Source organism: Manis pentadactyla, chromosome X (genome assembly GCF_030020395.1).
Source record: "Manis pentadactyla isolate mManPen7 chromosome X, mManPen7.hap1, whole genome shotgun sequence".
Lineage (NCBI taxonomy): Eukaryota > Metazoa > Chordata > Mammalia > Pholidota > Manidae > Manis > Manis pentadactyla.
Window position 1 is genome coordinate 19,562,665 of NC_080038.1, and position 72,089 is coordinate 19,634,753.

Genomic DNA, 72,089 nt, shown 5'->3' on the forward strand with positions numbered 1-72,089 from the left:
CTAGCTTTTGGGCCAAGTTCATGTGTAAGGATGTTGAGCCCTTACAAGAATGGATTCCAGCTACTCATGTTTACCAAGAGCTAGGGATCAAGACCTATGCTGTTATTCTGCAATAGAATACTATAGTGACTGCATGGGGATGATACACAAACATGTTTGATTTGCAATATGTATGCAGTATAACATTGCTGAAACTTTGTAGCTGAAATCAAACATTTGTCTTGACATTTTTATTTTAAAGACTGGATTTTGTTAATTTTTCCTATATGTGTAGTATATTCAAGTTAGTGATTGTTTGATAATCTAGTCCTTATAATTTGAAAGTTGTTCCTTCTGTACCAGAGTGCTTACCAAGAATTCAAACCAGAGTAAGAATTCAAAGCCTGGGTTTTAGAGTCCAATCGACCTGCATTTCACCTTAATGGATGTATGACCTTAGGTAAGTTATTTCATGTCTCTTGAATTTACTTTTCTTTAATTTTAAAATGAGGATAATTATAGTCCCTATTCATGGATTATAAGGATTTAGCTAAGTTATGTGTAAAATGTTGAACCCAGTTCTTGGCCCTGTAACTTCTGAAAATGCTAGCCATATAATGGGTACATCAAATTAAAAAATCTTGGGATGAAGTCAGAAAGCATCGGTAGTTTTTTCTGGCTTCTCATGGTCTGTTTACATTTGTTTTGTGGCAAACGTTCTTCTCTAGCCACTGTTTAAAAATTCGGTGAAGTTGCAAGATTTCCTGGCTACTTATAGGAAAAAAGCGACTTCTAAGGTGACTTTAATTTGAAAACCCAATCTCTGTTCAGTTAAACTTGTCTAGTCTCAGATATTCCAAGCCTGACTGAAAGTGAGATTTCTCTTGGTTCCCTGATTCTTTTTCCTAGCTTGTTGCCTAGGGTTTTTGAGTCCTTTGGGATCAGAGCATGGAAAGAAAGGAAGGGAAAGAGAAGCAGGAATGATCTTATTTGCTGGCCTTGCTTGAGTCGCTTTGCAGTCTCCCATCAAATGTTTGAAGTTGATTCTCTCCTAGCATTTTTGTGGGTTCTGCAGAGGTCCCCTTCTGGACTGCCTTTGATTCAGGCAATGCTCCTCCTCCAGCCGTCTGCCCTTACCCACTCTAAGTCTCTGCCCTGGTGATATACCCCACGGCCTCTTAGTTCTGCAGGCTAGGCCCCCTGGCAGGCTGCCCTCTTGGTCAGAGTCCATACCTGATTCCTGGGATTGATACATATTTGACCTTGTTACTAGTAGGAAGTGTTGTTACTTCCTAGGTCATGCTGTTAATCTGATGTCCCCAACTATACTGGTTTTCTAAAGCGGGAGCGAGCCAACATTTTCCCATGTGCTGTCTTCTGTTAAACATATATTAAGCTCTTCAGGTGATGCCTGTGGAGCCCCTCTCACCTGGCTTGGAGATGGGAGGTATTGGCCCCACTCCTTCCCATTCCCTTCGAGGATACAAGTGAGACTCAGAATTTAGCTCTCTCCAAAAAGTGAAAAAATTAGTAAAAACTCCCAAGTAAACATCCTCTTATAGCTATTATCATCTGTATGAAAGAAATTTGATTTGATTTATACTTTTCTCTCATCTAGTCCGCATTGTGACCAAGTGGTATATGTTAATTTTACTACTTGTACAGGTAAAAACATCCTTTTTCTGAGAAACTTAATCTAATTAACTTTACCAAATGCTTTTGGTTGGCCAGTTTTTTAATTAAAGTATTACTGATATGTATATGTCAGTATGACATATGAAGGTGTCACATGAACATCATTGTGTTTTCAACATTCACCCCCATTATCAAGCCCCCACCCTCCGACCCATTGCAGTCACCATCTATCAGGGTAGTAAGATGCTAGAGAGTCATTACTTGTCTTCTCAGTGCTCTACTTTCTTCCCCATGACCTACCTATATTGTGAGTGCTAATTATAGTGCCCCTTAATCCCCTTCTCCCTCCCTCCCATTCCCCAACCCCTTCCCTTTGGTAAACTCTAGTCCCTTACTGGAGTCTGTGAATCTGCTGCTGTTTTGTTCCTTCAGTTTTGCTTTGTTTTTATACTCCACAGATGAGTGAAATCATATGGTATTTGTCTTTCTCTGCCTGGCTTATTTCACTGAGCATAATGCCCTCTAGCTCCATCCATGTTGTTGTGAATGATAGGATTTATTTTCTTTTTTATGGCTGAATAATATTCCATTGTGTATATGTACCACCTCTTCTTTATCCATTCATCTACTGATGGACACTTAGGTTGCTTCCAAATCTTGGCTATTGTAAATAGTGCAGTGATAAACATAGGGGTGCATATGTCTTTCCAAATCAGGGATTTTGTTTTCTTTAGGTTAACTCCTGGGAGTGGAATTACTGGGTCAAATGATATTTCTATTTTATTTTTTAAAGGAACCTCCATATTGCTTTCCACATGGTTGTACTAATTTACATTCCCACCAACAGTGTAGGAGGCTTCCCCTTTCTCTGCATCCTTATCAGCATTTTTGTTTCTTGTCTTTTGGATGTTGGGTTGGCCAGTTATTTTAATATTAACCACAGAGAAAATGTTGCTTAAAGAAAATGTGTTGACTTTTAAAAATATATTTTCAAGGTGTATTTCAAGGAGTTTTATAACATTTGAGTGTTTCATAAATATGAAACTGTACAAAGATTAAGTCTAAAGGGATGTTCAATACTGTGTTGTTTATAATAATGAAAAATGAAAACAATGTAAATGTCTGAATCTAGGTTAAGGTATTGGTGCAATTGAGCAGTGGAATATGATGCTGTTATTAAACTGATATAGTAGAATAATATTTAATGACCTGAGGAGATGTTCATTGTTTAAAATACTTTGTAAATATAAAATGAAAAATAAAAATGTATGCACAGTATAATGTTGTTCTTGATGAAAATATGCATATCTACACATAGAAAAAAGACCATTAAGATATCCACCAAAGTGTAAATGGTGTGGCTTTGTAAACTTTTCTGTGTGTATATTGTGCTTCAATATAAACTTCTAAGAATGTACATGGATCTGATACTCTAGTAATGAGATTGTGGGTAATTTTTATATCTTCTTTCTGATTGAATTTTCTAAATTTCTTAAAAAGCAGATACTTTTCATAATATGTAGAAAAGAAATGTTACTTAAAAATAATACTTAAGTATGCCACAATGTCCTGGCATAGGGTTTCTGGGCTGATAGGGCACAGTGAACCAAGAAATGTCATCACAAGTGTCTGGTCTTGATGCGAGCCCCTTGATGTAGGTAGTCTTCAACCCTTAAGGGTAGGTAGGCTTAGGTCTCTTACAACCACCATCCTAGAGTAGAATCTTCTCAGTGCTAGCTCCTGGCCCTGAATTGGTGGCTTCTAGAACTGTGTGGAAAACGGAAGCTGCTCTGAGCATATGCAGTAATTTCTGAGTCAATTGCTGATCATTGCTTTTCAGCTTAAGTGAAGCAAAGACTGAGGGAAAGCCAACTGTTGAGCCAATTCTTTTGCCATTTACCTGAGTCTCATTCCCTAGCTCGTGGAAGTCAAAAATAGCACAGTTCTTTTGCTGGCTCCCCCAATATTTAGAGGATCTGGGAGGGAGAGGAGTAAGAGAGATTTGGTAGCAGAGGGAATCTGGTGTGGCCCAGGCCTTTGTGCACTTATTATGCCATGCTGCCCACTCCCCAAAGCCCTACAAGTTCACTTTTCACAGACTCAGACAGAGAGGAAAAACCTCAAGGGTGGTAACAAAGGGGGAGCTAGGCTGTGCTTGGGATCTAGAGATTTATAGAATAGGGGACCCTATGAAGGATTTTAAGCTGGGGAATGAAACATTCTTGTTTGCTTTTTAGATGGTCGTTCTGGGTTTAGAGAAAAAGATGAAGACAGGAAGATATACTAGGAGGTTTTGTTAAGTCCTGGTGTGGGTTTGAGTGGTGAGAGTAGAGATGGAGAGTTAGGTAATACTTAGAAGTTGATATTGACAAGACTTGGTGACAGGGTATAGGGCCTGAAAGAGGATGATGAATATGGGAAGACTTTGTGGTGAATTATGTGGAACAGGGGATGCATTAACTGGGGTAATATAAATCATGTTGTGTGTTTCATTCAATTCTTTGAAAATATGGAATGGCTGCATTTAGCAGGCATTGGGTAAATATTTGTTGACTCTGTGAGTGAATTTTAGTCTGCTAAAGAGTGTAGCTAGGCTTTTCATATAAATGTGTCACGGAGCAGAATTGTAACTTAGCTATAAAACCCAAAGGTCTATTTTTAAAAACCAGTCTCCTTTCCACCATGGTGGGTTTTGTGTGTTGCCTTAGCTGGTCAAAGTAGGAAGGTCCCTAGGAGTAGGTGTTGTGATCCCAGTAGGTGGATGACAGGGAAACACAGTAAAAGAGCTTATCAAAGTGACCACTTTCTTGGCTCATATTTAGTTTTGTCCCTCTGCAGTCACATTCTGCCAGTAAGTAGTATCACTGTGAAATGTCATAGTCTTGCTCAAAGGGGCTTTGTGCTGTGTGGGCAGTGGGACAGAGAAATAGAAGATATTTCTAGGATGCCACTTCAGCCATGTAAATAAGCACTTGCCCATATACCTGGAAGCTGAAGGAGAGTCTTTACTCCTTTCTGCTGAGTTTCTTGGGAATTAGGGTGTGTAGGGTAGATGGGTGAATGGTTTGGATCCATGTGGCACAGCTCCAAGTGGGAATCCGAGGTCACTGTCACTTGGTATCAGTATTGGAGCCAGAATGATCCAGTTTGATTGTGTACATTTATCATGCTAACCAGGTAACTGTTGAATCAATGGAAATGATGGCCTTTTTTATATGTACACTGCATATGTATGTTGGCCTGAAGGAATATGACTGTAGTTGACTTTTGAGCAACACAGGCTTGAATGGTGTGGGTCCACTTACACACTGATTTTTTTCAATAAATATATCGGAAAACTCTTTGGAGATTTTTTTGGACGAAAATTTGAAAAAAAACATTTTCTTTTCTCTAGCTTACTATATTGTAAGAATACAGTATATAGTACATATAACATGCAAAATATGTGTTAATTGATGGGTTAAGTTATCGGTAGGGCTTCTGGTCAACAGTAGGCTATCAGTAGTTAACTTTTGGGAAGTCAAAAGTTACACGTGGATTTTTGACTATGGGGGTGGTGTCAGCACCCCTAACCCCCAAATTGTTCAAAGGTCACCTGTACTTTTAACCAAGCAATGGTGATTAGCTTAGAGCCGCTGGAGAAGAGTAATGAGTTCAGTGTTTTGAGGACTACTGACTCTACAGCAAGCTACAGACACATGTGGAGCTCAATTAAAACATTAATCCAGCTGTAAGCTCTGTTATTGAATATAAGAGGAGACAAATTGACAAGGTGGCTCATTTTTGAACAAAGCATCTGGCCCATGATGATATTATTTTGATGTACCTAGAATTATCACAATAGCAAAGTCCAACAATAAGTAGAAAAATGAATGGCAGCAAGAATCCAACAGAGACCATTTCTCTAAGAATAGGAGTCAGAATATGCACCATTGTATTCACAGTATCATTAAAATATGAATAAACAGCAGCAACTTTTTATTATACAGTGAAAGAACCTCCTACAGGGCACTGAAAATTGAGTGGTGTGTGTTTAATAAATTAAAGTCAACAAGAAATGGCTATTTACCAGGATGCAGGAAGGACTCAGAGAATAATGGGGGTTTAGCCAGGGACATAAATGAAACTGATTTATTATTAGGTAGGGTTAAAAGGTTTAAAAAATGTTAATTATGGGAAAAGTTGGGAGGGGAGGAGAGGGAATGGTGAGAGATGAGACTGTAGAGTTTAGCTGGTGCTATATTGTAAAAGGCCACATTTTAGAAAGGTGTTTGGGCTTTATCTTGAGAGAATCTATTCTGGGATTTTAAACAGGGGACAAAAAAGATCAGTTATCTTTTGGCTGTATAGCAAACTAACCCAAAACTTAGTGGCATAAGTTTTAAGTGGCTTTTATTATTTACCATGAATCTGTGGGTAGGCCAGCCTATTCTTTTGGACTGGGCCAGCTCAGCTGAGGCTGGATGGTCTAGGAAGGCCTCATATATCAGGCATCTTGGGTGGGATGGCTGGGCGCAGTCTCCATGCAGTCTCTCATCCTCCAATAGGCTATCTCAGGTTTGTTCTCATGATAGCTAAAGGGTTCCCAGCAGCAAGAGAGGGCAAACACCAAAAAAGCGTGAACATTTTTCAAGCCTCTGCTTGTGTCCTGTTTATTTATTTCCCATTGGCCAAAGCAAGTCACACAGGTATGCTCAGACTCAAGGGGTAGGAAAATAAATTCTGCTACTTGATGGGAGGAGATATAAATATTGTGGTCATTTTTTTTCCTGATCTATCACAATTAAATTTGCATTTTTGAAAATGGACTGGAACATGGTAAGCCCTCACCAAGAAGAAGTAGGTGACAGTTGCAAGAATCACAGAGCAGCAGTAATGGATAGTGGCCATAGAGATAGAGAGATGTTGAGAATTGAACAAATATTTAGCAGACAGGACTAATAGACCTTGGAGATTAAGGGTGTGTATGTGTGTGTGCATGTGTGTGTAGTGTGTTCAGAATCAAGGATGTTATTCATGTTTTCGGCTTGAGTTTCTGAGTGAAATTAGATCCATTATAGTCCTTCTGTAGAGATTCTTTATTGATACATTTAAATAGTTATAGTTGAATTTGACTAGCCTAAAAGGTTTAATTTCTACTTGACCCTATAGCTAAATATGAGAAAGAACTAGGAGTACAGATCTTACTAGGTAGAGAACGTACAGACAGCTTTCACTTATCACATGAACATGGTGATTTTCTAGTCATTAATAAAAGTTCTCCAGATATTGCTTGTACATCAGCAGAGGACTGAAGGAATGGGTCATTATGTAGACAACTGGCCCAGTTAGTCATACATTTATGGGATATCCTCTATGGCCAAGTTATTGGGCTAAATCCTTAAAGCAGTTTGAAGAGACATAAGCCTCTGACTTGATTCTGTTTGTGTTGGGGCATGAGCCGTATTTACAGTACCTAGAAAAAGGTTTGTCGCACTTCAGAGCTGTAGGTGAGTGTTGAATCAGTGGGAATGATAGTAAGAGCCTCAGAAGCCCTGAAAAGGAAGCAGGATGCAGAATTCAAGCTGTTTGGGTGGGAGGCTAATGGGTGGAATGTATACTATGGAAAGTGATTCAATTGTAAGTCAGTTTCTTAGAGTTGATGTGTTTGAGCTGAATTACCTTTACAACTGAGTTGTGAAAACATGGATCACAGTAGGTTTCTTTCTATGTAGGATGCTTTATTGCTATCTTTCCTGCTTTTAGCAAAACTTCTGTACTGTATACAGGTTAATTTAATAGTCTTAAATATTTTTCCTTATATGCTTGTTTGTTAGAGTGAAAACATAGCATGACCTCCCCTGTTTTATGCAAATTTACACAAAATGATATGAAGGACTGAAGCAACTATGGGTAATTCAGCTTTACCCATATTTAAGTACAATTTAGGTAAAAGAATGTAGATAAGATTTTGTGTAAAATATCCAGATAACTAAGGCATATATATATATATATATATATATATATGTATTTTTTTTCATTTGGTTTTTCTATATAGTTGCCATGAGGTTAGTATTGGGTCAGAGCTTCCAAGAGACTGGGTTTTCGCTCTCTGATTTTCCATTGTATTAATATTTGGAGTTTGGAGTATCTCCTATAGCCATTGTAAAAATGATATGGTATTTGCCTCTGATGATTAGGGAATGCTTGTTTCACTTTTTAAGAAAAAATAGTCTCTAGAATATTTAGACCATTCTTGCAACTGCTAATAGTGTTGACAATCAAATAATGATTGCTAACACTTTACATGCATTTCCTCATTCACTCTTCATGACAACCCTGTAATGTAAGCACTATTTTATCCCCATTTCACAGAAGATGAAAGTGAGGAACAGAATGGTTAAGACACTTTCTGATAAGTGGCAGAACCAAGACTGGACCCTGGGGGAGGTTGGATTATTGTTCAAAAATACTCATGTCCTTACCCACAACTCCGGGGGAGGAATATATCTGCCCAACCCACTGATATTGGGGCTTGGCTATGTGACTTGCTTTGGTCCCATGGTAGGTGGGATGTACTTCACTGCTCGTGGCCTTTGAGCTAGACCACAGACTTGAAATGGCCAATGGGATATTAGTAGAAATGTTGTGAGCAGAGACTTGAAATGTGCTCATGTGATTGGGTTTGTCCTCTTGCATTTCTGCCGTTATCATGAGAAGAACATGCCCCAGTTAACCCACTGACCCAAAGAGGAAGAGAGACCTGTCCAGCAGACATAGACCCAACCAACAGCATGAAGCCAAGCCCAGCTGAGCCCAGCCTGGATCAGCAGAGTGGTGTAGTGTGTAATGGGTGAATAAGAATAAGTGATTATTGCTTGAAGCTATTGAATTTGGTGCAGTTTGTTACACAGCAAGAGCTAAATGATAAAGAGCTAACTGTTAGCAAGAGGTAACAGCTAACTGATAAGCAGTCTAAATCTCAGAACCTGTGCTATTAAACCCTATCAATGTATCAAATTCTGAATTATTTCTAAATTGATATTTCTAAAACAACTATATCAAGAAGTTCCAGTCATCTCAAAATGATTAACCTGTATGTAATAGATACTATTATAGAAGTATTCTTCTTGGAAGTTACATGTCTTCATATCCCTTTCTCTCACTTCTTTTAAAAATTAAGAATACAGATATTTGATTTTGTTTAATGTTCAGTTTGTACAGCTTATACGTACATTTCTTGGTTCTTAGCTTCCAGGTATAATCCACTTACAAGTTAGGGAACATGTCTGCCACTCTGAAACAATATCTGAGATGGATAAGTGAACACATTTTGAATGACACAAATGGTTCCCATCTGCAGAAAGGTGATGACAGGGAAGGAAATGGAAAACTGGATACTTACAATAAAAATAACTAACAATGTGAAGAGGTTTGTTCTGCACCAATGGGCCAGAGATGTAAAATTTAGATGTGGACAATAGTTACTTGAGCAATGACAGACTTTGTTTTTTACCTTTTAAGATGTTGATCTTATGCATTTAAAACAGGACTGAGAAAAGTGGAAAGCAGGTCAAGGTCTTGGTTTGAGCTCGCCCATGTTCGATCCCTGAAGCTTTAGGGCATAAAATAGCATGGGAGATTATATAGTTTAGAAACCCAGAGTGATTATATATGTGTGGGAGATTTAGAAACACAGCCTCTTCCTGTGGACCCTGCATTCATTTCTAAAATATATTTTCTAAAATACATTCTGAGAGCTTGTGCTTTTTTGGGTACTTAGGTTTTGCAAATGCATGATTACTCAAAAAAATTAATACATTTCTGTTTTGTAGGAATTCTCCTAGAATTTAATGTATTAATTCTATGCATTATGAATCTTCCAGAAGGGGTGGAACATGCAGCATTTCCTAGGCTATTTGTTCTTGAACACCATTCAAGGAGTAGCTCCCAGGGCTAAAATGATACAGAACATATATTGGGGAATTTTGCTCTAACACATTTCTCTAATAAAATGCTGTTCCTTCAGGGACCCTGGCCTACCATATTCTCATAACATCCAGAGAAATAAATAGGGAAGAAACTTTATTGACTAGATTCTGCTTGATGCAGGAGAGCCTGCCTATGTAAATCTACACAGTAGTGAGTAAGATGTGAATTCTGGCACCTGAATGTATGGAATCAAATCCTAGCTTTGCCACTTACTGATGGTGTAAGCGTGGGTGTCTGCCTCAGTTTTCTTATGTATAAATAGGAATGATAATTAAAATACTTAATCTGATAAATTTGTTATGAGGATTTAATGAAATAATACCTGGGAAGCAATTAGTATAGTGCTTACCATATGGTAGATTCTCAGTAAATATTATCTTAAATTATAATTTTTATATAACTGATAAGGGACTTGTATCCAGACTATATAAAGAAATCTGGCAACTCAATAATCAAAAGACATAACATAATTCCCCAATTTAAAAAAGGGCAGAGGATTTGAATAGACATTTCTCCAAGTGTATACACCAAGAGGTGTATGTGTGTGGTATGTATGTATACATGCACACCACACACACGAAATGTATACTCCAAGGTATACAAATGGACAATAAGCACATGACAAGATTCTCAACATCATCAGTCATCAGGGAAATAACAAATCAAAACCACAGTGAGATACCACTTCACTCCCACTAGGATAGCTATAATCAGAAAGACAGGTAATAACTAGTGTTAGAGAGGATGTGGAGATACTGGAATCCTCACACACTGCTGGTGGGAGTGTAAAATGGTGCAGCTTCTTTGAAAAACAGTTTGGCAGTTCCTAAAATGTTAAACATAGGGTTATCATATGAGTCAGCAATTCCACTCCTTGGCATATACCCAAGAGAAATAATAACATCCACACAAAAACTTGTACATGCACTGTCATAACAGCATCATGCGTAATAGCCAAAAAGTGACAACAACCCAGATGACCATCAATAGATGAATGGATAAAGAAAATGGGGTCTATCCACACAATGGAATATTACTAAGCACTAGAAAGAAATGTGGTACTGATACATGCTACAATGTGAATGAACCTTGAAAACATCTTAAGTGAAAGAAGCCAGTCACAAAAGGTCACATATGGTATGATTTCATTTATATGAAATATCCAAAATAGCCTAATCTATAGAGACAGAAAGTAGATCAGTGGTTGCCTAGGACTGGCGGGGCAGGGGGTGGTCTGGGGGAGTAACTGCTAACGGGTTTTGTTTTAGGGGAATAAAAATATCCTAAAGTTTAATTGTGGTAATAGTTGTAGAGACTTGTGAATACAGTAAACACACTGAATTACACACTTTGAATGGGTGAATTGTATGGCATGTGAATTATATCTCAATAAAGCTGTTAAAAATTATTACTAAGTAGAATGTCCAGCACTAGGTTGTGGGAATTCCCATTTTATAGAAATGTCTAGCTTCAGTTGGATTGTTCCCATAGCTGCTAATTGTGCTGTGGAAGTAATAAGGCTTCCCAGGGAGGTCTGAAATAGGAGTTGGAATGGCTGGGAAATTGCTCCCCCTCTCTATGATTATGGTAGAGCTTTGTGCTGACGCCTCTGTTTGATTACAGTCTTGGTGTCTGGCTGTTAAATGGGATGAGGCCAAATACATGGCCAATCAAGATGATCATGACCAGGTGTCGTTGCTTCCCGCTCCCTGGGGAGAATTCCTCCTCCTGTGCAGATTGGCCTTTGGGGAATTTCTCTCTTTGCATCCACAGCTGGGAAGTGATTCTCTCCTTCAGTTTGGTTGTAAGGTCTTTTCCCCTTGATGTCTTTGGAAGTGAGCCCATTATTTCTGTTTTATAAAACAATGTAAAATCACTTCCTTTTAACCAGCCAGCAGCATAGCTGGGTAAAGTATGGTTTTAGATTTCACACTCAGGATTAGATTGGGAACTTTTCTTCTTTATGTTTCTCTCTCTCTCTCTCTTTCTCTCCCCTACACCTCCACATACATACAAACTCAAATACATTATTTTATACTGAACTATTTGAGGGATCATTGCAGAAATCATGACGTTTTACCCCTAAATACATCATCCTGAGAATGAGGACATTCTCCCACATAAGCATGATATAACTATGACCCCCAGGAAATTTAACATACATAAAATACTATGATCTCATATACAGATCATATTTAGATTTTTCCAGTTATAGATTGTGAACATTTTGTTTTTGTTTTGACAGACTTCCTAGAACCTACAAGTCTTATTTACATGGGCTGCCTTTGTACTTACTTATACAATATTATTATTTTCTGTTCATTTGCCCTCACTCTACTAGGCTATTGCCCTGCGGAAGTAATAAGACTTCCCAGGGAGGTCTGAAACAGTTTTGTTCACAGTTGAGAGTGCTACCCATTCTGCTGCTCACAGCACCACCTAGTAGGCTAACCCATAGTAGACACTCAATAAATGCTTGGGGGATTGCACTGAACTGAACACTGCCAGTCCTGGCCCATGGTGCAGAGATAAATGTTGGATTTCTGAGTGTCTACTTTTAAGGTTCACTGTGAGTTATCATTAATTGCCCTTTTCTCGTACAGATTTCCTGGCAGTGCCATTGGTCTTTTGTACACTGCATCTCCCTGCTATACTCATATTATCTTTGGTGTAATTTTTGACATCTCATGAAGTGTCCTGGGAGTAGAAAGGGAATCAGAGTGACGATGTACATGGAAGAGAATGAGATGCTTGTTCCATGCAGAGGAAGTTGGTACTCAGAAGCTGGTATGAGCTGTCTTGGTGCCCAAAAGTCACCAATACCTTTTCAGCAGCTCAGGCTGCAACTGCCAACCTTATTTCCATGTTCTTTTTACAGGTAAATGTTACGATACCAGAATGGTTCTGGGATCAGATCAAACTGGAAGCAAAAGATCCCAAAGTCTTTAAACTTCAGTCCTGGTTGGCAGGAAGGTTTGTCATGGGTATTCAGGCTGGTTGTCACTTCACCTGCTTTGTCCTGTTAGGAAGCCTGAATGACTGTGACATTTTAAAGGTTCGTCAAGTTTACTAGGTCCATGACCCATAGATACGTTGTTTAAATTATGCATTAAGGACAAAGGTGATGAAGGCATTGAAGACTAGGAGAAACCTTCCTTAGCACACATTTCGGAGCACATATTATGAAACTTACTCTGACAGGGAACTCAAGAGTAAAATTAAGGAAGGGAATGGACATAAATTCAGAGATTCTGAGCTGTCTTGGTCCAGGTCACTAGAAATGAGAATCCAATGTTTTCAAGATGTTGACTACTGCTTGGAGTGAGGCCTGTTTACTTCCTTCAGTGTTTATATATGGATACAAAGACCATGCTTGACACAATCTCTTGGTCTTCATCAAGTAGTTATGATGTGATAGAGGTTCGTTTCCTGTTTGTAAATAGGAGAACTTGAAGTGTAGGGGTTGCTAAGTAGACACTAAAAAATGAGAACTGACAAGACCTTTCAATGTACTGTGGAGAAGCCACGCTGTTCTCAGCATTTCTTTGGCTTTTTCAAATCTTGAAGCAAGAAATCTAATATAGAGTAAACATTTCTGATACCTAGGCATCTGTAGCAGAGAAGTATCATTATGTTCAATGTAGGTCATTTAAGGAAATCCTGATACGACTGAACAAGTGAGAGGTTTCTCTTTTTCACCCCAGTGACTTCTACAAAGATGTTGGAAAACACAAGAGATAAGAGTCTTTTGGCCTCAAGAGGGATATTTGAGCTGCCAGAATCTATCAGCAGAGGAATGTTGTTAAACAGATGACATAATGAAAATGGCACTCTTAAGTTTTCTTCCTCTTCCGACTTGCAGCTTTCTCCTTTATTTGCAAGTGAGGTGCTCAGAAACACCACTGCGGCAGCTTACCAGGGTCCTGTCATAAGCACTTCTCTCCGTACTTGGGAAATTTCTTGGCTTTCTTACACCATTCAGCACTTGTTCGTTTTCCCAGTCTAAGAGCCTGGCTCTGTGGCTGGTTGAATAACCCAGTGAATGAATTCATTCTTTGGTATAAGTGTCTAATTTGGTATAATGTATAATCTTTCCAGATAATTAAAAAAAAACCTTTATGGAATTTTTAAATGGAATTTTAAAAACATGTACAAAAGTAGACATAGTGTTATAAAGGACTCATCTTTAATAATTATCAATACACAGCTAATCTTATGTACTATAGAGCCCTACCTACCCCTTCCCTAGATTATTTTGAAGAAAATCCCAAATAACATATAATTTCATCTATAAAAATCTCAGGAATTTTTTGATTCATTTTTTTATTGAAGTATAATTGATATAAAATATTATGTTGGTTTCAAGTATACAACATAGTGATTCCACAGCTATATACATTACCAAATCGGGATTGTTTTTGAAAGACAAAGACTTAAAAATACCTAACTGCTATATACCATCATCATACCTAAAAATTAACACTAATTCCTTAATATTCTCAACTAGCTGCTCACATTTCTTTGCTTGTCTTACAACCTTTAAAAATAGTTTGTATACTCTGTTTGCATTTGGACACTTAAAATTAAGGTTCATACATTTTAATTGGCTGATATGTCTCTTAAATCAGCTTTAAGCTGGTTCTCCTTTCTCTATGTCTCTCTCCCTGTACCCCTTCTTGTTTGCGGAAGAAATGTAATCATCCGGATTTGCTGATTGAACCCTTGTAGTGTCATTTAACATGCTCGTCTGTCCTCTGAATTTCCTGTAAACTGGTAGATCTGGAGGCTGTATCAGATTTATATTTGATTTTTTTGGATATGACAGCTTCATAGGTGGTTTTGCATGTTTTGCCCTTTCATAAAAATTTTAGCTGTACCTTGCCTGTTTTGACGTATTTTTTCATTAGAGTTATTTCCAATTTTTCCTTTTCTCCAGTCTCTTTCTTTTTGAGTTTTCCTAAGTCTGATTTATGCTGTTCTTTCATAGCTGCTATCGCTTTAAAAATTTTTTTAGCTTGTTTAAAATATCAGGTCAGTTTCCAGTCAGTTTTGTGAGCATGACTTTCTGAAAGGCCTTCTTTGTAGGAATGCTGTTCTACTTCTTATTCTCCTTCTGTCACAGTAACTCTGTGGAGAGTCAACTGTGAATGAGCGTTCCTGTACTCTTAGAAGGGGGAGGGTGGACCAGGTAGCTTTTCTGGCCCCACAGATTTACGGAGCCCTCTTCTAGGGGTTTTTCAGAGTGCCAAAGAATATGACCTCACTCTTTCTGGGATCTTCCTCCTCTGCTCTCTTCCACTTTTGTCTGACCTCATCATAAAAGGTATCCATATTGTCTTGTTCAATTCGGATTTTCTCTCAGCCCATTATATTCACTGTGAGGCTTGTCTTTGGCAGGAGATTTGGTTTCCTACTTTCAAAGCATGTAGGGCATAGACTGCTCTTTATTGCATCAAGATCATATCTTCTTGCATCAAGATCCCCTTGACAAATGCACTCACTCATGAAGTAAATTTAGCAGAATCCCTTCCCAGTTTGGGCGGCTGTTCCCAGACTGGTCTGCTGTGCATACTTGCTGATTTGGGGGTTTCCTGTACTCAGGGACATCAGAAGCCAGTTGCCCCCTTCTTCACCCTCCTACCCAGATGTTTAATCTGAGTGGGTTGTGCAGCTATTGGAGTTTTGCAACACCCTCTCACTGTTTTCCCTGCCTTCAGTGCTGTCCTCCACCAATACCTGCCTGAAAGTCTATCTAAAATGCAAGCTGCTTTATTTTCCTCCCTGTGGATAAGATAAAGACCATACTCTATGGTACAGTTTTCTAGGCCTCCTTAATTTGCCTGCTTACTCTGCCTCATCCCTTGCTGTTTTGTCTTGCTCCACTGCTGTCCGGGATAGACGTCTTACATGTCATGTTGTTTCCTGTTTCTGGGACTTTGCTTGTGCTGTGGCTTCTGACTAGAATATCTTTTCCATTTCTTTCATTAACTGATAGTTAAGAGTTTCCCTTTTCCAAGAGGAGACTTCCCAGAACCACTCCTCTGGTCAGCCTGAGTGAGTCACTCCTCTATGCTCCCATAATGCCCCATGCACACATCTTTCATTGTACTCATCACAATATAGTTAGTTAACTACTAAGGGCTCTTCATCTCCTCAGCACCCACCTTAGCTCTGGACATGCCTAAGTCAGTTTGTCTTACATTTGTTTCCCTAGTATTTTGCTAAGAATAATTCCCCATAAATGGTTGTAGAATAGATGAATGAAAAAAACAAATAAACGAATTATTACTTGGATATTTAGGTGAAGCATGAGAGGCACATGAAAAGAATGGGGTTTCCCACACTAGAGGGGGTGAGGATTTAATAATATGGGTAACTGAACCGCTGTGTTGTACATTTGAAACCAGTATAAGATTGTATATCAACGATATTTCAAAAAAAAGGATGGGTTTTCAGTGTATCTCTAGTCATGGCGGGCAGAAGACTATGGGTTCTGTCTGTGTGAGGTTGGTCCTCCTCTTGCTTCTCTGTAAGATATTACAGCAAAGTTAAAACTTTAATTTTTTCCAAATTCACCATCTGGCAAGAGCAAGACTCTGTGGCCCTGTTTTAGGTGTACAGGCAGGTGTATGCATGTTGTAGAGTTGTCTCTTATTGAGCAGCACTAAGGTAAATATAACACAGACAATAGATCCGTTCAAAGCATTGTGAAAACAGTGCCCACAGGAAGCTTCCTTGTGTAGGCGTGGCCATGTGTGTATGTGTCTCATCACAAAGGGCTGAAGCCAGATGAAGCCATGGCCTAAAACTGTGAGCAGTTTCCAAACAGGCACCAGTTGTTTGGAGGACCGATTTCTATTTGTGGAAGTAACACATGCATGATGAAGCCAAGGAGGAAGTGAGAGGAAGGAGCAGGCTCCTTTCCTAACCAACTTTAGCCAGTACCTGCTCTGGAGTATGAGAGACAGACAACTGGCACATAGCCTAGTGATAGAAATGCCAAAGAAGGTGGAACATCTCTGAAGATCAGGCTTCAAGTGAAAATGAGCCTGTTGGCGGTTAAGGTCTTCTCTTCATCACATCATGCATGAGATAGAGCCTCTGAAAGGTAACATCAAACAGAATGAGGTACATCTGAATGAAAATCCAGTCTTCTTTGGAGTTAATAAACAGGCAAATTAGTATACTGGCAAAGTTCACAACAAATGGAGCGATTGTTGTCTTCCCCTAGCAAATATTCAGGTGATATTTGGAAAATAAGTGTAGAAGGAAAATCCTTGAAAGCTAAAACCATTTAGGCTTTGGAAGCAAAGGTAACCCTGGTCAGGGAGATTTTAAAATGGCAACTCCTGGAATTCTTCAGTGCACAACCTGTGCAGCCTAACATTGGCAGCCCTGCATAAGAAGCAGTTCTTATTTCCCTTGTTCCTTCCAGGGAATTTACACCAAAGTGTCTTTATGTAAAGACAGTAAAAATATGAAAGGATTCAGGCCAAATTCTGGTTTATTATATCCCAGAGAATTCATAATTTTGTGAATATTGACAGTTCTAATTAGCTTTTAGAAGATAGGCACTGTCTCTTGGGTAACTTTGTATCACTGAAGATGCTGATGCAATGGACCTGGAATCAGAACCAAATAATTTAACTTATATTCATGCTGTTATAAACTAGAATTCAAATCTGTTTGTAGAACAGAGATCTCAGTAAAAGTTTTACCTTTTTGGGCAAAATTCAAGTGCCCTAACGGTAGTGGAGAAGGTGGATTGAATTTCAGATCATGTACTGAAAGGATGTGGTAACTGCCATTTTATTTATTTGGATCCATATTTATGGCTTTGCCCATTATGATTGTCAAAGTAGATTCAACTGGGGACAGAAAAGTAAAGAAAAAAGGTGTTTCATTCTAGCTATGTAAGTTTTTGGTGGCAGTAAAAGAGTCAGGCTTAATTTTAGCTGTGGTGGTTCGGAAAGTGCTTCAGCCCCGAGGTTGACTGCATATTTGGCTAGGCCCTGTGTGCTATTTGCAGCAGTAATAAAAACGTCACATGAAAGTCATCTAGCCCATGGAAACTTCCCCCAGCTGAAGAGAGCTCAATCTTAATGCTCTGCTAAGGTTGTATGGTGGTAGGCATTGGTGTGTATTTTCCCAGTGACCCAGGCCTTTTAATGTGCATTAAAGAGGCCACTCAATCTTCACATTTAAATCCACATGTTCATATTATCTTTCCATCTAGGTGTCAATCTTTGGAACATGGGAACTTCATCTTCTTGCTTAGTTTTACGAGAGAAACATTACATACATATTAAGTACCCAGGAAATAGACTCAAGAAAATCACCCAGGCCGTTTGGGATCTTTAAACCAGCATCTTTACTTGCCTTCCAGGGATACAATAAAAATGCTGTGCTGCTAAAATTGCTTGGACCTGATGTGTTGTGTCTGATGGCCGGAGCAGTAGCAAATCTGCTGACAGGCTTGGACCAAAAAAACACAAAAAAAACCTTGTTGAAATGTCTGTGTAATGCTGCTTCAGGGAAATACTGTTTTTGAAGAAATGAAATGCATCGTTTAGGGTTTGTGGATGCAATCCAGGCCTTTGAAGATGGGAAGAAGATCTTAATTAGAAAGAAATGGGAAGATTGAATACTTTTATGGAGAACCCAACTTTAAGAGGTACGTTTATCATAGATGCAGATGATATATATTGTGTACTGGCTGTAGCCCTTCTTTGACAAAACCAAAGCCTTTAAAGTTACTGGAGCACATCTGTCCACAAGTTTGTTCAGCATCTAATGAGCAGCCATTAATCACGGAAAACTTGGAGGCAGTTCATAAAAGGACAATAAAGATGATTTAAGGCTTAGAAAATAAAACCTCTGAGGAAAGGTTAAAACAATTCACATTATTAGCTTGGCAAAAAGGAGAAGAGGAATGAGGATTTCCAGTCAATGCAAGGTTATTCTTGGTGGCGTGGCATGCTTAATGAGAAACAGTTCCCTGGGAATTTTTAAAATTTGTCTTTGGTTGTGCTTAGTTTAAAAATATAGACAGAGGAAAAATTAGGAAGCAGAATATATCTTAAAACCTAATGTGGATAAAATGAGAGTTCCTGTGGCCAGGATTCTCACCTGGCCATGGTTGACTGGCTCACTGCACACCTGTGGGCAATATATGGCTGTTGACTCTATAAAAAGAGCTCTGCCCAGTGCTCTGGGCATGACACGGTGGCAGAGCTGCAAGGCTGCAGGAGAGCAGAGCAGAGGCTGGAGTGGTGGCAGCACCGAGGACAGAGGCCCAGAGGACGGCTGTGCGGGACGGCTGTGCAGACAGACAGGCCCAGAGGACGGCCGTGCAGACAGAGGGGCCCAGAGGCAGAGACTGGCTTGCTGCATGCAGACTCACTCTGAGTGAATGGGATTTTAGTGACTGACCTGCCACCTGGAAATAAAGTTGGGTATAACACTTTCACCCCAAGAACATTTTTCTGTCAATTTCTTTGGTCACATTGAATCCATAGTGAACTTGCCTGGGGCTGAAACCCATTGGCAAGACACTAAACACCCAGAGGGACTTCATAAAACTGAAATGGAGAGCATGAGCAAAGTATCTGGAGCTAGGGTTTTCTTAGAAAGCGCCATACCCTATTTTTGCAGCATTTCTCATTATTGTAATTAACTAATGGCTGTATACTTACTTTTATGTCTGTCTGCCTGGCTAGACTGTAAGCTTGACAAGGGTGAGAATTATGGTTGTCTTTTGACCACTGCATCCACAGAGGCTAACACAGTGCCTGGCATATATAACATGTGCTTAATACCCATTTTATGCACATGGGGACTATATAGGCATATAATCTTTTTTTTGAAGTATCATTGATATACAATCTTATGTTGGTTTCAAAGGTACAACACAGTGGTTCAACAGTTACCCACGTTATCAGATCCTCACCCCCTCTAGTGCGGTTATTGTCTATCAATGTAGAAAGATTTTACAGAATCATTTACTCTATGTCCATATTGTACTGCCATCCCCATGACCAACCTATATTGTAATTGCAAATTATTGTGCCCCTTTATCCCCCTCCCTGTCCCCTATAACCCCTCCCCCTTGGTAACCGCTAGTCACTGCTCAGTGTCTGTGAGTCTACTGCTGTTTTGTTCACTCTGTTTTGCTTTGGTTTTATAGTCCACAAATAAGTATTTGTCTTTCTCTGTCTGGCTTATTTCACTGAGCATAATACCCTTTAGCTCCATCCATGTTGTTGCAAATGTCAGAATTTCTTTTTATGGCTAAATAATATTCCATTGTGTATATGTACCACATCTTCTTTATGCATTCATCTATTGAGGAACACTTAGGTTACTCCATATCTTGGCTATTGTAAATAGTATGGTGATAAATGTAGGAGTACATATATCTTTTAGAATCAGGGACCTTATTTTCTTTGGGTAAATTCCTAGAAGTGGAATTATTGGAACAAATGGTATTTCTATTTTTAGTTTTCTGAGGAACCTCCATACTGTCTTCCACAGTGGTTTTATCAATTTGCATGCCCACCAACAGTGTAGGAGGGTTCCCATTTCTCCACATGCTAGCCAACATTTGTTATTTCTTGTCTTTTAGATAGTGGCCATCCTGATGGGAGGTAATATTTCATTGTGGTTTTGATTTGCATTTCCCTGATGATTAGCAATGTGGAGCATCTTTTCATGTGCCTGTTGCCATCTGTATTTCTTCTTTGGAGAAATGTCTGTTCAGGTCCTCTGCCCATTTTTAATTGGGTTACTTATTTTTCAGTTGCTGAGGTATATGAGATCTTTATATGTTTTGGATGTTAACCCCTTATCAGATGAGTCATTTATGAATATATTTTCCCATACTGTAGGATGGCATTTGTTCTGCTGATGGTGTCCTTTGCTGTACAGAAGGTTTTTAGTTTGATGTAGTCTCACTTGTTCATTTTTTATTTTGTTTCCCTTGCCTGAGGAGATGTGTCCAGGAAAAAATTTCTCATACTTAACGTTCAAGAGATTTTTGCCTATGTTTTCTTCTAAGAGTCTTATGGTTTCATGACTTACATTCAGGTCTTTGATCCATTTTGAGTTTACTTCTGTGTACGGACTTAGACAATAATCCAGTTTCATTCTCTTAAATGTAGCAGTGCAGTTTTCTGTGTATCAGTTGTTGGAGAGGCTGTTTTTTCCCCATTGTATATTCATGGCTCCTTTATTGCATATTAATTGACTATATGTGTGTGTGTTTATATCTGGGCTCTCTATTCTGATCCTTTGACATATGGGTCTCTTCTTGTGCCAGTACCAAACTGTTTTAATTACTGTAGCTTTGTAGAGCTTGAAGTCAGGGAGTGTAATCCCTCCAGCTTTGTTATCCTTTCTTAGGATTGCTTTGGCTCTTCAGGGTCTTTTGTGGTTCCATACGAATTTTAGAACTATTTGTTCTAGTTCATTGAAGAATGTTGTTGGTATTTTGATAGGGATTGCATTGAATCTATAGATTGCTTTGGGCAGGATGGCCATTTTGACCATATTAATTCTTCCTATCCATGGGCATGGGATGGATTTCTATTTATTGGTTTCTTATTTAATTTATCTCATGAGTGTCTTATAGTTTTCAGAGTAAGATCTTTCACCTCCTTGGTTAGGTTTATTCCTAGGTATTTTATCCTTTTTTGATGCAATTGTAAATGGAGTTGTTTTCCTGATTTCTCTTTCTGCTACTTTGTTGTTAGCATATAGGAATGCAACAGATTTCTGTGTATTCATTTTGTAGCCTGCAACTTTATGCATATAATCTTTTAAACAAAAATGGAATCTCCCTGTATATGCTATTCCATAATTCTCTCACTTTTAACAGAATACTGTGATGATCTTTTCATGTCTTAATATTCTATACTATCACTTGAATAGTAGCAAATATGCATGCAGTCTCAGGTATTTAATCATTTGGGCACATTTAGGTGGTTTCCAGTCTTTCCTGTTTCAAACAGTACAGCAGTAATCATAGTTGTGACAAAATCTTCACAGGAATTTAAGAAAAGAGGCTATTATAAGAAATGGCAAGATGGTTACTGAAGTTCTTGAAAACATGGCAAAAACTGACCTAGCCAGTTTTGCTGCAGTCCTACATGCAAGCAGGGAAATGCATTTGATGACCTCAGAATTGAATTGTGCTTGAAACGTTATATGTGTTTATATGACTGTCCCAGTCTGTTGGGGTTACTATAAAAATAAAACTACCATAGACCGGGTGGCTTAAACAACAAACATTTATTTCTCACAGTTCTGGAGGGTGGGAAGTCCAAGATCAAGGTGCTGGCAGATTCAGTGTCTGGCAAGTACACTCTTTTTTTTTTTTTAACACTGAAAAATTAAAGCCAAGTTCAAATTTTTCTTAAAGATGACAGTAGGGATTTTTAGAGGTGTTGCTCCTCACGAGGTGCTGACTTACTTAATTTTAAGGAAATGAGTCATTTCTAAGGAGTGATTCATAATGCAAATGTCTGTGTATAGAATTCTATCTTTCCAATGACTTTTGTGATCAAATTGGAGATGTGTTCTGAAAAAGTTTTTTAAAATGCATTCAAATATGCCTTTTAGAATCTATATACCAGATGTTTTCTTCAACTCCCATATTCTTTATATAAGTCAGGTTGTCCTAATTTTTTTCTCCACTGTGTTAGTGGCTGGCTTTGTTGTGATTTGTTATGGCTTTATCTACAAATGCTCTGAGATTGAGCCCTTCCTATCTGAGGCTGTGCCTTTATTCCCATTTCTTGATGTTTCCATTTTTCTCCCATTGAATTCTAGGTTCCTGAATGCTGCCTGGGGGTGTTGGTCACTGTCTTCCTCTGTTCTCTGTAGTGTTTGTTTTAGGCACCATAAGTTTTTCTAGGACTGTTTTTCTCATAAATTAAACAAGTTTTGTGTATCCCTAGGTTTGATATGACCCCATTTGGTATTGGGAGTGGGGGGGTGGGATGGGAGATACTCCCGCTTTCTTCCTATATTGGCAGTCACAAATCTTGTTCTAAGAAGTGGTGGCATCCTAAAAGTTAGAGTTAGGCAGAATGAGTTGAGTAAGATGGAGTCAATTTACATAGCTCTCAAGGGCCAGGGCAACCCACAGAGGACAGTCTGGTTGATGGAGACTATCAACCACTTCAGGGCATTTGCACTTGCTGCTTCCTTGCCTGGACACCCTTCCCTCAGTTATTCTCATGGCTGTCATGAACTCTGAAGGGTCTGACACTTTACCTTGCTTGCAAGCTGTCAGGCTAGTCTGCTACAGTTTCATGATTGCTGGCAGAAGACATGACATTCCTGTATCAGAGACAAAGGACTTCATTATTCACAGCAATATCTGTAGCCAGAGTATCAGTATCAGACCACCTGACTTATATAAGGAGTATGGGAGTTGAAGAAAACAACATCTGGTATATAGATTCTGAGAGCGATGTTTAGCTGGTTGTATGAGTCCCAATTCCCATAAGGAGATATGAAGAGGGCCAGGTGACGCCAGCACACGCAGGGGGTTGGCTTATAGAAGAGGAACCCTGAGATAAGGAAAAACCTGAATCATTTAAAATGGGGCAGTAGGCATGGCTGTCCTTTCCTCCAGGGGGAAGCATTGTCTTTATTAAACTGGAAAGTAAGTGATTCTGTGATTAACTTTGCCGAGAGACATTATCTCTGCCATCTATGGAGGTTTGCTATATAAACATCCTTGAAAAGCTATCTAGAACAAAGGCATTCAGTGCCTTTGATCCTAAATTTCCAGAAGTGCATGAGACCCATGGAGAATTGTCTCCCAGCAATAACTTGCTCTCTCAGTTCCTTTGGGTCTTTGTTCAAATGTCACCTTGTCAGTGAAGCTTACCCTGAGCATCTTATATCAAATACCCACTTATATCACTTACATAAAACAACTTATCATCATTGGAATACTGAACTGCATGTACTTAGCTTCACATTGCTGTCGTCTGTCAGCTGCAGGCTCTGTGATGGCAGACTGTGTGTGATTCACAGCTGTATCATCAGAGCCTAGCACAGTGCCTGGTACACAGTAGACATTTGATAAATATTTGTTGACTGACTGAATGAATCAGTATATCACCACCAGTCAAGAAGATTATACAAAAGGTCTACTTTCACTTTCTAAATATAAAATTGTTAAACTTGCTTTGTTTCACTCCATAATCTACCTGCTCCAGCTGTAGGCAGGAACATCTAGTTCTGTCTTGACTCCTGGCGTTCTGGCCTTCCTCTGGGACTGGGCTGCCTCTCTGTGCATACTTCCTCCTGCACTCTTGTCTAGCTCCAAATCCTGGCTCATTACCTTGTGATCCTTTACCTGTCACTGCCTTATGTCCCAACACAGACCATGGCAACCCTTTTAAAAATCAGCCAGTGGTGTGCTGGTAAACTGGCTGTCTGAGTAAAAGCTCTGATGTACAGCACTTGCAGATTTCTGTGATGTAAATACTTTCTTCATGGCTAACTGAAAGATACCAAAGGCTTAACAGCTGGCTTGTAAACTTCCTGAACGTTTAGTAATCGGCTCTCACAAACTGTTAGGAGTGCACCATCATCACAAGACAGTAACAAGATATATGTAGTATTGGGGTTATTTTTTACTTGGCAAGATAATATAAAGGTTTAAGGAAAAAGCTGTCCATGGGTCAAGAGAACTCCTTTCCCTGAACTGGGTTTCTCCTTTCTTATTCCTTATTCCCATATTCTCTACTCGAGTGGTTCTCACACTCGACCCTATCTCAGTTACCCGGAGAGCTTGTCAAAACACAGATGTCTGGGCTCCATCCCTAGAGTTTCTGGGTGCATTGGGCTTGAGAATTTGCATCTCTAAAAGTTCCCAGGTGATGATGTGCGGGTCGTAGGACTGGGCTTTGAAAGCCACTGCCCTATTGGGATCATGTGCAAGATATTCTGCTCAAGATCTGTTTTGTAGTGCTTTAAGTAGAAGAGGTAAGTTTTTGTAAATAAACAGTGTATTTGGACCAAAGAGAGGAGGAACCACAAAATCAAAGAAAAATGTTCGAAGTATATTTATAAAATAACTAACAGATGGGAGTGCTAAGTAACTACAGCTCATTGCTACAGGTCTTCTAGATGGTGAAACGTGAGTTTCCAGGTGTGCATGAAGAAATAATCCCTCGGTTTATAACGGCTGTAGCTAATTTTGTAGTATTGGGTTTCTGAAGCATGAGGTCAAGCTGGAATGGTTCTGACGAGTGCACAAATCTTGAGGCTTGCGGGATAACATCTCCTTTAGATGAAACTGAGCATTAGATCACTTATTTAAGGGCCTGCATCTCCAACAACCTTGAACAAAATTATTTACCCATTACCATGTGGTACTCGTGCAAATAAGAGGGCTTGGGCAAAGAGGGAACACTTAGCCTTGATTAGCTGGGACATATTAGCTTCCTGAAATTTTCTCACCTGTTTAAGCAGCTCTCAATCACAAATCCTGACAGGATAGACACTCACTGTAGGAAGGATTAACAGGGCTCGGCTAAACGCAAGGTCTGTCACACTTATCCTAGATCTGCAGGGCAATGTACAGGTCTCTGTATCCCTCCGCGGTTCCGGTCTCAAACGCCCTGTGTGGTGGGCTCTCCCTTTGCAGTCCTCCAGGAGGACCATGCTGGGAGACACTCTTCCAGGCCTGGCATCTCTGCACCTGATTGAAGCCCAGGGCTGGCTAATTCATGGACAATTGGGCTGAACCAGACAGGACTGGTACTCGACACAGGGGCTTCAGGTGGAACAGAGTGCCAGTAAAAGCCCAGTTTTCCTGTTTAGCTCTTGTGCTATTTGCCAGGGGCCAAACGTCTCCTTGGCACTCAGATACAGTTTGTTTTGACAAGCTTTGTTTGCAAGAGGTACAGAGGAAAGAAAGATAGTTCATTATCAGACACCTCGTTGGCACAAGAGCCTCTCTGACAGAATTCTTCATGGGGGAAAGAAGAGAAGCCAGACCTCTATCTTGCTGGGGTTTCTCTGTGCTGCTTAGAAAAATCATTTTGATCACTCAAGGCTTTCCACGTAACATCTGTAATTCGATGAGGCCCCTTTTCCTTTGGTGGCCTGATGTGATCACCAGCCTTTATCTAGCCCACAGGGTTTCTATAACCCTTATGGAAGGACTGAACTGCAGGATATTGGAGGATGTTGGGCTTCCAAAGAGGAAGCAACTTACATTGTATCTGAGGGATCTGTGGCCTCCATCACATCTCTCTTTAGGTTGAGGGATTCTCTCATCCAGGAGCGTTCTAGTCACCTTTTAGATGAATTGGTAGCAATGCTAATGGGCTGGACTTAACAATGCCCCCCCATGATGCTCTCAGAGTGTGGTCCCTGGATCATCATCAGCAGCAGCCCTGGACCTGCTGAATGAGGGATTCTGGGGGCGGGCCCCGCAGTCTGTGCTTGAACGAGGCCTCCAGGTGACTCATGCTTGCCAATGTCTGAGAACCACAGGCCTATGTGAACTCCATCTCCTGCTGGCATTTTGTAGCAGCAGACAGCAGTAGCTTTGAGGCATCTGGGATGAGCTGTTTCTTGGCAGTCATCCTTAACACTCTGTTTGCATTCTAAATAATATGCGCTCATTTCTTCCCTGGCATCTCTGTTTAATGATAAAGTGGCACTCTGGCTGTTTAAAAGGTAAGTGAAACTGTTTCTTGGGAAGTATAGATGTAAAGGTATATAAATAAAGGGATACAAGCTCTTTAGTATACATCTTTCAGCTACTGTGATTGTGTGGCTGGAACGTGCACTCTGATTAACCCTCCACTTCAAATCAGAACATTGCATGCCTGTTACTATGCACCCTTTTCTCTTTTGGTTTGTTTGGAATCCCAGCCTGGGCTTGGCCTAGTTTCTGACATGTCCTTTGGATTTGGGTTGACTTCATGACTTAATGGCAGGAGCAGAGGCCTCACCATGCCCCATGTTAAAGGTGTTTCCTCAGAGGTCGGACTACCACTCACCTGGTGAGCACCAACATGCTGGCCTCGGCATTGATGATACATCTGAGGGCCCTCACAACTTTTTTTTCCCTAAAGGACTTGTAACAGGTTAGACATGTGATTAATGGCAGTGTTGAAGTAAAATTTTGGTGGACTGGGAAATGGGTGGGGCTACTAAGGAAAAGAAATGCTTTTTGGAAGAGATGGACGAGGATTCCAGATTTACTTTATAGCTATGTGATTGTGAGCAAGTTCCTGGGCCTAAGTTTTCATTTCCTCCTCTGAAAAGTGGGTATAACATAGGGAATGTACGTCTTAGAGTTCTTGTGAAGATGTAAGGTACTTAGCAGTGTCTGCAACCAGGTATGTGCTGTAGTGATGGGGAACCATTGAAAAATTTATAGATGTGGATGTAACACACCACACACACATTCATGATCACTCATACATATATGCTCTTGCATGTATAAACACATATAGTTCTATATATTTACATGTACATATCAAACACACACATGCACACACACACATACACACCCATGTATACTAATATATTACAGAACACTGGGCTATTCCATGAATAGGAAAGATCAGATCAGTGTATGTCAACCTGTTCCTTTCTTTCTTTCCCTCTCTGTATATACCTTTCCCTACTCATTGTCACTTTTACCTTAAGGTCAGCAGTCATTCCCATTAAAGCACTAATGTCCTTGGGATTGGTCACTCTCTGCCATCTGAGTTTCACTCTGACTTGGGGTGGGAGTGGATGGGACATTGAGAGCACCAGGCTCCGGGGGCACAGTGGTTGTAGGAAAGCTGGGAGAGCAGATTCAAGCTGGTACTTGACTCCCTCACAGCATGCCCAGGGCTGTCACAGAGTGGAGTGGAGGCCACCTTGTCCTGTGGTATGTGTTGAGTCTCAGTTCTTTTCTCTGTCTCTTAAAATCTTGTCTCTTAGCACATCTTTGGACCTGGTCTTCAGTCATCTGAGTAGGGGAGTGCACAGACCTCCTTGATCTGATCTCTGCCTACCTCACTGGCCTTGGGAAGTTCTACTCTCCCCTTGCTCACTGCATACTCTTACATCATGGGTCTTATTTCAAGATGCTACATTTTCTCTAACCTCAGGACCCTTGCATGTGCTGTTTTTTCTGCCTGGAAGACTCTTCCCACGCTGTTGGCCTGGCGATGTCTTACCCTTCAGGCATTAGCTCAAATATTACTTCCTAAGAAGTCTTCACCAGCCTCTCTACTCTAGGTTTGTCTCTCTACTATGTGGCCCATAATACTGTGTCTAAAATGTTTAACCCTTCTATCCTCAGAGGTTAATACAGTGCTTAGCGCATGGGATGTGTCCTTATCTGCTGTTGCATAGGCAAATGAGGGGTGTGTGGATGGTGGAGGAGGGAGGGCACTGATATTGGGTTCCTTTATTGGACTCTCTTCCATCCTGTTAAAATTCACTCCTGGACCTCCAGAATAGAAGCTGTTTAAGTAGGGAAAATCTCAATAGTTGGAAAAGGGAAAAAGAAAAAGAGGTATTTTCTTAGGTAATGTGAATTTCCTTCAGATTCTATGGCATGACAAGAATCTCTTATCCTATCAGCATACCTGGGGGGCTCAATTGTCAGCTTCTGGCTCCATGAAATATATCTTCCCCATAAGCTCAGTTGCAAAATGGGTACTTTATAAATCTTAGAAATAAACACGCACTTTATGTTTTCTGTCTTAGCAGGTGGGAGCACCAAGAGTTTCTGGGGATTTGAACATGTCTTTCACAACACTGTGCAGGAAGTGGCTTCTCATTTTCCTTTGAGTTGATGTTCCTGGTAATAACATTCACATACAGGATGGAGGCAATTGTTTAGCTGTCACCCCCAAACTTATTCATACCATTGATCTGACATCAAAAAGTACTTATCCTATTGATCTAGTGTCAGATGGGTGGAATAAGAGTAATAATGGGCTTTGATTGACAGCTCGAGTTGACAGATTATCAAGTCGCATTTTCCCACAGCCAAACTGCTGACAGGCTTGGAACTTTTCTTTCCCCACACAGATCCCCTTGACCTTTAACTTCTTGTTGCATATGCTAAATCCTTATTCGGATTGGAATGCTCCCAGCTCAGCTTATTTAAAACACACAGATGGAGAGTCCAGAATTATCTAAACTTAGCCAAGAGTATTAGACATATGAGGTAAATAGCAAATATTTGGCAAATGCATGAATAAGTGATTTAAATTTATGGCTTGTGTATCAAGAGAGGTGGTCAGAGATGGTCAGGTGACACTGACCATGGTATCTCAGGCATTCAGAGGTAGACTGTCACCGCAGCTGGGACCAGCCTGCTTCAGCTGTGACATATGTTCAGGGTCAGCTGGGAAACTGCCCAGACTGAGGGTGGCAGGCAGGCCCTTAGGCGGCTTGAAATCAGGGGTCCCCAGAGGAATCCAGGCTGAGGCCCCCACCTTTGGCTCTTTCTCTCTCTAGTTTAAGGGCTTACTTCACCGTGTATTCTTGGACCAGCAGCTGCCCCAGGGAGCTTGTGAGAAATGTGTATTTTCTGCCTTTCTTCAGTCCTCCTGAATCCGAATCTGCATTTTAACAAGATCCCCAGGTGATTCTCATTTAATTTTGAGATGCACTGGTTGAAGAGTTTCATCCCTCTTAAGATGCAAATGTCTTAAAGCAAAATGCTTCCTTGGACTGCAGGAGTTCAGAGTCTTGGGCTTAGGTTCTTAACCTCCAGGTGTGACCTTTAGAAGGTCAGTGTTCTTTGCTGTAAGCAACAGAAACATCCTTAGGCTGATCGAAGTAACTGATTAGGATATTTCATAGCTGTCAGAATGATTGAGAAGGATGGGGAGCCAGGCTGAGAAACTGCAACAAGGGCTGCTAGTTAGCTAGGACCTCAGCCAAAGCTGGGCAATAGAACCAGCTGGGTGAGGACCTTGCAGCCACCATCACTGAGGCCGCTGCTGGTACCATGAGGCAGTGGTGTGCCGGAGCCAGCTTGCACCAGAGCGTGAGGGCCAACTGCCTGCCTCTCTTCCCAATTCCACATTCAGTGATGGCTGGTCTATTGGGAAGCCTGATATCAACTGTGCCAGGAGTTTGTACACCATGGAAATCTGCAAATGCTACAGATCAGGGCCCTTTTTTGAGGGCTGGTTTACTATATACTTCTCTATATGGTATGCCATATACTACTGCACTGAGTCCACTACTGGTACCATTGGCCTGGCCTTCCCTGGAAACGAGGTGTTGCTGCTATAGATGGTTCTGGAATTTACCCAAGATATAGTAGAGCTGACGGGAATTTTTTGAACCTTTCCCTCACACCAAAGTACCTAAATATATGTGGGGATTGGTAAAAAGATAAATCTTACTATAAATTGTGTCTTTTTTTTTGTATTAACTGGTGCTAATACTGGTTAGTGTTTATGCTTAGTGATTTAAATAAGACTGTATTGATGCCTGAGTCCCAGCCCAGAGATTCTGGTTTACTTGATCTGGGATGTGGCCTGGGATTTGGGATTTTTAGAAGGTGGTTCTAAAGTGCTGTAAAGTGAAAACCACTAGACAAGAAAATTCTCCCTTTCTTGCCCTAGTATCTTGCCTTTGCTCTTTTGAGAACATTTTTGGGACTATGAGGCTATAAACAATGCACCCTCTTTAATTTGTTAGCAAAACGTAGGTTTATGCAGAGCACTTAGAAACCCTCTGTGGCACTAAGTAGCCCCTCTTAGGTGCTAGCTATTACAACTATTCACCTGTCTCTGGCTTCTCTCTCGGGATTTAGGTGTCACTAAGGTGTTTAAGAACTGAAACATCGAATCAGATTGTAAGATCTTAACTCTAACAAGTGGTTAGTGTGCAAAATAATGGTACAAACAGAGCCCAGATTTAATATAGATGCTAATTGCTAATTTTTTACAGAAGCAATATTGAATGTGTTGAATTGAAATGACATTAGCCAGAGTTTAGCCTACCCTTACATTCTCAAGATGAAATCCACTTGCAGTCTAGATTTACAATAAAAATAATACTAGGTAAATTTTTCATTAATGTAAGTTTGAATTAGGCAGGTGGTTGGTCTGGGTAGGCAGCAACTTGGAAGCCTGTTTGTGTTAACTTTTAACCCTTTCCCTTAAAGGGTTTTTGCTCCTCTATGGAATGTCTGCTCACAGCTGTCAGTCAGTGTTTAGTTTAATTCCACTTTCGGCGCATTATTGTTATTATTTTTTTAAGCGTACCTTTCTCTTGGTGAAAGAGGGCTGTTTTAAATGTGTACTTTGTGTATTTGAATAAGATAGCATTTTCATCTCCTAAAAGTAAGGTGAAGATAAATAAATATTTCCTTTTTGACACAAATGCTTTTCTTCTGAGACTCCATGGCAGTAAATAAAGAACATTGGAACAAAAAAAAAAAAAACAAAAAAAAACCCCACCACTGCAACATGTCTTGTCACGTTCTGCTCACCCCTACACCTGATTTCAAATGTAAATTGCACGGTATTTAGCGCTAATGAAAATACTCTAGTGAAGGAAATTGTTAAGATTTTCTGGTGCTCCCCTAGGGGTAATATTAAAACCCCCGTTACCAACATCTCACTCTGAGAAGACAAAAATGTGCACTGAGAATACAAAAGCCCTGTTGGCATCTAAATGTGGGCCAATTAATTTGCTGTTATCGACGTATGGGTTTAGAAGGAGATGTAAAAGTAGGACCCAGGAAAGCTATTGAGATCCTGATATTGCGGGGCTCCTTGACCCTGGATTTTCAATGCTTGCTTAATCATGGCATTCTGCTTTCTATTTATTTATACAGTTGCTTCAATGAACAAATTAATAATTATACAGCACATTGACAAACATGCCGGGTAATATTTGCCAGATTTTAAATTAATTTAATTCAAGGGCCACTTCATTTACAGGATTTATCCGCACATCAGGCATCAGCCTTACCTCGTTGCTATTCATGCTACACCGAGATTTTTCATCATTTTCCCCCTTCTTTTCTTCTCTGCAGACAAAGACAGCACAACTTGCCATGCCAAATAAATAGACAGTAACATGCAGGTGGAGACAGATAGATGATAGACAAATAGGAATATAGATAAATGTGCAGATGACATAAATTTAGAAGGAAGGATAATGCTGTTACTATGATCTGTGGAAAACAATTAGATTCCACTAAAATCTTGTATTTATTTTCTCTTTAGCTCCAATTTGTAATTTATCTTCTCTTGTTTCACACGCACAAGCCTTCTTCACAATTTACAGACTGGAAATTCAAACGAATAGTTTATAGCTCCAGAAATGATAACTTCTTCTTGGAAACAGAAAAACCATGTAAAAATGGAACTTCCTCAGCTGGGGCAACCAGGCGAAATTCTGGGTTGCTTTGTGTATCAGTGAGGTTTGAGTGAAATTTAATATGAGCATTGAATTGCCTAAAAGGGTTTAGTTGCTTTTAGAAAAATCATAATTGAGCCATCAGATGTAATTGTATTAGGGTTTGTAAGACAAAAAGTCTTCAATTGTGTCATGTTGTCATATGTATAGTTACAGTATATTGCCGTATATACAGTATATTGTCATATATCCAGTTTAGCTGAAGATGAAGCCTTGGTTAATAGGAAGGGATAACATTACAGAAATTAAAGAATCAGTTTTCATGTGTATATTTTCATTACATTTATTGGCATGTAAAAGCATTGACTGAGCCTAGGTTTCTGCCATTAAAGGGAGACCTGGAGTTTCAGCATGTTATCTTATATTCATGGACAGTAATGAAATCTAATGCAGTTATAAGAAGTTAGCTCAAGCAAGAGAACTGTAAAGCAGACCCCAGTTAGAGAATTTGCAAATTATTTTTCATGCTGCTGGTATTCTAATAATTTGGGCATTAGCCAGTAGTAGTTGGCTTACAGGCTTTATAAATGCATATAAACCAGTTGGCATTTCAGGCATAGGGGAGATGAAAATTTTTCCTACATCGTGTTCATAAATTTTTATACATCCTGGGTGTGGATCAATATCTATTGCAAGACTAGCCTCAGATTGGTAACTATTTTATGTGCTTCATCACAGGATATGGTTAATTATATCTTTATCTCTGCCACCAAAAATACAAACATAGATTGTGTGTGTATGTGTGTACCACAATATCAAGAGGTATTTCCTTGTTCTCATGAATGTGTTTATTCATTACAGTTGCCTTAGGGTTTTTGTGTGTCTGGGTGTAGGGGGAGTGTTGGGGAATCCGTAGGGTAGTATTGATATATCCTTTCTTTTAGGGGGGATAAATATCAAACCTAGGATGAAATTACAGAATCAGAGAATACACTGCAAATGTACAGAGCTCTTTGTCTAATCTGGTTAAATCATTCTTAGAATACTGTATTTTCATTTTCTAAGCAGAGAAGGTTGTTTAGGCACATGCCATAAAGTGGCTCTTTTTTTAAAAATGGAGCAACCATTTAGAGAAAATCAAGCAAAGACTAGGCAGATAATTTTAGTGCAAGCAGGCTTTTGCTTCAGTACCCGAGATAATTGTCTCAATCTCCTTTTTACTCTGCAGGGTCACAGATGTCAAAAGGCATTCCCACATGCAAGTTGAAATTGTTCAATACATAGCCCAGAAATTATGAGTCTTTTACTAAAAAAAAAAAATCAGGTAGACCTATATGCCATAATAATTATAAAAATTATACTAGCATTTATTTGGTTATATTAATATGCTATTTGTATTAACTAGTTTTACTAATTATCTAATTACTGCCCGCTAGGGTAATTACTCATCTTGATTAAATGAATGTTGAAAGGTGAACTCATAGGCATGAATTTGGTAATCATTTTCTTATCTAGAATAATAATGCTGAGGGCAGATGTTCAATCCATTTAATACTCTCATTGATTGTAGAGCTAAAAGGAGATTATAAGGTGTAGTTCATAAAGCTGGTACAACTAAATAGGAAATTGAAGCAAATATAGATATACATTGGGAGCACTTAGTGATGTTTCCTTCATAAAAAGGAGCATTAAAATGACTGCTTCGAAAGCCATTTTTAAAAAGGTGCAGTAGAAAAAGCAGACGTTGGCACCAGATGGACTTCTTGACTTTGAACCTTAGTTTCTTATGACTTGGGCAAAGCATCCTCACCAATTTGGGTCTCATGTTCCTTTTCTGTACGATGTGGAGATTGTATTCAGTACCAACTTCTAGTATTGTTGTGAGGAGTGAGCTAAATAATGTTTACAAGGTGTCTGGAACTGAGGAAGCAGCTTTTACAACAGCTGTTCTACTGTAAGGTTCAGGTTTCAGAATCTTGACTTTTTTTTTAGTTATTAATCATAGATCAAATTTTGAAATGGAAGTTGTTAGAATGACTGATAATGTGAAGAAGAGAGGCTTCCCTTAACAAGTGTGCTTCAACATCTAAACCCCAGTATCACCAGCCCTAAAATGTCTTGGTTATACAATCAGGTATAAATTTCAGCAGGGTTGCCACGTGTGAATACAAGCCCCATGCAGTTAGAGACTTGGCTCCTTTTGTTTTAATCTTACGTCTTCAGTACTTACCATAAATCTAGGGTAGTCTGCTTAGTAGTATTTGTTGAATGAATGAAGGAATAAGTGGATGAATGTGTGTCTAGATGTTTGTGTAATGCATACATCATATCCTTTGGCTCTGAAGGTCTCTTTGGGGAGTGTGTTGTGTTCCTAGGACAATAAGACATTATCTCTGTGGGCAACTTTTATTTTTTATTTTTATTGAAGAATTGTTGATATACAATCTTATATTGGTTTCAGATATACAAAAGAGTGGCTCAACAGTTCCCCATATTATTAAATCCTCACCCCCTCTAGTGCACTTACTATCTGTCAACATAGAAAGATGTTACAGAATCACTGACTGTGTTCTCTGTGCTGTACTACTATCCTCGCATTGTGTTCCTAGGACAATAAGACATTATCTCTGTGGGCAACTTTTGCACATGTTAGCAGCTGCAATGAACGGGTATGGTCTATACTGCCCAGCTCTTATCAACATAAGGGTCAAGGTGATAATGAAATACACTTCATCTCACTCCTGTCATCTCAGGTATGCAATTTATTTCACACTCTGTCTCCCCTCTGCTCTAGTCTGCAGCTGTGGGCTAGGCCAGAGATGGGGACCCACTCATCCCAGAGGGGAGGTCAGACAAGCCTTTCTAGTTGGTGCAAGGGCTCTCTCTGCCCACATTAAAGGGCTAGCTGTGGAGATTCAAAGGAGAATAAGACAAAAGGAGTCTGGTGGGCAAACCAAGCGACCAACAATAAACGCTCATGAGAACTATGTTTGAGTACAGAAGAGGATCTGCCCAACACTTCCTGAGATGGTCTGTCAGAAGTCATTAAAGCAACCTTTGATGTCTTGTAAGTTGAATTGCTTGCTGGGTAGATAAGAGTAGACAAGAGGGAAAGGCCAGTCCAGCAAGTATCCTTGAGTCTCCATCATTTAAAACCCTGCCAGCCCTCTCAGAGATGTTGAACATAAGAAGAATGTAGTACTGTGAACGTCAGTAACTGTAAACAACACACCCATGGCGATGGCACAAAGTTTACCACAAACACCATCACCAATAGTGATGGTGCACCAACAATTGGAGCTACCACCATTCCTCCAATGGATGGAAACTTGGAGTAAAACACAAGTTATGGGGGGATTACTTGGATGCTTTTATAAGTGAATGAATTTTTCTTTTATAAAGTAACTGTTTGAAACAACAAGATGCTCCTTGTGCATTTGGTGGGAATAGGGTCACACGTGACATTTCAGTGACACAATGTGGCTCTATCAAGAGAGGTACACCCACATAGGTCCCCGAATTTTTGTCTCAAAAGGTCAGAGAGGACCCTCAATCTGTAGGTCAGAAACACTGCTGGCAATTAGTTTCTCACCTAACCTACTGAACTGTACTCAGTCTTTGCTTCCAGCTTTCACCCAATCAGAACAGGACCTTGGGTTTTAATGCAACACAAGCAGAAGACAGAGAATTCTTTTTTTCCTGTTTTTTTTTTTTCAAGAGCTTTTAGGTGAGATTCCAATCATTTCTAATACCATTTAAAAGCCTTTTAAAGACCAGCCTTCTCTCCCAATAACTGACAGCCAAGAAAACACCATGGGGGAAAGGAGGTAGAGAGGGACTGAGGTGTAGATGTACTTGCCTGAAAGCGCCTGTAAATTATGTTGTCAAAAAATTATAGCAACACCATTTTAAATGCTTTTCCTCCTATAATGCTCTTTCCTCTAGTTGTAATATCTCCACTTTGTTTGTTTTGTGTAATCCACCTACAAGGGGAAGTTATGTTGTGTTTTGGGGGTCACTTCTTACAGTATAAACAGAGATTCCCAACACTGCAGCTGGAGAGCGTCGGCTGCTAGTGTTAAAAGAGACACTTGGTGGATTCCTGTTAACTGTTTACCTGCTTTCAAGAATTCTCTAACTGTGTTGAGTTGTTACTATGTGCTGAAAGTACTTTGAGGTTATGAAGCAGTCCTTGTTTGAAGTCTCCAAGAATGCTTTCCTTGGAGGATTGACTTGGAAAACCCAGGGAGCAGGAGAAATGGATAAAGGAAGGCAGGAGGGGCTTCAGAATTCCCTGCATTTAGAGACTGACAGTAGCTGAGAAGTCAAGGCACTCCTCAGTCTAGAATCTATAGGGAGATTATTTTTTTATTATTTTTTTATTTTTTATTGAAGGGTAGTTGACGCACAGTATTACATTACATTAGTTTCAAGTGTACAACACAGTGGTAGAACATTTATATACATAATTCTAGGTTCCAGCTATCACCCTACCAAGCTGTTACAATATCTTGACTATATTCCTTATGCTATACATTACATCCCGGTTACTTATTTATTTTACCATTGGAAGTCTGTCCTTTTTTTTTTTTTTTTTGTGAGGGCATCTCTCATATTTATTGATCAAATGGTTGTTAACGACAATAAAATTCTGTATAGGGGAGTCAATGCTCAATGCACAATCATTAATCCACCCCAAGCCTAATTTTCGTCAGTCTCCAATCTTCTGAGGCATAACAAACAAGTTCTTACATGTAGAACAAATTCTTACATAATGAATAAGTTACATGGTGAACAGTACAAGGGCAGTCATCACAGAAACTTTCAGTTTTGCTCATGCATTATGAACTCTAAACAGTCAGTTCAAATATGAATACTCATTTGGTTTTTATACTTGATTTATATGTGGATACCACATTTCTCTCTTTATTATTATTATTTTTCATAAAATGCTGAAGTGGTAGGTAGATACAAGATAAAGGTAGAAAACATAGTTTAGTGTTGTAAGAGAGCAAATGTAGATGATCAGGTGTGTGCCTGTAGACTATGTGTTAATCCAAGCTAGACCAGGGCAATAAAACATCCACATATGCAGAAGATTTCTCTCAGAACAGGGGGGGTGAGGTTCTAAGCCTCACCTCTGTTGATCCCCAATTTCTCACCTGATGGCCCCCCTGCGACTGTGCCTGTCTTAGGTTGTTCCTCCCTTGAGGAATCTTACCCATCTCTGGCTAACCAGTCATCTTCCGGGGCCATACAGGGAAATGTGAAGTTGGTAAGTGAGAGGGAAGCCTTATTGTTTGAAAAGGTTAGCTTTTTACTTCTTTGCATATTTATGCCCTGTGGCTTCTATGCCCAGCATTTGTCTTGAGGTGTCTTTACCACTTGGAAGAATTATGATACTCGGTAAATTTGATACGAGGCACGAATTCTATTTAAGGGTTGTAATTAGGAAGGAAGAAGAAAAGCTATAGAAGTAGCAGGCGGAAGAAAACATGGGAAGATTGATTATTTCTTTGACATATCTTCTTGTAGAGTAACTTCAGCATGTATAGGTTTTAAGCTACTACTTAAATTGTGCACACACATTAACATAATAGGAGTATAGTTACATAACCAAAGCATATCTGTAATTATCAGCCATCTCCAGTGAAACCAAGAAAACCAGTTAGGCACCTTAGGCATTTGTGAAAACTTATCTATGATATGGTGGATATTGTCCAACTGAACTTGAACAGTCTGAGAGAAATCAGACAAATTAAAACAACCCATTCCTGGGGACTGTTCACATGCCATATGTTCTTTTAACAGTAAATAGTCTGTAGTTGTAAGATTTTGGAGCGGTACAATTTGCACTTCTCCTATTTCTTGGTTGAGTTCCAACAGTATAGATCCAGTCAAATTTGTTGTTTTACTGTATGCACAGGCCAGCTTAGATATCTCCTTCCTCATTCTGTAGGGAGATTTTTAAAAGAAGCCCTTTCCATACCTAGTAAGGGAGCAGAAATGTTGACATCAGCAAGACCTTTAAGTCAAGGTATTGGGAATAGGAAGGACCTAAGAGGGTCAGGATGCTACTACCTAGTTTTTCACATGCTTAGAGAGCCCAAAATACAGGTTCTCCTAGGGACTGAGGAAAGTCCTGTGGAATGGACTTAATATCAATCTCAGTGGCTCTCTGGTTAGGGTTTTCTGCATTTGCCCATCTCTTCATTGATCCATCCATTCATTCATGAAACATTGAGCATCTAGTATGTGTCAGGCTTTGTGCTAGGTACTTGGTGCTCTGTGTTTTAGAGGCTTCTAACCTGGAGGCACAAGGGCATCACATTTAATTGTCGTCAACAGAAATTTTGGACTTTCAGTTTTGGCTGATCCCGTAATGCCTCCTGTCAGTCCTTTGACTTATTGGTTTGTTCTTCTCTCAGTTTTTCCAACCCTTATTCAATATATCTTTGATCCTGCTCTTAATCACTGAGCATATTTTTTAGAAACTACCATGAAATACACACTTCCAATATTCTTGAGAAAATCGAGGCCAAGAGGTTTGTGGCAGAGACTGGCTCATTATTCACCAAACCATTTCTCTTTTCCTACTGGAAGCACATTCTCCAACTTCACTTGGTCTGGTATGACCACATGACTGAATCCTATGTATCTGTTCTCCTTCTGTGCTGTGCTTATTCAAAATTTGCCTATAGCCACTGTCTCTACCTCCGCACCTCCTAGTCACTTTGCAAGGATATAGCAGCAACTCACTGAAACTACCTGGTGAGGTCAGACTAGGTCAGTTGCTTGTTGGCTCTCAGATCTATTCTTTGTTTTCTCCCACTCGGCTCTGTTCCATAGGGAACAACCGCCATTGCCCTCTGGCTTCCAGGTAGATTCAGCCTATGGGGTTCATTAGAAGAAGGATGAGGAGAGAAGCCAGGGCATTTCTTCCTTCCTCTCCCTCTCCTTTACACGTTGTCTCCGGTGGTGACTCTGCTCTTTGACTCCAGTTCCCTCAGAGAGCCTCTCCCTCTATGGTATCAGCTACTGTAGAGCAATCACCCAGTGCTCTAACTTCACCTGGGGTGACCCCAGATTTGGGTTAAGGTGACACCACTCTTTTCATTGTCCTGAGGCTGTAAGGGGGATGGTGGCTTCTTGCTGTTGATAATCTCTGGAATGGCTTATCATTCCGTATGTGGCTTCTTAGCTTTTCCATCACCTGTATAAGCATTTTGCTGTTTGAAATATGTGGTGCTATGAACTGAATTGTCTACCGCCCTCCACCCCCACCCCTTTCGTATGCTGAAGCTCTAATCCTACTGTGATGGTATTTGGTGATGGGGTCTTTGGGAGATAATTGGGGTTTGATGAGGTTATGAGGGCAGAGTCCTCATAATCGGATTTGTGCCCTTATAAGAATAGATGCTAGAGAGCTTGCTGTCTCTCTCTCTCTCTCTCTCTGCCATATGAGGACACAGCGTTCAGGCAGCCATTGACCTGCCAGGAAGAGAACTCTTACCAGAACCCAGCCATGCAGGCACCCTGATTCTGGACTTCAGGTCTCCAGAAATGTGAAAAAATAAATTTCTGTTGTTTAAGCCATCCAATCTGTGGTATTTTTTTTTTATGGCAGCTTGAGCTGACTAATATACCTGGAGTGGCTTCTCTTTTTCCTATTGGACCCTGACTGATGCCGTCATCAATAATTATCAGTTCCTACTTACTTTACTTCAGTTAGCCTTGTTGAACACTATTTTTAACCTTGTTAAACTCTCTTTCTTTGACTTCTGTGTTGACTGTCACTCTTTCTTGGTTGTTCCCCTACCCCTAAACCCATTCCTTTGCAGTTTCCCTCTAGCCTTTATTCCTATGTTCTCTCCTAAATATTCTCTGGGTTTTAACCTTCTTCTTTATATATTCCCCCTTGGCCACCTCATCAAATTCAATGGTGTTAATGAAGTGACTATTAAACCTGAGCTTCGATTCCAATCTCTCCCCTGAGTTCTGGACCTACATATCCAACTGTCTCCCAGATGTCAGAGTCAACATACCCAAAATGCTCATGCCTCCCAAACCTTCACATCTTGTGTTTTCTTTCCTTGTGAATAAAACCCCATGAGAGTCAGGAATCCAAAAGTTGTGAATGGCTCCTGACTCTCCTGCCCCACCCCATCATGTTCTAATGGGTCTTTATTTATAATGGCATCATTCAAGTCTTTCCCGTTTCCACCGGAATATATCCCCACTGCTAATGATTTAGTCCCAGTGCATATTTATTTTCCTGCCTTTGCTCTGATGGTGATCTCTGTTTTGCTCCTTCTGCTTCTACTCTTGTCCTACCTCTCCAGCCGTGCTCCATATTGCCACCAGAGTGACCTTTCTTAAAAACAAATCTGATCATGTTATTTCTTTGTATAAAACCATTCAAGAGCTTCCCACTGCCTAAGGAATTAAGTCAGGAGTGGCAAACAAGCTTTTCCAGTGCCAGTATCTCTTGGTTATTGGAATTATGAATACCTCCTCACCATCCCCTGTAACAATGAAGGCCTGGAGGGGGCTCTGTTCCATGCATTTGGGAATCCTAGCTTCTCCCACCTTGTGGATCCACCCTCCTCTACGTCTCTGGAGTCCTTTTCATTCAGGCAGATGGGGAAAGAACTTGTGGGCTGAGTGTGAGAGGGTTTACTTCTTACATTCAGAACTCAGTCACATGGCAGCATCTAAGTGCAAGCTGCAAGGGAAGCTTAAAAATGTATTTATGTTCTCTAAGAAGAGAGGAAAATGAGTAAAATTTCTTCATTTAGAAAGATGTTTACCATTGAAGCAAATTTGAAATATTTTCCCAAAACATTATGATTAATTTGTTTAATAATTAATTCAAACAATTTTTAACATGTGTTGACTGGTCCAGGCACTGGATTAGGTGCCAAGCATACCACGAAGAGTAAGTCATTCTCCCTATCCTCAAGTCACCACATTCCCCTTACTAGTCATGTAAAGAACTAAGTGAAACACAGCATGATTTTATCAGTTTCTAGAAGTTTCTACCACAGTGAGCAGGAGAGAAGCAATCTTTGCCATACCATCCTTTAAGAACTGGTTCAGGAGTCGCTCTTCCCAGCCTTTCCAGCACAAGGTAGCCACAGTGTCCTTTGTAGCCCCACTGTACCTTCTTCACCCCAGTTGTACTCTGGGTTCTTCATAAGAGTGATTTATTTATACTCTTCAGAGGGCCTTCTCTTGTATTCTGAGCCAGGGACATGTTGCTTAATGTAGAGTATTAAATTGTTCTCTAATTACTCAGTGTGTATAGTCTTTTCCCAGCCAGTCTGATAGGGTTGAAGTATCTGTATAACGTGTCTTCATAAAATGTTTGCTTTTTAAAACTTTGGCCATTTAGCCTGATAGACATTTAGGGCATAAAGGGACTTTAGAAACCACTTGGTCCACTCATCAAGTTCTCCTGCCTAGGATTCTGCAGAGGGGGTTCAGGGGCTTGGCTGGGGGGATGGATGGAGGAGGGGAGGTGATGGTGACAGTGGATGTGTTTGGCCTGCTTGTCCGGACGTAGCTATAGCAGCTGTCTTTTGATCACTTGCTGTATTAGGATTCTGGAAACACTTTCTGGGAAAAAATAGGGGTTTCATTGCTGAAATATTTGAAAGCCTACTGGGCTTGTAATCCCTTGTTTTGCAGACTGGGAAACTAAGGATGAACACATTGAAGTCACATAACTAGTTAGTGATGGAGTGTGTGGTGGAAGCCAGATTCTCTGTTCCCCTAACCAGTGACTTTCCACGCAGGCACAATGATTCTCTATCTCTGACTGACATTTAGAAGCCAATCAATTTATTTTAGGTTGGCCATATTACATATTTATATACAATGTATTTTTATTTTGGCTCATAGGCAAATAGGCAGCTCTTCTAGAAAAAAGAAAAGTACCTAATGCTGAGCAGAATTTAAGTCCCTAGCAACCATGAGAAGAAAATGTAATTTACTCTGAAATGTGCCTTCAAATGCCTTAGAGCTTGCATCTAACACCCGGAATGATGACACTTTAAGAAGGTACCGACTGTTGCAGAACTTTTTGAGGCAACTCTCTGAGGCTGTACTACTTCTTTCTCTCCCATCGTGGCGAGCAGGCTCTGTTGCATGAATGTCATTTCCTGTGCTCCAAAATAAGAACTGAGTTTGCAGGCACCAGGGGCTGAATGTGGGACATGCTGTCTTTGCCCCTTTTGTGGATGGGCTTGCGTTGCTCCTAGTTGGTCAGAGCTCCCTTTAGCAATTAGCCACAAGGTGGCCACAGCTCACCCCTTCACCTGCTCAGAAAGGCTCCTGCTGCCTTCCCGCTCCCCCCCACCTCCTGCCCACCCCCCTCCAGCCTTTTCACATCTACCAGGAGGGCAGTTTTAATTGCATCAGTGTTATTGGAAGACAAGAATAAATATTTCACTTTTAATCAGTGAATTTGTGATTTTTCTTACAAAGGAGCTGAATGAAAAGCAACAATGTTTTCTGCTGAAAGTGGATGCAGCAATACTCTTGTTAAAAAAAAAAGCTCAGACAGTTTTATTGGCTGTTTTTTTTAAAATCTTGAAATGAAGAATGAAGAGGACGCTGCTATCTTAAAAGAGATCACATATACTCTGAAATAATTTTGTGGCTTTTTTTGGTGAGTGGGCACTCTGCTATGGTAAAGGGTAGAGTTAACAGGGCAGGTAAATTCACCTGTAGCAACGGAATGTACTTCTCAGGTGGTCATGTTGAAAATCTAAACCATTCTAGAGCTTTATTTCAGTGTGTTTAAGGTAATGGTCACAGTGTAGGCAGTGGTGTCTGAAAGACAGAGGTGTAAATGTTGGCTCATTAATGTTGGCATTGAAGGTTATTATTCAACCTTGTCAGGCTGCCTCAGTTTTATCATCTGTGACATGGAATGAGAATACCTTTCTCACAGCCTTGTTTTAGAGATTAGATTGATAATTTATGTGAAAGCTTGTAGCACATTGCTTGGCACACCCTAGCCACTTAATAGCTGTGAGTTCCCCTTCTTTTGAGTATGCAGCAGTAGTTTGAGGTCAGGTTATTTACACAGCAGTATGGTATATAATATAAGGCCTGTATTAAATAAGCCACACTGTATATGAGAAAAGACCCAAGAGAGCTAGATACCTTTCACATCTGCTCAAGTATTAAGCCCCTGTGTGTATAGCAGTGTTGCAACTTTATTTCAGCCCCTTCCCATCTTCCCAGAGGCTAAAATGAATCCAAGCTAACAATGCCAAAACTAAACAAAAGAAGTAGCAATTGACCTGGAGGAAACAAATAAATCATTTTTCTAGAGAGAGAGCAAACAAAGATTGAGGGTGAAGGTTGGGGGTGAGGAGGAGAGGTGTCCTGGAGAGCAGATGGCCAGTTGTCATCAAAGCCCATAGAGTCTGCACAGTAAAATGGCTTCTAAAAGTAGGACACGTTTTTGTTGAAGGGAATAATATTAGGCTGACCCACATGAAATTGCCATTTTTGAAGGCCAAAATCGGTCAAATTCTGGCATTTTCAAATTACTCAACATCTTGTCCATTAGGAAGACAAACATTGCAACAAGTTGCGACAGGGAGGCTGTGGGGCTTTTACTCCTGAAAATATTTGATAAGAGACTAGACGTTGATTTGTCCTGGGTAATTTAGACATTGCGCTCCCTCAAAGCAGGGGTTGGATGAGATAATCTGTGAGAATTAATTTATCTGTCTCCTTGGGAACACCTCTGTTCTCCTGGGAGGCTAATGGAAACTGGGGAGAACCTGTGGACCTTTATGGAAAAAAAGCCATCAGTGTTTTCCTCCTCTACTGTTGTGGGGGTATTTCTCTAGATCAGTGCTTCTCAACCTTGGCATTAGTGACATTTGTGGTGGGGTTCTTCTTTGTGGGGTGGCGGGGGCTGTCCTGTGCTGTAGGGTGTTTACCAACATCCCTGGCCTCCCACCCACTGGGTGCCAGTGGCCTCTTCCCTCCCTATCCCACTGTAAACAGCACAAAGGTCTCCAAACATTTCCTCCAGGGGGCCCAATGGCGCCTAGTTAAGAATCACTGCTATAGACAGCAGTCTGCAACCTGAGACCTTGCCTACTCAGGGTCTGAAGATTGGGAGGCCTGACACTTGACCTGCCCTTTCTCCTTTTCCTGCCTGACGTCCATCTCGTGGCTGCTCGTGGTGTTTACACCAAGGCAATATGCTTACAGATCCTGAAATGCTTAGAGGTCATTCTGGCCATTTTTAAGAAATGTTTGATTGAGTTTTACAGAAAACTTAAATTTCCAGTGGGGAATTCTGGTTACCGTCATCATCGTCATTGTCATCTATCATATATGTCATTCCGAGGCTCTGTGACAAGGCATTATTGCTTGTTCCTATTTGACATCTGTGTAATGTGAACCTGCCCAGTTAAGTTACCACCGTGCCATTTAGTGGTGAAGCAGTTTATCTGCAAAGGCCCCGCGCACATGCACAGAACTAGGGGAGAATCCGGCCGTCTGCTGCATAGCTGTGTGTGCAGCGTCTGGGCTACTCTCGGGCAGTTTCCCTTTATGGTTTCCCTCTGAAGGCTTGTCCTTGCCTGAGTGTTTCCTCTCCCCCACTGACCCAATGGTTTCGTGAACAGTTGACCCTGTTGCCTAGCCCTGGGGTGGAGAGGGCTCTCTGTTCCCAAGCAGTTGAAAGCATTTTTTATTGTCCTTCCCAACTGGGGTTGACTGTACTGCGTTTCTTCTCCCACTGGAGCCATTCATTCACCTGCCAGGTTCAGGAAGAAGACAGTCTCTGGAGAGTAGCTGAGGGGTTGTGTGGTTTAAAGTTGCTGCTGGGATATCTAGACCTCTTAGGGCATCTGGGTATGTATGTTGGGGCCTGAGGGAGGTTTGGGGGACAAATGTGCCAGTGACCCTGTGGTGGCTGCTGCTGCTGTGAGAGAAGAAAGTGCAGCCTCTCCTCTTGAGTGTCTCCCTGGAGCACCCCATATCCCGAGGACAGGGCCGGGAAGTCCTGCTTATACAAAGCCAGCTCAGGGTGAGCAAGGGACCAGTGAAAAGGGCTGAGTGCCTACTCTTTTTCTGTGCTGCTGAAATAAAACAATCTCTGTGTCTGTGTAAAAACAGCAGCATTGACAGCTGAGAATATATGTGTGGATACCTAGAAAGCTGCAGAATACCATATCAGGAAGGGTCCAACCTTCTGTTTGGGGTCATTTATGTAGCACTCTTGAATCACAGTGCTTGCATACTGCCTCACCCTTTACATCAGAGGTGCCCAGCCCTGGCTAACTGGTAAATAATTTGGGTGCCTGGGCTCCACCTCCCACTAATTAAATCAATCTCTGGTGATGGGCTGGCTTGGGCATCAGTAGTTTTAGTACCTCAGTCGATTTTAATGTACAGCCAGAATTAAGACTTTTAGGCTTTTTAAAAACCATCTCCACAAAATTCCTTAATTTTTCTAGCTTAGTGGCTTTTATACTCGTGTGTGTCTCAGAAACCCCTGGAAGGCTTTTTAAGACAGGTCTCTGGGCCCCACCTCCAGAATTCCTCATTCCCGAGGACTGGGGGGAGGCCAGAGAAGTCTCCGTATCTAAGAAGTTCCCAGGTGATGCTGATGGTGCTGGTCCAGGGACCACCTTGAGAACCACTGGTCTGTGGCTGTGGGAATGTGAAGGACTTGGTGCCTTGAGAATTTCTTTACACCATCCTTGTCTTTGCTTTCCATGCTACTGTATTTCCCTCTCATTTCTTGTTCTTTGGCAATGATAAACCCCTTGCTTTATTTTTCTATTTATTTATTAATTTTTTTATTTTGGTATCATTAATCTACAATTACAGAAAGAACATTATGTTTACTAGATTCCCCCCTTCACCAAGTCCCCCCGACATACCCCTTCACAGTCACTGTCCATCAGCACAGTAAGATGCTGTAAAATCACTACTTGTCTTCTCTGTGTTGCACAGCCCTCCCCATGACCCCCATACACTATACATGTTAATCGTAATACCCCCTTTCTTTTTCCCTGCCCTTATCCCTCCCTTCCCACCCATCCTCCCCAGTCCCTTTCCCTTTGGTAACTATTAGTCCCTTCTTGGGTTCTGTGATTCTGCTGCTGTTTTGTTCCTTCAGTTTTCCTTTGTTCTTATACTCCACATATGAGTGAAATCATTTGGTACTCGTCTTTCTCTGCCTGGCTTATTTCACTGAGCATAATACCCTCTAGCTCCATCCATGTTGTTGCGAATGGTAGGATCTTTTTTTCTTATGGCTGCATAATATTCCATTGTGTATATGTACCACCTCTTCTTTATCCATTCATCTACTGATGGACATTTAGGTTGCTTCCATATCTTGGCTATTGTAAACAGTGCAGCGATAAACATAGGGGTGCATCTGTCTTTTTCAAACTGGAGTGCTGCATTCTTAGGGTAAATTCCTAGAAGTGGAAATCCTGGGTCAAATGGTATTTCTATTTTGAGTGAACCCCTTGCTTTTTAATTCCTATTCTTCTGTCCAGCCAGCCAACCGGCCAGCCACCCACCATTCCCAGGCACCTGAGACATGCTGGGGACAGTGTTCCTGTGTCTTTCCATGAAGCCTCGATGCCTCCTTTGCTCATTGTGGCCTCTGCCCTTGGAGGTTGCTTTTGACATTCTACGCATTTCAGTTTGGCACTCATAGTTACCTACAGAGTTTGGGATTTTCTTATTTCTTCTGAGACATATTTGGTTCCTCCAGCTCTTTCTATTTAAGGGCTGTCTGTGCATGTGGGCTCTTTGTAAGGGGCAGGTACACACAGAATGTTGGTTGGTTGTTAACCAATAATGCTGGGGTAGGGAAGACCTTTCTGAAACATATATTAGGTCTCCCTTTTAGATCCCCTGCTCTTAGGCATGGAAAGGTAGATGAGGGTAGATGAGAATGGAAGCACTTGTTCTAATCTCTGATGCGTTGATTTCTTTGTTACTCTGCTCACTGACTCTTGTGGGTTAGGGATCTGCTTAGAGGAAGACTTCTATTTCGTTGTTGCTTCTTCATGACTTTCTTTGCTCGTTTTCTATTACTGAATAACATTACCGCAAATGTAGAGGGTTAAAACAAAAGCCGTTTACTACCTTAAAGTTTCTGTAAATCAGAAGTCTGGGCACAGATTAGCGGAGTTCTGTGCTCTGGGTCTCATAAGCCTGAAATGAGGATCTCAGCCAGGCCGAGTTCTCATCTGGAGGCTCCACTAGGAAAGGATCCACTTCTAAGTGCAGTTGTAGGCAGAATTCATTTCCTTGAAGGTTCAGACTTCACGGCTTACTTCTTCACAGTCAGCTATAGAGAGAGGGGCTCAGTTGCTTCAAGTCTCTGACGGCCAGACCTGCTTTTAAACAGATCACCTGACTTGGTCAGGCCCAGGCAGGATAATCTCCCTTTTAATTAATGTGAAGTCAGCTGATTAGGTATTTTAATTACATATGTAAAATCTCCTGCCTTTGCTATATTCTGTGGGTTAGCTGCAAGTCATAGGTCCTGCCTACGTTCAAGGGAAGGGGAATTTAAAAGGTTATGGGTCATTGGGGCTCATCTTAGAATTTTGTCTACCACAATGATTATTGTAAAGTGCTTATGAAAAGCTACAGATTCCATACATCCTCCAGAACTGTAACTATGAGGCCATATCACTGCATCCAGATAAATGCCTTATGGATGAAGCTTCTTGAACATGGTGTGGAAGGCAATGCCTAATCCTTGGGAAGCAGTTCCATAAGCTGTGGAAAGTCATTGATTTGGCAAGGGCATCATTTTTCCCTTCTACAATAAAACCGACTCTTATTTTTCTGTGCTGCATTCCATTTTTTATTTCTACTATATTTCCTAAATAAACCAATTATAAGTTATATCCTTGTCACCAAAGACGAAAATAGTGAACCAATACTTACCCATTTACTCCAAAATAAGTGGGGTCTTTAATCAGAAATAACAAAGCCAGTCAGGCTGAAGCTCATCATAAATCACATCCCTCTGGGTACATGTAACCAGCAGGTTGAGCTATTATATTAAAAACTGGTCCACAAATCTGAGTCAAGGTGACACATGACAGCAACTTTACCTAAACCAACTGGAGAAGCATTAATGGTCCTAGAGTTTTGCCATTCTGTAGCATCTTGGTAATCTCTTAGCATGTTTTAGACTCAAGTGCAACCTGACCAATGTGAAGTGTGATGGGCTTTTATACTGTTGGCACCGAGGACAACGTCTTTCTTTGGCTTCTACAGGAGAAGTTATCAGGAGGGCTGCATGAGAATCAAGTGCTGACAGGGGTAACAGAGTGTTGAGAAGGATTTATGGCAGGTATGTATTAAGAAGGAGTTACGGTAGGTATATGGAGGTACGGCAGGGAAGACATACAGTGACATGTTTGGGAGTGGTGGGGCCAATGAGTTTCTTAATTCAAGTTTTCCGGTGACCTTCCTGAGATTTCCAGGCAGCACACTCTTTAAGAGACAGTTCTAAAGTGAGTACCTTAAGCATCTTCTGTCCCAAGGAGTCCAACCAGTGGACCAGTTATTTCAAATAACTGCTATCTTTGACTTAGTAGTATTTTGTTTTTATTGTGTAATTTTTAGCTGAGGCATGAAAGCCAAGGTCTTACAGCATCACGCAACTCAGTTAATATGAGCTACACTTAGCAGTGTTTCCCACGAGTCCTTGGAAAAAATGCTCTTCTAAATGCTGTATTGGAAAAAATGGGAAGATCAGTAATGCAAGGTGTCATCCTGAAACACACATAAGATAGATTCTTATCCTTAGGTAAAGTGATATAATTTCAATGAAATCCTATCAAAGGACATTGGAGTCTTGTGAATAGATATGCTGTACTTTAAGAAAGCTTGATGAACCTTCAATCTAATGATTATTTATTAACCAAAGAATCCTTTGTTGTTTAAAAGGATTTGCTCAAGGGTTCCTTTAAATAGTGCCTTTAAATGTTTGTTTATAAACTATTAACTACTTGACAGAGAAGCAGGGAAACTTAAACTGTTGGGAGCCCCCGCCAGTTGAAGATTAATCCAAAATGTAGATAAAGCCACTCTCTGATTATAATGTAAGTCAATGAGAAAATATAATTAAATTCATAAAAATTTAATCACCATAAAACTCTTTAGGAGCATATCTTTTGCAAGAAAAGAGGTACACCTGTGGAGTGTCTATCTATCGGGTGTGCAAATCCTTCGAAAAGTCAGTGTCCCACAAACCTCTCTATTCAGACCACGTAGTTCTCATGAACTTGCTCACATTTGCCAATACTATGCTACTTTGCATTTTGCTTCCTCACAGTGCCTAGCAGATTGCCTGGGTTGCAACAGGCTCCCTCTTGGGTATTTGCTAATTTGATGCAAGATGTTACTTAAACAGTAGGCCAAGATATATTCATCGCACATATGGTTTGTGTAGGGTTGTGATAAGCCCTGCTATGATTTTCAAAGTGGTTTTGAAACAATGATTAGGATTTACACCTCTGGACTGAGGGAACATAAACATCAATCTGAACTTCATAAATTCAAAGTTCTCCTCTTAAGGACAGTTCCCACAAAACTTCAACCCAAGTGAAGTAGAAAGAAAGACAGATTCTTCTGTTTATTTATTATGCTTTTACTCATTTATTTATGCTTCTTTGCTGGAAAAAGACACAGAAAACTGCATAAAACAAATATAAAGCTTAATGAATTATTATAAGGTCACCCGCGTTTTAAATGACACCCAAGTCAAGAAATAGAATCTTGCCAGTCACCTAAGAAGCCCCATGCCTAACCAAAAGACCCATCCCAGTCTCAACCACCAACTCCTCCCCCTATTGTTTTTAATAGTAATCACATCCTTCTATTTCCTCATACTTTCATCACTCAACTGTGCATCCTTAAGCCCTATAGTTTAATTTTTGCCTGCTTAAAAAATACATTTAGTAAAAAAATATGTCTATTTTGATCTGAAGTGTCCCATCTCCATCTCTGCCCTCTTCCCTGGAAGTTTATTCATTAAAGAATCTGGGTCATTTGATCTGTGAAATTTTCTGCACTCTGTAGTTTGCTGATTGCATCCATGTGGTTTAGCTTTACGTGTTCTTCTGCCCTCTTGTTTCAACCTATGGAATGGTAGTTGCATGCAGAACAGCGGTTTCCATTGGGAGTGGTTTTGCCTCCACTGCTTGGGACATTTGGCAGTATTTAGAGACACTTTTTGTTTTTACCATGAAGTGGGTGGTGCTACTGGCATATCCTACAAGGCACAGGACAGCCAGGCCCCACAGCAAGGAGTTACCCAGCAACAGATGTCATTAGTGCTGAGGTTGAGAATCCCATTCTAGGGATTTGTTCAGATTCAGGTTCAGTTTTTTTTTTTTGGTCAAGCTTGTGGTATGATCTTTCACCAGGCACATAACATCTGGATGTCTCTATTTTTGTGATGTTAGAAGCTTTTGATGCTCAATGACTAGTTTGGTGGTTGTAAAGTGTGATGTTATAATTCTCTAATTTCTTTTCTTGTTAGAATACTTCTAAGATTGTTCCCTTCTTCTATCATTTGGTTAACCAATGGTGCAGTTCATATAGGCAAGGCAAGATGAATACTTGATTCTTTTGCTTCATTTAATAGTTTTCAAGACTATTATCATTATCATCATTATTAATTGTTATAATTAATCACATATTATCTGTACATTGTGTGTAGATGCTGATACCATGTGGGTGTCAATGCATTGCCCTTATCTTCTCATATTATTTTTGGGAATATTTTGCTACCTAGTTTGTTATAGATGTTGTCCATGACTTTTTGGTTTTACTGAGTTTCTCTGTCTAATTTTCATGGGAGATATTTGAGCAGAGTCAAAAAATATACCATCACTGCCACTATCTTCCTAGAATCTCTTATGTTTATATGGTACCACATGATTGGCAGTTAGGGACTTTTTGTTTTATTTTAAGCCTTTGCCACATTGATAAATGTTTACTTCTGAAAGGAAATCACTTTAGTGTCATGAAAAAAAGTATAGGCTTTGGAAGTAGGCCGAGGAGTCAAGTCTTGACTCCTGTATTCACTAGATGTATGCTATTAGATAATTAATCTGTTTCAGCCTTACTTTCTGTGTCAGTAAAGTAGAGATAATAAGATCTGCCTTTATAGGGCTTAAGTGAAGATAAAGTGAGATAACATCATCCTTCATTAATTCAACAAATATTTACAGTCCATTTTGTGGTAGGTACTGGACCCTGGGCAAATAAAAGTGTACAAAGTTCTCTGTTCTCATGAGAGAACTGGTGGGGGTGGACAGATAAACAAATGCATATATAAAATAGATATTATATCTGGTGGTGAGAACTGTTATAGAGAAAAATAAAATAATGCAGAGTGAAAGGGTATGCCACTATTTTCTCAGAATTTAAATAGGATGAGCAGGGAAGATTTCATTAAGAAGATGACATTTGAGCAAAGACCGTAAAGGTGAAGAAGCAAACAGTGAACATCTGGATGAAGAGGGACTAGCAAGTGCAAAGGCTCTGAGGTGGGAGGATGAATACTGTGTTCAAAGAACAACAAGGAGGCTAATATGATTCAAGTGGAGGGAATGGGGGAATATAGTGGGAAATGAAGACAGAGAGGTGTATATATAGTGAGGGTATTATAGGGTCTTGGCTTCTGAAAGGACTTCAGCTTTTACTGAGGGAGATAGGAAGTCATTGGAAGGTCTGAAACAGAATGACATGACTTAGTCTTTAAAACAGATCATTCTAGCTGCTGTGTTGAGAATAGACTGTAGTGGTAAGGGCAGTATCAAGGACAGTAGGCAAGAGATAATGGTTGCTTGGACCATGAAATAGTGAGAAGTGGTCAGATTTAGAGGCAGAGCCAAGAGGATTTGCTGATGGATTGGATATGAGGGGCTAGAGAGGAGAGGATTCAAGAATGACTCCCAAGGTTTTTGGTATGAGCAATGGGATTGAAGGAGCTGTTATTAGCTGAGATAGGGAAGATAATGTGATGACTGTATTTTGGTGGGAATATCAGGAATCTAATTTTTGACATGAAAAATTTGAGATGCGTATTAGATATTGAATTGGCAGTTGAACATGCTAGTCTAAATTTCAGGAGAGAAGTCTGGGATGGAGATCATATTTAGCAGTTAACATTAAAAACAAAATAAGATTATTAAAGGAGTGGGTTAGAGAAGAGATGAGGTCCTGGAACATTCCAATATTTAAAAAATTTTATTGAAGTATCATTGATATACCATCTTACATTGGTTTCCAATATACAACACAGTGGTTCAACAATTACCCATATTACTGAATCCTCACCCCCTCTAATGCAGTTACTATCTGTCAACATAGAAAGGTGTTACAGAACTACTGACTATATTCTCCATGCTGTACTACTATCCCTGTGACCAACTTATATTATGATTGAGAATTTTTGTGCCCCTTTATCCCCCTCATTCTCCCCTCCTACCCACCCCAACCTCTACCTTATGGTAGCCTCTAGTCACTTCTCATGTCTATGAGTCTACTGCTATTTTGTTCACTCTGTTTTGCTTTGTTCTACAAATAAGTGAAATCATACAGTATTTGTCTTTCTCTGCCTGGCTCATTTCACTGAGCATAATACCCTCTAGTCCATCCATGTTGCAAATGGCAGGATTTCTTTTCTTTTTATGGCTGAATAATATTCCATTGTGTATATATACCACCTCTTCTTTATCCATTCATCTATTGATGGGCACTTAGGTTGCTTCCATATCTTGGCTATTGTAAATAATGTGGTGATAAACATAGGGGTGCATATATCTTTCCAAATCAGGGATTTTGTTTTCTTCAGGTATTCCTAGAAGTGGAATTACTGGCTTGAATGGTATTTCTGTTTTTAATTTTTTGTGGAACCTCCGTACTGCTTTGCACAGTGCTTGTACCAATTTCCATTCCCACCAACAGTGTAGGAATGGAACATTTCAATATTTAGAGGTTAGGGAGACGAAAAGCAAATCACAAAAGATATTAAGAAATTGTCATTAGTGATATGGAAAGAAAACCAGGAGTATTTGGTGTTCTGGAAGCCAGTGAAGATTGCATTTGAAGGAGGGAGTTACATCAAATGCTATTGATAGGTCAAGAGAGATGAGTTCCAAGAATTGACCATTGAATTGAGCAATGAAAGGGCCATTTGTGACCTTGACAAGACTTCTTTCAATGGTGTATGTGAAGTAGGGTTGGGGTGGGGAACAAAGCCTTATTGGAGTAGATTCGAGATAGACTGGAGGAGAAACAGAAGCAGGAAGAGTTTTCCAAAGTTTCTGGCTATGAAATGGAGCAGAAAAATGGGGTCGTACCTGGAGGAGTATGTGGGATCAAGATGAGTTTTTAAAAAAATTATCTTAAAGATGGGTGTATTTACAGAATGTTTGGATACTGGTGGGAATGATTCAGTAAAGAGGTAAAATTGACTATGTTAAGACGGGGGAGAGTTCCTGCAGAGATGTTCTTGATTAAGCAATAGAATTGGTATCTAGTGTGCAAATGGAGGGCTTGGCTCTTGATTAGAGCAAGGACAGCTCATTCATTGTATCAGAAGTGAGATTGGAGCATGCAGAAACAGATGTAGGTAGGTAGATAGAAGACATGGTGAGAACCTGTGGGAATTCTCTTGATTATTTCTATGTTTTCCATGAAGCATAAGACAGGCCCATCAGCCGAGACTAAGTAAAGAGGAAGAGACATTCAGATTTGAAGACAGAGAAGGTACGAAATTGATGTTTAGTGGGAGAGTGAATGGATGAAGGAAATACAGTAGGATGTTCAGGCTTACTAAGGACCTGCTTGAGGTAATCATGAATTTAGAGTGAAACCAGACACTACAGTTGTGAATTTTCTTCTCCCGTCAATATTTAGGTTGCATGGATGCAGGTCTGGAGTCAGCAGAGTTCTGGATTTAACAAAGTGTGGGGGTTTGCTAGGCAATTATGATGAAGAGAGAAAAGAGAAATGGAGTAGTCAGTGGATGTAAAGGAGTGTAAACCCAACCATATATGGTCAATTAATATATGATAAAGGAGCCATGGACATACAATGGGGAAATGACAGCCTCTTCAACAGCTGGTGTTGGAAAAACTGGACAGCTACATGCAAGAGAATGAAACTGGATTATTGTTTAACCCCATACACAAAAGTAAATTCAAAATGGATCAAAGACATGAATGTAAGTCATGAAACCATAAAACTCTTAGAAGACAACATAGGCAAAAATCTCCTGAATATTAGCATGAGCAACTTTTTCCTGAACGCATCTCCTCGAGCAAGGGAAACAAAAGCAAAAATGAACTCATGGAACTACATTAAAGTAAAAAGTTCCTGTACACAAAGGACACCATCAACAGAACAAAAAGGTATCCTACAGTATGGGAGAACATATTCATAAATGACAGATCCGATAAAGGATTGACATCTAAAATATATAAAGAGCTCACACGCCTCAACAAACAAAAAGCAAATAATCCAATTAAAAAATGGGCAGAGGAGCTGAATAGACAGTTCTCTAAAGAAGAAATCCAGATGACCAACAGGCACATGAAAAGATGCTCCACACTGCTAATCATCAGAGAAATGCAAATTAAAACCACAATGAGATATCACTCATACCAGTAAGGATTGCCATCATCGAAAAGACAAACAACAACAAATGTTGGCGAGCTGTGGAGAAAGGGGAGCCCTCCTACACTGCTGGTGGGAATGTAAACTAGTTCAACCATTGTGGAAAGCAGTATGGAGGTTCCTCAGAATGCTCAAAATAGAAATACCATTTGACCCAGGAATTCCACTTCTAGGAATTTACCCTAAGAATGCAGCACTCCAGTTTGAAAAAGACAGATGCACCCCTATGTTTATCGCTGCACTGTTTACAATAGCCAAGATATGGAAGCAACCTAAATGTCCATCAGTAGATGAATGGATAAAGAAGAGGTGGTACATATACACAATGGAATATTACGCAGCCATAAGAAAAAAACAGATCCTACCACTCGCAACAACATGGATGGAGCTAGAGGGTATTATGCTCAGTGAAATAAGCCAGGTGGAGAAGGACAAGTACCAAATGATTTCACTCATATGTGCAGTATAAGGAAAAAGGAAAACTGAAGGAACAAAACAGCAGCAGAATCACAGAACCCAAGAATGGACTAACAGTTACCAAAGGGAAAGGGACTGGGGAGGATGGGTGGGAAGGGAGGGATAAGAACAGGGAAAAAGAAAGAGGGCATTATGATTAGCATGTATAGTGTGTGGGGGTCATGGGGAGGGCTGTGCAACACAGAGAAGACAAGTAGTGATTTTACAGCATCTTACTGTGCAGATGGACAATGACTGTGAAGGGGTATGTGGGGGGGACCTGGTGAAGGGGGGAACCTAGTAAACATAATGTTCTTTCTGTAATTGTAGATTAATGATACCAAAATAAAAAAAAAGAAAAGAAAACAAAACAAAACAGAGTATACTTCCATTCACAATCCTTTAAAGATTTTCATGAGAATGTTGAAATAAATAAAATGTAACATATATATAAAAAAAAAACAAAAGCAAAAATGAACTCATGGGACTACATCAAAGTAAAAAGTTTCTGTACACAAAGGACACCATCAACAGAACAAAAAGCCATTCTACAGTATGTGAGAATATATTTACAAATGACATATCTGACAAGGGGTTAACATCCAAAATATATAAAGAACTTAGACGCCTCAACACCCAAAAAGCAAATAACCCAATTAACAAATGGGCAGAGGATATGAAGAGACAATTCTCCAAAGAAGAAATTCAGATGGCCAACAGACACATGAAAAGATGCTCCACATCACTAATCATCAGAGAAATGCAAATTAAAACCACAATGAGATATCACCTCATACCAGTCAGGATGGCCAGCATCGAAAAAACTAAGAACAACAAATGCTGGTGAGGGTGCGGAGAAAGGGGAACCCTCCTACACTGCTGATGGGAATGTAAGCTAGTTCAACCATTGTGGAAAGCAATATGGAGGTTCCTCAAAAAACTAAAAATAGAAATAACATTTGACCCTGGAATCCCACTCCTTGGAATTTATCCAAAGAATACAACTTCTCAGATTCAAAAAGACAGATGCACCCCTATGTTTATCACAGCACTTTTTACAATAGCCAAGATATGGTAGCAATCTAAGTGTCCATCAGTAGATGAATGGATAAAGAAGAGGTGGTACATATACACAATGGAATACTATTCAGCCATAAGAAAGGAACAAATCCTACCATTTGCAACAACATGGATGGAGCTGGAGGACATTATGCTCAGTGAAATAAGCCAGGCGGAGAAAGACAAATGACAAATGATTTCCCTCATTTGTGGAGTATAACAACGAAGCAAAATTGAAGGAACAAAATAGCAGCAGACTCAGAGACTCCAAGAATGAACTAGTGGTTACCAAAGGGGAGGGGTGTGGGAGGGCAGGTGGGGAGGGAGGGAGAAGGGGCCTGAGGGGTATTATGTTTAGTACACATGGTGTGGGGGATCACGGGGAGAACAGTGTAGCACAGAGAAGGCACAAATTGGATCTGTGGCATCTTGCTGCACTGATGGACAGTGACTGCATTGGGCTATGGGTGCAGACTTGATAATATGGATAAATGTAGTAACCGCATTGTTTTTTCATGTGAAACCTTCATAAGAGTGTATATCAATAATACCTTAATAAAAAATTAAAAAAAAAGAACTGGTAATTGGCCATAGATTTTATGATGGCTAAATGGGAAAGTGAGGACATGGTAGGGAGGTGAGGGACAGTGAAAGGGTGGTAGGACCAATGAACTGGATATATTAGTGTGGTAGAGGGATTACTGGGAGACCAGGTACTGGAGGGAGAAGCCAAGAAGATAGGAAGTGGTGTTTGGGGAAGAGAATGATTAAAATTAAAATAATGGTGGAGTGCCGTTATTGATTATGACAGAAACTTGGATATGGCCATGGGAATGGGTGGTTGAGGTAAGGCTCAGTGCTTGACGTATAGTAGACTGTCAATAAATGTTCAGTCCCTCTATTCATTTAATGTACCTGCTTACAGCACCATAAATCTGGGGCACTACTTAGCAATCAGTTTTCTCTCTTAAAATGAACCAAACAATCTGTTAGCATCTTTGAAATCCCTGGTGACATCCCTCATTTTACATCGAGGGTTTGTGCTTTACTTCTCAAATTATGGCAGTTAGACCAAATTTTTGGTACTGGTACATATGCATTGTTGACTGCTAATTGATCCAAACATGTTTTTTCTTGAATATGACCTCAGAATTTTTCTTAACACAGTAAGCAGGTCTCTACTACCAACCAGTAGGAGTTGGTATATATGATTAACCCTATTTGTCATCCTTGAGCTACTGATAAGTTCACTTAGAAATTGTTTTAGTTTATTGATTTGGTGAAACTCAATTATTTCTCAATAAAGGTCTTGAGCCATATTTAATTTTCCAGGTGGAAATAAATGCTTTCTTAGGTGAGATAGGAAAACAGCTTTCAATTTTGAGTAATGACTTTTTAGGTGCATTGTTTCTAAAGTGCTGTGCTTTGTCTAGGACAGCCCCATGGAAGAATGTTCTTTTTTTTTTTTTTTTTCAGATTAGCTTAATAGAAAGAAAATGGTGGGAAATTAATTTCTCCAGGATACTTTTATACCAGATCATTATTATTAGTTAGGGTTTGTCCTAAAGAGTGGCAATAATTTGAAATGTTAGGTTTTGAGCATGTGTTTTAAATCTTTAAATTATAACCATTCAGATAATTGTATTGGATTATTTTAGCTTTATCAGAGAAAGCAAAATGAGTAATGCTTTAAAAACTTCATGTTTCGGAGTAACTTTGTATTCTAAGTGTCTAAAAACATGAACTGTGTCTGAGTCACTTGGCTTTAACTGTATTTTGGGGGTTGTTTGATTTATTTGATTGCCTTGAGTAGAACACATTTGTGTCCTAGTGCTGGCTTATTCTCCCCCTGCTTTCACGGGGGTGGAGTACTTTGGAGATGTATTTTTGGTTTCATACGTCAAAAGGAATGGAATGAGACAAAAAAGCATTAACTTCTTTTTTTCTCAACTTAAATTTCCAGCCATCTCAGATGATGACTACTGCTTAGTAGAGAATGTTGGCAGAATTTATTTGATTACAAAATTATTGGAATAGTAGTTTTGAAAGTTATCTCTGCTGAAGGTCCAATTAAATCTTATTTAATGATTGGGGAATAGTGCTAAGTACTGTGAGGATTATAGAGAAGTATTATTCCAGTTTAAAAAAAATTATTTACCGTATTCAGTGTTTTAGCGTCTAATTGGGAAGACATGTACTAAGATGAAAATGCAACAAACATGTAAAACTCTACATGTTCAACATTAAATATGCATGATTGATAGTAAGAACTATGGGACTTCAAAAGGAGGAACCCTCATGGCTTGAGTGGGTAGAGGCTGTACTATTAGTGAGGAAGACCTGGAACCAGATGCCCTGGGGCCAAAGTCCCACTCTTCCTCCTAAGAGCTCTGAGTGCATGCACAAGTGATTTAGCCTCTCTGGGCCTCAATTCTTTCCACACAAGATAGCAATAGAAATACCTATCCCATAAAGCAAGGATATGGATTGAATGAGTTGATATAAATATCTCACTATGTCTATTGACTCATTTACCTGTGGTTCATACATGGAAAACTATATCCATATATGGAAAGCAGTCAATACATCTTAGTCATTGTTAGGGAATACAACTTCTTAGAGTTGTGTTTTGGAATATTAACATCATTAGTAAAATAATTTTCTATGATCCAATAGTTTTGAGGAAATCATAGTTCATTGTTCCCTATTTCTTTTCCTCTTCTTTATTCTCTGCTACATTTCTTAGATCTTTCACCCAGTTTGCTTCTTTCTCTGGATTTGGTCTCTGTTTCTATTTATCTTTCTCTGATACCCCTCCTCCCATCTCCACCCAGTATTTAATGTTTTGTAAGAAATCAGCCAAGACTCAATAAGCATTAATTCAGTGGAGTTTTGGCATTTAAGACAATACTGGAGTGCAGTAAAAGTATTCCTGAAAGGGTGACTATAGTCAGTTGGCCAGTCTGCAGACTGGTAGCTCCTGACATGTCCTCTTCACATTGGCTGTAAGCTTCCGGGAGCCTGGAATCAGGGTCAGTGAGCAGACAGCTCAGCTCTAGTGTTTTTTGAGAAATTTTTGTGGATATTTATTGACCCAAGTTCATCAAAAAATACCACCATGGTTCAAAGGTTCACTGTATGACTATACCAATATGACATCAATAACGACCTGGTATTTTTAAAAGGGGGGAAATTTTTCCAGCCCATTCTGCTTTGATTCCCAATTAGGAATTTCTTTGCACATTTTTTCTTTATATGTAGTTTTCCACACTGCTTTTTAATTGGTACGGCTCCTTATTATTAAAGAGGATCCCTAAATAGTTTGAATTGGTTGCATAATGCTCATCCACACTTAAAGAGTGTAATCACACTTAAACTGATCATTTATGGAACTGGCTTTGACAAAGTGTGCAGGACGGAGAACCTTCTTCTTACCATGTAAAGAATGGGTGAAGGCTCTTGCTGGGCTCTTCTCTATCTAGTGTGGTCTGGTAGCCTGTGAAGGATCTTAAAAAGTTGGTTTCCTGAATCCTTAAGGGATGACTCATCTCTCTTGGGCTCAGCCACAGTTGTTCAACTTCTCTATCCTCAGGCAGAAAACTGTGGTTTAAACATGGCATCCCAATGAGTCAGGAAATGACTTCATCTCATACCAAACTGCCTTTCTCTTTAATGGGAAGCCCTGAAATAGATGTGCCTTACAGGCCTGCTGCAGGCCTTTGCTGTCATTTAGAGGAGCTATTGCTCTATCAGAATTCACATTGAAGCCTATTATTCCAGGGAGACAATTTTGTTATAAAGAAGTGATTTGTTATTTTAAGACTTGGCAAACAAGCATATAAAGTGGGGTGTGGGGGGGAGTTCATTTGTCGAGGTGGCAGTAATTCTTGTTGAGGTGTGCTTCTGCCTCACTTTGTTCTGTTTTATAGAAAGGACCAGGATTTGGCATGAGCTAAAACTCTGTAATACTGATTTATCCAGCTCAGCCAGCTTCTGCTCATTGCCCTTGAAACTAGGCTGCCTTGTCTTTTATGCACCTACATATAATACTCCTTCTGTTGCTTAAGTGGGCCACACTTGGAAGAAATACCCTACAAGCAGTGCAAATGCCTTGTGATCACAATCAGGAATTGGTGGAAATTGACACATGACATAGTAATTTGTACTAAGTTTTCCAAAGCCATGCTATGTCTCTACCAGTGATTGCCTGTGCTGACTTATCATTTATTCCAAGTCTCACTAGAAGCAATTACAGACATTTTAAAATAGGCAGTCAAAATAACAAGTCATTTAGACTGGCAATTACGCATTAAATGTAGTTGTCCTTTCTATTAGAGGGTGACACTATTGATGCTACAATCTCTCCCTGTTAAAAAAAATGTGGCTGAAAGACTGAAGTGTGACTGTCAGATTCTTCCCCTTGGATTGTGCAGACTGCCTGTCATTTTGCTGTGAACTCAAGTGGCAGCCTGCAGGCGTCCTGGTTTGTCTTCTCCACCTCTTAGCCCCATGGTCAGGGCCTAATTAGGCATTATGAGCAGGCAAAGAAAATATTTACCAAGGCTGCTTCTGGTGGAGATGGTTTTGAGGCCTCAGCTGGGGTTACAGGCTACTGGGTGATTCTTGAGCTTTGACCCATTGGAGGTGCAGTTGACTCACGTGGCAGGCATTTCTTCTAGGGTGACGACAGTGATGCTTTTCCACCAAGGCTGGTGTCCTTCAGAACTTCAGATCATCCGTGTCTTAGCAGAGGCTGTGAAGACATAGGATTTCTTTGTTGAATTTAAGTGTGAAATGTGGCAGTCTAACTGTGTGTAATATGTTTGGTTGATTTGCAAAGTGGGCTGTCTCCTTAAAACCATCAAGTTGTTGTAAAAGGCTGTATCTTTCACTGAGAGGCAGAGTTAGTAAGCAACAGCTGGGGCAGCGTGATGTCATATGCCACCCGCGTGAAAGGGCGCTCAGAGGCTCACACCAAAAGAGAGGGCTCCAGAGAAGTAGGTTTCAGACCTATTATTATTATTTTTTGGTATTCTTTCTCTTTTTTTGCAGAGGATAGTTTTTCCCATTGAAATAATTTACAAAACGCCAAAATGTGTTACAGAGATCCATGCTGACTTGCTATGGGTGAAGTTAGAGTGGGAAGCCCAGGACTCATTCAGCTTTCCCATCTTAAGCAGCAGTCCTTGAAGTTCCTCCTACCAGTTTTGGGGAATAGGGATGCACAATAAGAGTGTTTTCGGTAGTGGGCGTGTGTACCTCAGAGAGTTGACATGATGATTCATTTGGGTGTTGGAAGAAAATGGTAGTAATTCTAGTTATTTTTTACCTTGTCTTTGAAAAATTTCTGCTATTATATGTGTGATAATATAACAATACACTGATACACCGGCACCCATAATTTATAAATAAACATCCTGGAAGAGCATACTCAATTTATTTTCCAATAAAGACACACTATCAAGAATATTTGGAGACTGCTCATTGAGAAGTCAGGAAGGGTGGTGGTTCGTGGGCACAGTACAGATGGTTCATGACAGATTGTAAGAAAACTGGCTAAATTGTTCTTGGCGGAGTGAGCAAGAAGACAGTGTCACCAAAGGTGTGATGGAATTTTACATTTGGATTTCGTAGTGGGCTGAATGACAGCCCCAAAGATATCCGGTCCTAATCCCTGGAACCTGTAAGCGTAACCTTATTTGGTAAAAGGGTCTTTGCAGGTTTGTTAAGGATTTTAAGATGAGGAGATAATTCTGGATATCCAGATGGTCCCTACATCCCATCATGAGTTGCACCCCTTATATGAGAGAGGTAGAGGGAGATTTGGCACACACAGTGGAGATGATGGAGTGAACACAGAGGCAGAGATTACAGCGAGGCAGGCACAAGCCAAGAAGTGCCGGCAGCCACCGGAACCTAGAAGAGGCAAGCAACTGACTCCCCTCGAGCCTGTGGAAGGATTGTGGTCCTGCTGACACCTTGATTTTAGCACTTAGATGCTAATTTCCGACATCTGGCCTCCAGAACCATGAGTGAGCGTGCTTCTGTTGTTTTAAGCCACTTAGGTTGTCGTAGTTTGTTACAGCAGCCCTAGGAAAGTAATAAGCATTCCCTCCTTTTTTTGCAGCAGAAAATAAGAAGTTGGGTTAGCAACCCTTAAAGTGATTCCCAAAGTCAATGTCAAAGGGACTAGGAAGATATTTAATATTGATTCATATTATAGGTAGGAGTGGTCAAGTGTTGAACTCAAGAAGGTGAGCTCTAGTTAAAGGCAATAACAGTCAAATGCTGTGAATGTTCAATGCTGACCAAACTAAATGGGTCTGCAGGCTGCTTTAGTTAATTTCTGACATCTCTGAGTCTAAGCAGAAAAGACTTGGAGAAGCTCATCCATGGGGCTCAAGTAAATGAAATCCGGCCAGTCTGTTGGATGGGCCCCTTTGCGCTGAAGGGTAAATGTCAACAGGTAAAAGATAGTTTGATCGAAAGCTTTTAGGAGATTCCAGGGGCCACGTCTCACGGCCACAGCTTGAGTCAGGCAGTACACCAGAGCAAGCCTGACTCTTAGATGGGAAAAATTTTGACAAAGTTTTTATAATCCCTATATATATATAAAATCACAACCCTGCCATATTTATGAAGAAACAAATCTCCAAATCTGCTCTTCTCATCACCAGGGCCACCTGGTTAATAAAAAAGGGATTGGACCTTATCATGCTGGTGATGTCCAGGTAGGCTGTGACCAGATGTTCCGTCACTCCAGGGCATGGCTAAAAGATCCTAAATTCAAAATTTTTGAATATCAGCGTATGTTTGCCTATGGCATCTAGGCAACTAGTACTAAGCAAAGGTGAGTCAAGACTTCAGCTGACATGTTCTAAAGCAAGAAAGGAGCAGTTGCAAGAACAATGGCAAAGGCTTCTTTGAGGAGGGCAAGACAGAGAGCATTCCTGGACAGGGGTGCTGGCTGCAGACTCTTCAGCCTGCCTGAGTTCATGTCAGTTTTGTTTGGATTCACTTTTCTATATTTAATATTGGGCCTCTGGGGCATCAGGTCTCTAGTTTCCAAGTGGTTATTTTTTTGTCAGCACGTAGGACCTTTTGGAGTTTTTAAAGAACATTTTAGAGAAATCATGTATAATTTCTACTTTTCCACTTGTATGTTTTTATTTTATTTTATTTTATTTTTGCTATCATTAATCTACAATTACATGAAGAACACTATGTTTACCAGGCTCCCCCCCTCAACAAGTCCCCTGCCACACCCCACTACAGTCACTGTCCATCAGCATAGCAAGATGCTGTATAATCACCACCTGTCTTCTCTGTGTTGTACAGCCCTCCCCATACCCCCCCCAGAACACTAATCATAATGCCCCCTTTCTTTTTCCCCACCCTTATCCCTCCCTTCCCACCCATTCTCCCCAGTCCCTTTCCCTTTGGTAACTATTAGTCCATTCTTGGGTTCTGTGATTCTGCTGCTGTTTTGTTCCTTCAGTTTTTCTTTGTTCTTATACTCCACATATGAGTGAAATCATTTGTTACTTGTCTTTCTCTGCCTGGCTTATTTCACTCAGCATAATTCCCTCTGGCTCCATCCATGTTGTTGCAAATGGTAGGATTTGTTTTCTTCTTATGGATGATTAATATTCCATTGTGTATATGTACCACCTCTTCTTTATCCATTCATCTACTGATGGACACTTAGGTTGCTTCCATTTCTTGGCTGTTGTAAACAGTGCTGCAATAAACATAGGGGTGCATCTGTCTTTTTCAAACTGGGCTTCTGCATTCTTAGGGTAAATTCCTAGAAGTGAAATTCCTGGGTCAAATGGTATTTCTATTTTGAGCATTTTCAGGAACCTCCATACTGCTTTCCACAATGGTTGACAGTTATATGTTTATTTTTGCACTTTTTATAAAGCAAACGCCCTTGTTAATCACTCTTCACACAAAGAAATAAAACATTGTCAGCAACCAGAAGCCCCCCAGGTGGCCCTTCCCACCAATAATTCCCATCCTCTCACTGTCTGGTGTCACCATCCTACTGACTTATAAGAATCACTTTCTTAAGTGTGTATGCTGTCCCTAAGTACTGTAGTTTTTCTGTTTTTGAACTTTATTTTGATGAAATCATGCTGCATGTATTTTTCTGTCATGCTTTTGCTACTCAACATTGTGTATTCATTAAGATTCATCAATGTTCTCCTGTGTAGCTCTGATTTGTGAGTTACAACTGCTGTGTAACATTCCATGTATGACTATACCACAATTTATCCATTTTAATGCTGTTGGACAGTTAACTTCTAGTTTGAGACAATTATGAATAATGAACACGTATACATACTCATATAAAGAAGTATGCATTTTTCCATCTTACTAGATAATGCAGACTTCTTCCTCCCTCCCTCCCATTCTTCTGTCCTCCCTGCCTACCTCTCTTTCTCACACAGAGCTTTTTCTTAAGATAAAATTCACATACTATACAGTTCACCTATTTAAAGTGTACAATTCAGTATTTTAAAACTATATTCACAGATTTATGTAATCATCAACACAATCTAATTTTGGAACATTCTCAACCCCTTAAAGGAAACTCCACACCCATTAACATTCAATCCTTATTCCTTCCTACTCTTCATCCTCCCCATCCCCAGCCCTAAGCAACCTCTAATCTACTTTGTGTTTCTATAAATTTGTCTGTTCTGGACATTTTATATAAGGAGAATTATATGATATGTGGCCTTTGTGTCTGACTTCTTTCAGTTAGCATTGTGTTTTAAAGCTTTATCCATACTGTAGCATATATCAGTACTTCATTTCTTTTTATTGCCATTGAATGGATTCCACTGAATGGATAGATTACATTTCCTTTCTTTAAAAACCACTTTATTGAGGTATGATTAGCCTACAAAAAATTACGTATTTAATGTATACAACTTGATGAATTTGGACATACGTATTCATTCACCTGTGAAAATATCACCACAATCTATGCCAAAAATATGTCCATCACCTCCCAAAGTGCCCCCTCCTTTATTATTATTATTTTTATGGTAAGAACACAACATAAGATTGGCCCTCTTAGCAAATTTTTAAGTATGTAATATGGTATAGTTAATGATAGGCCCTGTGCTGTACAGTAGATCTCTAGGACTTATTCACCTTGTATAAATGAAACTTTAACTCCTTTGATGAATCCTTTCCCATTACCCCCTCCCCCCAGTCCCTGGCAACCCCCATTCTTTTCTCTGCTTCTATGATTTTGACTATTTTAGATTCCTCATATAAGTGCTATCATGTAGTATTTGTCCTTTTGTGTCTGGATTATTTCATTTCACATAATGTCCTCCAGGTTCATCCATACTGTCACAACAGGCAGGATTTCCTCCTTAAGGCTGAATAATATTCCATTGCCTATATATACCACATTTTCTTTATCCATTCATCTGTTGATAGACATTTAGGTTGCTTCCATGTCTCAGCTATTGTGAATAATGCTGCACTGAACACAGGAGTGCAGGTATCTCTTCAAGATCCTAGTTTCATTTCCTTTGGATATATTACCCACAAGTGGGCTGGCTAGATCGTACAGTACTTCTATTTTTAATTTTTCGAGGAATCTCCATACTGTTTCCATATTAGCTGCAGCAATTTACATTCCTGCCAACAGGTACAAGGGTTCCCTTTTCTTTATATCTTCACCAACATTTTTTTTTATAATAGCCATCCTAACAGGTGTGTGGTGATATCTCATTATAGTTTTGATTTGTATTTCTTTGATGATTAGTGATGTTGAGCACCATATGCTTATTGACCGTTTGTATGTTTTATTTGGAGAAATGTTTATTCAGTTTCTTTGCCCATTTTAAAAATCAGGTCATTTTTTTTTTTGTTGAATTGTAGGAATTCCTTATATATTTTGGATATTGACCTTTATCAGATACATGGTTTGTAAATATTTTCTCCCATTCCAGAGGTTGCCATTTCATTTTGTTGATTGTTTCTTTTGCTGTGCAGAAGCTTTTAGTTAGATGTAATCCCATTTGTCCATTTTTACTTTTATTGCCTTTGCTTTTGAGTCATATTGATGAAATCATTGCCAAGGCCAATGTCAAGAAGATTTTTCACTATGTTTTCTTTTAGGAGTTTTATTTTGTCAGGTCTTATATTAAGTCTTTAATCCATTTTGAGTTGATTTTTGTGTATAGTGTAAAACAAGAGTCTAATTTTATTCTTTTTCATATGTATATCCATTTTCCCCCACACTATCCTCTCCCCATTTTGTATTCTTGGCTTCCTTGTCAAAGATGAGTTGACAGTATATATGTGGGTTTATTTCTGGTCTCTGTATTCTGCTCCATTGGTCTACAATATGTCTGATTTTAGGCTAGTACCATACTGTTTTGAATACCATAGCTTTGTGATATACTTTGAAATCAGAAAGCTTGGTGCCTCCAGTTTTGTTCTTGCTCAAAATTGCTTTGGCTAGTTACAGTCTTTTGTGATTTCATATTAATTTTTGAATTATTTTTTATGTTTCTGTAAAAAATGCCATTGGGATTTTGATAGGAATTGCATTGAATCTGTAGATGGCTTTAGGTGATATGTACATCTTAATAATATTAATTCCTCCAGTCCATGAACATGGGATATCTTTCCATTTATTTGTATCTGCTTTAATTTCTTTCATAAATGTCAAATTTTTGGTATGTCCCATTTTCTTTATCCATTCATATCAGCTGGTGGACATTTGGCTTCTTTCCACTTTTTTTTGGCTGTTGTAAATAGTGCTGCTGTGAACATTGATGTACAAGATTTTGTGTGGACATATGTTTTAAATTCTCTTGGGTTTATATCTAGGAGTAGAATTGCCAGGTCTTATAGAAATGCTATATTTAACCTTTTCTGAAACTGCCAAACTCTTTTCCACAATTGTTACACTATTTTACATTTCCAATAGCAATGTATGAGAGTTCCAATTTCTCTACATCCTTGCCAACATTTGTTAATTTCCTTTTGGAAAAAAATTTTAGCCATCCTACTGGAGGTGAAGTGGTATCTCATTGTGGTTTTGATTTTTGTGTTCCCTAATGACTAATGATGTTGAGCATCTTTTCACGCTTGTTGGCCATTTGTATATCTTGTTTGGAGAAATGTCTATTCAGAATCTATGCCCGTTTTAAAAATTGGGGTGTCTTGTTATTGTGTAGTAAGAATTCCTTATATAGAGAGGATACAAATCTCTTATCAGATACATGATTTTTAAATATTTTCTCCCATTCTGTTGGTTATCATTTCACTCTTTTGATGATATCCTTTCAAACACAGAAGTTCTTAATTTGGTGTACTCCAATTGATTATGGTTAATGCTTTTTGTCATCAGAAATTATTTTCTACCCTGAGATTATGAAGATATTTTTTCTGTATGATTTTCTAAAATCTTTGCCTCTTACATTTAGGTTTTTAATCCACCTAGAATTGACATTTTTGCATATGTGAGTTCAAAGTTCATATTCAGTTTTTTTTGCCATATGAATATCCACATGTTCCAGTACCATTGATTGAAAAGGCTGCTCTATCCATACTACTATGCAGTGCTCTGACTCATATCAAGTGCTCATATACATGTGGGTCTAGTTTTCTAGAGTCTATTGCATTGATCTTTTTGTCTTGTTTACTACAACTGTGTATTTTGATATGTTAGGGGAAATCCTTGACCTTGTTCTTGTTCAGGTGTATCTAGACCTTTCTTTGCCCTTAGTATTTCAGTATACATTTTAAAATCAGCCTGTCAAATTCAACCAAACAAAAAATCTGTTGGGATTTTCATTGGGATCACATTGAATATGTAGATCAAATTCAAGTAAATTGTTATTTTCAAAATACCAAGTTTTCCAAACTACAAAAATGATATCTCTTAATTTATAAATTCTTTAAAATCTCTCAATAACATTTTGTAATTTTCCTCATAGTAATCTTACACATCTTTTGATAGATTTATTCTAGGGTATTTGACATTTTTTGATGTTATCATAAATCATATCTTTTAGAAATTTGACTAAACTACTTATTTTTGGTATATAGAAATGTAATTTAATTTCCTTGTCATGTATTTTTGGCATTTTAATTTTTGCATCCAGCAGCTTTGCTAAATTGTTTTATTATCATAATAGTATGGATATTTTTGCATTTGCTTTTGATGTAATTATATCATTTACAAATAATAACAATTTTTTCCCCTCTAACTTCCATCCCTTTTGCTTATTTTTCTTGCCTTAACATGCTGACTAGGGTGCTCAATAAAATGCAATCTGATAATACAGCAAATTACATTAGTTGCTTTTCTAATATAAGCCTTTACAGCATTCAAGAAATTAACTCGTGGGAATGTAAATTAGTTCAACCATTGTGGAAAGCAGTATGGAGATTCCTCAAAAAACTCAAAATAGAAATACCATTTGACCCTGGAATTGCACTCGTAGGGATTTACCCTAAGAATGCAGCAGCCCAATTTGAAAAAGACATATGCACCCCTATGTTTATTGCAGTACTATTTACAATAGCCAAGAAATGGAAGCAACCTAAATGTCCATCAGTAGATGAATGGATAAAGAAGAGGTGGTACATATACACAATGGAATATTATTCAGCCATAAGAAGAAAACAAACCCTACCATTTGCAGCAACATGGATGGAGCTAGAGGGTATTATGCTCAGTGAAATAAGCCAGGCGGAGAAAGACAAGTACCAAATGATTTCACTCATCTGTGGAGTATAAGAACAAAGAAAAAAACTGAAGGAACAAAACAGCAGCAGACTCACAGAACCTAAGAATGGACTAACAGTTACCAAAGGGAAATAGATTGGGGAGGGTGGATGGGAAGGGATGGATAAGGGGAATAAGGGGCATTACCATTAGCACACGTAATGTAGGGAGGGGCACGGGGAAGAAAGTATAGCACAGAGAAGACAAGTAGTGACTCTATGGCATCTTACTACACTGATGGACAGTGACTCTAATGGGGTATCTGGGGGGAACTTCGTGATGGGGGAGTCTAATAAACATGATGTTCCTCATGTAATTGTAGATTAATGATACCAAAAAAAAGAGAAATAAACTCAATTTGGTTTCGTATTATTCTTTTCATATTCTGATGGATTAAATTTAATATTTATTGTTTGGGATATTTGCATGAGTTTCTGATTGAAACTGGCCTGAGTTTTTGTTCTCATATTTTCTTTGTCAGGTTATCCTAGCCTTGTAAAATAAGGTGGGGCAGTGTTCTTTCATTCTCTATTCTCTGGAGGAATTTGTGTGGGTGGGATTGGAATATTTTTTAATTGAATGTTTTGTAGAACTCAACAATGAAGAGAACTGGGCCTGAAGTTTTCTTTGAAAGAAGTTTTGACTACAAATTCAAGTTCTTTAATTATTATTGGACTTTTTAATTTTCTTAATTTTGATGTTATTTTTCTTAAGCAATTTAAATTATTTAAATTTCAAATGTTCTTAATATTATCTTTTTTAATGTGTGCAGAATCTGGAGTCATGATCATTTTTTCATATATTACTTTGTATATTTTTTTTGTCTTTGTATTTGATTAGTCTCCCCAGGAGTTTATCAATTTCATTAGTCTTTTGAAAAAATCAACTTTTGACTTTGCTGTTCCTGTCCATTACATATTTGTTTTCTATTTCATCAATTTCTTTTATTATTTCCTTCATCTTTCTTTGTTTAGTTGTACTTTGCTGTTTCTAACTTCTTGATATGGATGCTTAATTCACTCATTTTCAGTTCTGCCTCTTTTCTAATATAAGCATTTAAAACTTGTAAATCTTGCTTTTGTTTTCTAAGCGCCACTTAACCTTGTTGGTAATGTTTTATATAATTAACATTCAATTATATTAGTCCTCATATTTACCATTCAGTTTTGATCTTTGTTCTTTCATTATATACTTTCATTTTGAATCATTTTCCTTGTGCTTAAAATATTTCCTTTTAGGTTTTCTTTAGAGAAAGCCTGTGGTGATATATTTGATCAGTTTCTGCTTTTCTGAAAATGTGCTTACTTCACCCTCATTCTTAAAAGATGTCTTTCTAGTATAAGCAATTCTAGATAGGCAGTTATTTGTTTTGTCACATTGAAAATAACATTCCACTGTGTTCTGGCTTCAACTGTTGAAGATAACTTTTGATCTGTTATCCTTTAAGATAACTGCCATCCTTTCTCCTGGTTGCTTAAATTTTTTTCTCTTTGACTTTGATTTTCTACCATTTTACTTAATATATCTAGCTACAGACTTCTTTTTATCCTGCTTGCCGTTCCCTGGGCACTTGATTCTGTCAACAGCTTTGGAAAATTATCAGCCAGTATTTCCTCAAATATTGCCTCTGCTCCATCCTTTCTTCTCTCTTTTTTGGATCAAATCTATTTTAGACCTCACTGCATCTTCCATATCTCTCATTCTCTTTTCTTTAGTTTTTATTCTTTTCTCTTTGTGTTTCATTCTCTTTCATTTCTTTTGATGTATCTTTCAGTTCAGATTTTTTTTCTTCTGCTCTGTCTAGTCTGTTGCCAGATACATTCATTGAGTTTCTAATTTCAGAATTGCATTCTTTTTTATTAAAAAATTTTTTTTACTACTGTCACTTTTTAATATCCTGTTCCTTTCACATACTTTCAAGTTTGTTATTTATTTCTGTAAACATCACAATTTTCATACCTATTTCTGACAACTGCAGTATCTGAGGTCTGTGCACATCTGACTCTGCTGTTTTTATACTTTTCCTAGTTAATGTTTTGTTTCCAGTGTCCCTTGTCATGTTTGACTGCATATGGGTCCCTGTCCTCAAAAAGTATTTGTGAAGTTCTTTGAAGCCTAGGATGGATGTGTGCTCTTCCAAGGATGCCCAGGGTTTGATTCTGCCAAGGTGTTCAGACACATTAACAATCAGAGAGGATCTCAAACCAGGTTTCTTGGCTGACCCAGGTGCAAATCCATTTGAGGACTTCTCTGTGGCAAAATGTTTTATGTATTATTTTCCTATTCATGTTTTCCTCTGGTAAAGCCAACTTCCCCTTAGTCTTCTGGTCTTAGGAACCAGGAGTTGATTTGGGATCTGAGTGTGTGAAACCCTTGTAGTCACAGGTTAGTATGGGGAGGCTCTCCTATAAGACCTCCCATGCTTGGCTGATCCTGGGTCTTGATTTCTGTCCCCTCTGAACCAAATATGCAGTGTGGTATAAACACATGCCCTCGGGGGGGAAGTGGCTTTGGTGCCCCGGTAATACCCTTACCTTTCTAGATCATCTTTCATACACAATTTAGTCTTCAAGCAATTTGATGCTTTAAGGTGATTAGACAATTTTCACTTTTTTTCCCTCCTATTTTCAAAAGATGGCTTGATCTAAATAACCTTGCTACTATTACTGGAAACAGCAAGTCCTACTTTGGTATTTATATTTCTTTGAATATAGAGTATTGGTGAATTTACTAAGGAAATCTATGTTTAATTTCTAAGACATTATTATATGTAATTCTTTAAACCTTGGGTTTAATTAACCCAGCTTCTTCTCAGTTCTTTTTTCCCCCATTTCAAAGAAACCTTTGCCCACTAGGCATGTTAACTGCCACTGAAAGGTACTAACACCCTCTCTGCCTGCTTCTAGGATTTTACTATTTACACCTTGATGGAAATTAATTTATTATATTGCTTGATGGTACTTCAGAAAGCAAATAACCTGTTTGCAAGAGATGGTATATAAGCCAGGTGAATTTTTGAATGATTGGAGATGAGAAAGTAGTGGCCCTGACAGTGGGCCCTTCTAAGTGTTCTAGTGATAAGGACATTTACTGGAAGGAGTAGATGTGGAAAAAAAGGTTAGATGATAGGTTT